A 61,909-nucleotide genomic window follows, 5' to 3' on the forward strand; every position below is an offset into this window, starting at 1 on the left:
TCTTATTATTTTTTTTATTTTATAATATAGGTTGGCAAATGGGCCCTTGACGATAAGTGATCAAGAATATTAATCATTCCTTACATCAGCAATGTGACACCAACCTTAGAAACTAAGATGTTATTTCTCTTGTATCTGTAGTTATACTAGCACACTCACCCTTCCAACCGGAACACAACAATGCTACGTTTGGCGGTTGAATATATAATGAGTGGGTGTCAGATGGCCCTAATAACAGCCCTAGCAACTAGTAGTACTATCATAATCTGATGAGATGCCAAATCCAAAAAAAGGTGCAGGACCAACGGCTTTACGTACTTTTCGAAGAACGGGATAATAAACACATCTGAGTCTGACTGAGAATTTCTCGGCAGAAAATATTTTTAAATAAATATTACTTTAAATTTAATCCGGGTCTGGATCCATTTGACCAACGAGGCCGTCAAATTTTTATTACTTTTTATACCGACTGTCGCTTTGTATTGCAACTCGTCTTATGTTTGTAATTTTTTCTAGCTAAGCCTGAGAATAACTGTTTTACTTGTACTAAATGCTTAACGATCTGAATTCGAGTTTTTTATAGCCCTATATCGTCGCTTTTCCGCATATTTTATTATATTTATATTTTGCTCAAAATAACTAAACCGAGTTATGATGGTCCATTGGCTGGAACATTTGAACCTTAATCAAGGACTGCGAGTTCAAACACGGGCAAGCACTTTCGTGTCGGATGAAATTTTGTCAAATGTATATTCAACTCGCACTGGAACAATATCATGGAATATGCTCCAAACACTCTCATCAATAGGAGACCTCCTCTCTTTGTCCAACAGTTGGACGTTTACTAATTAATAAATAAAAAGGTATATTGGACTATAAGCTTTTTTTATTTTTTTATTACTAGTACTACTTATTTCGCTTTCGACCGCGGATTGTTGAATACATTATTAGTACACTTTCAGGGTGATACAAATCTGTCATAACAAAAGTTGATTTTTTATCACATTTTACTGTGTAAAATTTTGTATACAAATGTTATTTTATATGAATTATTAAGCTGGTCCTAAAACAGCCTATTCACCTTTATGTGAACCATACCAAAATTTATATGAACAAAATTAAACCTTTGAAATCCGTTGAAAATGAAATTTAATTAAGGCATAAAAACATTAAAGTATAAGATAATAGCTTTTCGTTCTCTTTTATTATGTTATATAAATTTGGGTTTCGGCGTAATTTCAAAGTTTTTCTCACTGGGTTTCCTGAAGTGTGAGGAACTTAATTAATCAAAACAAATTTAGGGTCGGCTCCACCTTTTAATCGGGATTAGGTAGCCTTACAAATTTTTGTTTTATAAAGATATGATTTTCTTTTCTTGTTTATAATTAAATAGTCACATCTTTTAATTATATCTGTTATAATTTTTTTATTTCTTTTAAAAAAACATTTCATTTTTTTTACCTTTATATACAGTTCGTTAGACACAAAAAGCTTAGTAATTGATATGACGTTTATAGGAGTCCACTGTCACAGAAAATATTAAATAAAATTAGCAGTGCTCGATTTCAAGTAATTATTTATATTGAAACACAACTACCGAGTAACAGTATTGAGAGATGTTTTGTTGTAACGGATTCCTTCCACGGATATAGGGGACACCCCTTAAAATATTATATGCCCACGAACGTTTTATAAATTAGCAATCATATGTAGAGGATACACATGGAACACCAGTGTTTCGTGAAATTTATACTACCTTCCAGCACTAGCACTAGCTGAGAATCAATATTGTCAAAATAATACTAAAATAAAATTATACTTTACAAAATATTTAATGCAATACATATTATATATACATACATAGTAGTACAAGCTCTGCTTAGTTTGGGATCAGATGGCCGTGTGTGAATAATATGTCAGGATATGAGATATGGAGCAAAATAGACATAGCTTGCAAAATTAGCAGGCTGAAGTGGCAGTGGGCTGGTCACGTATGACGTAGGACCGATGGCCGTTGGAGCAGATGAGTCCTAGAGTGGAGACCGCGGATCGGCAAACGCAGCGTAGGTAACGTAAACGTAGCGTACTATTCGAATATTTATCTTTTATATATTTTTATTTAAATATCTTAATTTCATAATATTGTATCAGCAATTCTCGTAAATAAATAACTCTATTATATATTTTATTTATATCAAAAACGGTTTTATTGATTTCGTTCATATTTTGTTATGGTTTTGCATTATAGTTAAGGTTTTGCTTTTTAAGATTACTTATCTAAATTTACTAAAAATACGCAAGTTTTTACAAAAAAACAAAAAAGCTTTATTTATAACTTCTAGATTTATTTTGGAAACTGTTAAAACCTTATTGATTTTTATACAATGTCATATGGTAATTTTTGTTAACAAAATACGTTTAAAATAAATTTATATGAACTCAATTTATTATATATTTTATCCCGTAATTTAAAAAAAATGTTAATTATCATTAAAATATTATAGAAAATAGTTTACGATAGTTTTAATTTAATTTAGTTTCAGTCAATTATAATTCACTGCTGGACTTAGGCCTCTCTCAAGGTTTTTTTTATATAAAATAGATAGGCAGATAGGCCCTGTACGTACAATGCTTCATACCATAACACAAAAATACTAAGTATTAAATATTTGTGTTAATATTTGAATAGTTGGTGGAACCTATCCAGAAGATCATTCGGTAAGTTACAAAAAATCCATCTTTGATATTTTCAAAGTTTAATTATATTCAATCATTTATTAACATTGAAGTATATTTACTTAAATTAAAAATAGCTGTATACTGTACAAACCATGACCAAGTAACGTAAACGTAGACGTGACGAGAATACTATATTATTTTTAGTATCATACTGATAAATGTCAAGGAGAAACGGCGACTCTATAGAACGCCTTGTCGTTCAAGACAGAGTTAAAGGCATCAGACCTCGCGGTATGGCGACTGTGCAATGGACTGACCAAATCAGAACTGCGGTCGGTAAACCATTGCATAGGTGTACTTTTTTTTGTTACCGCTGGAAAATCGCATTACGCGTTTCCCCCACGGAATACCCACTAAAAAACCAGCGGTACCCTTTCCGTTTTAACGAGGAGCGTCACGGGATCGCTTTCGCATGCTACCGTGACGCTCTGACGGCCGGCCCTTCTATGCGGTTCCCCGGGTACTGTGAACCCCTCTAGTCCCGGCGGTGCCTATTGTGGCAGGGGGAGAAGATGCGCATTGCATAGGTGTACTAGGATAACATCAGATAGGGAAAGATAACATCAGCCACTACTTCATGGCGACCACGACCGCCCTGCCAAGAGCGTATCGAATACAAATTGATAAATGTCTCTATCCTATTATTTTTGACCATTTGTTTTATACAACTCGAAACATAATCCGTTAAAATAATGAACATAAGCTTACTAACGGCTTATCGCAAATTCAAAGCTATAAACTACGTTCAGATACGTTCAGAAATGCGTCATTCGAAATGTCATGTACGAGTTATAGTTCAATTGTTACCTAAACTAAAACACTAAATATATAAAGTAAAAAATCCGCAATTGTTCCAGTGCTGAGCAAAGGTCTCTTCTTTTGATGAATATAGGCTTTGAGTTTTTTTTTTAAGATGAATTGTAAACACAAATATATAAATATTCAACGATACTTCTTAGTGTGTAATCATCTGATTATCTACCGCGAAAAGCAATAAGTATTGAGTTCCGGTTCAAAGGTTGAGGTTGTGAGCCAGTAAAACTTCAGGCACAATCAACATCTTAGTTACCAACTATTTGTATTATAAATAAAGATGTATTCATCAAAACTGTTTGTAGGAGATAAATCAACCATGGGTTTATATTGTACTCCTTCTTCAATTGGAAATGGCTACAAGATTATACGTCATACCTGTAATTGCATTGTGATGCGTCTGATGTGATTTGATAAGGGTGACATGGTCAAAAGAAAAGCCTTAATCAGATTAAAAAAAAGAAGTTGTATTATCATTCAAACTAAAATACAGCAATGAAAATTTGTAACATTTTGATTTTTTTTTATAGAATAGGAAGGCGGACGAAAATATGGGCCACCTGATTGTAAGTGGTCATCAACTCCCATAGACATTAGCATTGTAAGAAATGTTAACCATCGCTTACATCACCAATGCACCACCAACCTTGGGAACTAAGATGTTATGTTCCTTGTACCTGTAATTACACTAACACACTCACCCTTCAGTGTATAAGCTGTTCTCAAGAGTCGTCACGAACCGTCTCGCCAGACGACTTGACGAGTTCCAGCCCCCAGAGCAAGCCGGCCTTCGATCAGGCTACAGCACCGTGGACCACATCCATACTGTTCGGCAGATTGTGCAGAAGACCGAAGAGTACAATCAGCCGCTGTGTATGGCATTTGTGGACTACGAGAAAGCCTTCGACTCCATTGAAACCTGGGCTGTGCTCGACTCATTGGAGAGATGTCATATCGATTGGAGATATATCGAGGTACTGAGATGTCTGTACAACGCCGCTACAATGACTGTCCACATCCAGGACTGTAAGACGAAGGCGATCCAACTGCGCAGAGGGGTGAGACAGGGGGATGTTATATCCCCGAAACTGTTCACCAACGCGTTGGAAGACGTTTTCAAAACGCTGGATTGGACTAGGTATGGAGTCAATGTAAACGGCGAGTACATCTCACACCTTCGATTTGCCGACGATATCGTCATCATAGCAGAGTCGCTGGAACAACTCACCGAAATGCTGCGTAGCCTAGGCGAGTCTTCCCGGTGTGTCGGTCTCGGTATAAACTTGGACAAGACCAAGGTCATGTTCAATAGGCATGTCGTGCCGGGACCGATATACGTCGAGGGGAAACCTCTCGAAGTTGTTAGTGAATATACCTACCTAGGACAGATAATACAAGTCGGTAGGAACAACTTCGAGAAGGAAACCGATCGAAGAATTCGCTTGGGATGGGCAGCATTTGGCAACCTTCGTCAAGTCCTCAAGTCGTCTATACCGCAATGTTTGAAGACGAAAGTCTTCAACCAATGCGTCTTACCTGCCATGACATACGGTGCCGAAACGTGGACACTAACTGCGGGACTAGTCCACAAATTCAAAGTCGCTCAGCGTGCTATGGAGCGAGCTATGCTCGGAGTATCTTTGAAGGATAAGATCAGAAATGAGATTATCCGGAAAGGAACCGGAGTCACCGACATAGCTTGCAAAATTAGCAGGCTGAAGTGGCAGTGGGCTAGTCACGTATGTCGTAGGACCGATGGCCGTTGGAGCAGACGAGTCCTAGAGTGGAGACCGCGAATCGGCAAGCGCAGCGTAGGGCGCCCTCCAGCCAGGTGGACCGACGACCTTAAGAAGGTGGCGGGCACCAACTGAATGCGGAAGGCGGAGGACAGGGAGCTTTGGCGCACTTTGGGAGAGGCCTATGTTCAGCAGTGGACAACGATTGGCTGTTGATTGACTCACCCTTCAAACCGGAACACAACAATACCAAGTACTGCTGTTTTGTTGTTTTGTTTTGGTAGAATATCTGATGATTGGGTGGTACCTACCCAGATGAGCTTGCACAAAGCTCAACCACCAGTAAAGTTTTTTTATTTTTATTTTGTAGTTTCACGATAAACACTTATGGTGATATATTCTCGACTACCCTAAACCTTTAAGTTAATGAATATAAATGATTTATATCAAGTCATACACATGCAAACTGTAACCTCTTGGAAACTAAAATCTATTGTGTGAAAACTATCAGCCAATATAATATTTATCAGCCAATATAATATTATAATATTTATTTTATTAGCTAATATAATAATTTCAAAGGGATCTATTTCATTTAATATATTCTAATTTATCTGCCATCATTAATGAACTCATATTTATAATAATTTATCATTAATAAATACTTAAGTTAGAAAATAACAACAGCCGAAGTGGCTTTTACGAGCTATGTCCTGCAGTGGGTAATCAAAGGATGATCATTTTGATTATAATTACTACATAATTGACACGGAGCGTTCGATAGACGTGTAATATCAAAATTAATCATTATTGGAATAATTTATTATGAAGAAAACCAATAAATAAATAAATAAGGAGTAAAATAATAAAACATAGTTTCGTTAATACAACGCCCTGGACGAAAAAACCTCGCTCGGCTCCAATGAAAAATAGGTTTTTTTGTTGTAATAAACTGCGTTTTTTAAGAAAAGAGATAAATAATATTATAAGATAAAATCAAGATATTTATTTTATCATTATAATAATATGGCAACGCAATACGCCACACACAAGGGAGTAAAGAGCGGTGGAGGAGACATTGCATAACGGCATAAGAGTGTTTTGCCGTTTGCCGTTACGCACGACTTACAAGTCGGTTTTACCCCCAAGACGCGACAATGGTTGTTTCACATTGAAAATCTTTGATGTGAAACCACAATTAAAATATCAAAGCTGAAATTAAGTGCAACATTTATATGAAACATTTAACCGAAACATTACTATATTAATAATTAAAATGAATGAAACCTGTTTTGTTCTCGATATAAATAAAATAATTATGATGATGAAATGAATTATTTATTCAGCTACATTTGTTTCGGTCGAAAAATAGATTTAAATGTAGAATATGTCTTGTCAATGTTTTGAGCCAATATCAACATCAAAATTTCTGTCGTTAGGTCTATTTTGCAATGTACGCTGTATGTGTCTTATTTTCTTTTTGTTTAAGAAACTTACTGAATTGTGTATGATTAATATGAACTAAGTTATGTTATAACTATTTGGCTTGTTATTATTCAGTACAGGAATTAAATCTTGATTTTATCAGGTACGATAAATATTACGAGATACTTCTAGAACAAAATATTTTTGTGTTATTTTGATTGTCGGAAAAATATACTATATATGAACTTACGATAATATTATAAAGCTGAACGATTTATAAATCAATAGTTCTTATGTCCTTTAATGGGATTAATATAATTTATAACATAAATTGTTATAATACAGGTATACCTGGACTTATGTTGAGCGTTTAAGCGCAAGACCAACAGTTACATGCTTTCTAATATCTACCGTGCTTCGGACTCTTATACTTAGAGTTTATTGACACAATAACAAACCAATTACTTTCATTAGCCCAATCGGGTTTTCATCTATTTTCGTTTAAGATACGTTAAAATATGTATGTCAGTCAGAATGAAGAGGAAGAAAATAATTTAAATCGAAATCAGGGAAATACTAAACAATATCAAAATAGGATACATTCTTACAATTGAAATAGTACTGTAATGGAAAGATAAGAAATGTGCATTGTAAATAGTATAAAAATATATTTTGCACGAATAACTAGATAACTGATTAGACTATATGATAAGCGATTTAAAATTAAGTTTAAAACTAAATTAGTAGATTTCTACAAATAAATAAATAAATAAATAAAATCAGGGTAATAGAATCTGGAGGTGATAAATATATATTTTCTTCTTCTGCCTAGCGTTTTCCCGGCCTAGTAACGCCAGGGTCCGCTTTCCTGCATCTATGCCTCCAATTTGCCCGATCTAAAGCGTCCTCCTTAGTGAGATCGTGCTCTCTCATATCGTCTCTCACAACATCGAGCCAGCGCTTTTTGGGCCTGCCGCGGAATCTAGGGCCTTCAACGACAAAGTCCAGGCATTGGTTCTCGACATAGTCTGGTGGTCTGCGGCTTATGTGGCCAAACTAACGCAGACGGCTTTCCTGCAACTTATCCGCTAAATCGCAAACTCCAAGGCTACCACGGATGTGCTCGTTACAAATGCGATCTAGTCGCGTAACGCCACACATCCACCGCAGCATCTTCATTTACGCGACGTGAAGTTGCTGAACGTGTTTTGCGAGAGCTGGCCACGTCTCGCTGCCGTACAATAAGACTGGTCGGATGATGCACTTGTACACAAGGCCCTTTAGTTTCACCGGTATCCTGCAATCACAGACTACCCCGCTGACTTCCCGCCATTTGGCCCATGCTGCGTTTATTCGAGCTCTGACGGCGTGGTCGATTGTACCAGACTCAGTGCAGTGCAGTACGGACCCGAGGTATTTAAACTTTTCCGTCTTGATAAACGATAAATTGTAATTGGATTCTCCGCCTATCTTTATGGGTTCGGGGTCCGTACTGCCACAGACCATATATAGGCCATATACTCGGTCTTCGCAACATTTAGCAAATAAATATATATTTTACATTCAAATATAAATAAAAGGTAACTGCTGTTCACGTCCTGAGCTCTGAGAGTGGTGGTAAAAATGACACTTGAATCCTTATAAATAATTCTATTTGTTGTTCTTCATCAATTTTAAAATAATATTTCTTTCGCCAAAATGTAACCAAAGACCAAACGCCCGAAATTGTTGTCAATAGAACTATTTGATTAAACTTCAGTTAAACTCATTATTTTCTTTTAAAAATACAAAAAGGTTCTACAAATATGTAAACAGCCTTAGAACGACTCATTGGCATGCACAAAAGTCTTGCGGTAAACAAAATTAACTGAACGCAACATTGTACTAATTGTTGTATTTTGTCAGTCATTTATCTTTTAACAGCCGTCTTGAATATATTTTCAAAGCGTGCTCGATTTTCACAGATTAAAATAAAAATATCCCTTTTTCGTTCGTTCGCTTGAAAAATGCTTTGAGGTTTGTTTTTTTTTATTCTACTTCTGTAAAGAATCAAAATAAATAATATAAAACATTTATACTTTCTTTGAAAGCACGACTTGTCGCTTTTTCTAAGGCTGTGGTTTCAATGTCTTCATTCAAAGTTTACTTGAAAATATATTTTCAAAAGGAAATAAAATTCCTACTTTTTTATCTTGATGTGGGGTATCAATACGGCTAAATGTAAATAGCCTTTGAATTTAGTGAATTGAAGGTCGCAGATTGCTTTGCCTTTTTTTATTTATACTAAGACGCTCTTCAGAATAAAACAAATACAGAAAGGAATAGCAACGAAAGTTAATAAAAAAAAAGAAAAATCAACTTCTAATGTCAAGTATTCAAATGTCATTCCTATCAATTAAAATCCTCCAACCTGTAGAAATAAAAAACTACTTATCTGCATATACTTCTAAGAAAAAGCTATTAAGGTAAGAATTTAATTAAATATACGCTCATTTAAATTATGTTAGAAGTATAGATATTAATATATCATGTTCAAACCAACTCTTAAGGTCAAGATAGCCCTATCTTGACCTTCAAAGATTAAGTGAAATGGTGAAATATCATGATAATTGTTTATCCTACTTTTATTTGCTACTATTACTGGTGGTGGAGCTTTGTGCAAGCTTGTCTGGGTAGGTACCACCCACTCATCAGATATTCCACAAAACAGCAGTTTTTGGTATTGTTGTGTTCCGGTTTAAAGGGTAAGTAAGCCAGTTGAATTACAGGCAAAAGGGACATAACAATCCCAAGGTTGGTGGCGTATTGGTTATGTAAGCGATGGTTAACATTTCTTACAATGCCAATGTCTAAAGGAGTTGGTGACCACTTACCATCAGGTGGCCAATATGCTCGTCCGCCTTCCTATTCTATAAAAAAACACAGCAGTAGTTAGTATTATTGTGTATTAATACAAAGTATTGCTGTTTGGAGAATAACCCATCTACCTTTCCACTTTTACACTACACTATGTAATTTGTACGTTTATCTATAAAATTATAATTATGCAAAAGTACATTAATGCTGTACGCTTTAATAATTTCAACAATCACCGGAAGTCTCAATTGCCTGTATATGATAATAATATGTAATATTGGCGTGTCTGTCCGTTTATATTTTAAGAGCATTCAATACATTCATTTGTTATCCGATCATGACATCTTATTTTACATGTCTAGTAGTAACAAAGTGCAAATTTCTCAGGAATAAGGCCTCTTCTACTTTTTGGCTTAAGCTTGGTTGGAGCTCACATTAAATGTACATATGTGTATAGTATATGTTATACTAATCTCAAACAGATATACCATTTGACCAATTACCATAAAAGTTGGCATAAATATCCATTTCCAAGAAGGCTTTCAAATTATTTCAACTCACACTAAACGTTATTGTAACTCACTCCGAAAGGTTATTGCAGCACATTAACTTCTATATCGTTCAACAGGACAAATTTATCGGTATACATACATTTCAACAAGAACAAAGAAATAATTTACCAGTTAAACTTCAGGCACAAAGGACACAACATACTGGTTTCCGAGATTGGTGGCGCATTGGCGATATGAGGAACGGTTAATTTTTCTGGTAGTGCCAATGTCTATAGGCTATGGACCCCTTACCATCGGGTGGCCCAATTGCCAGTTCATCCAACTATATTATAAAAAATGCAACTTATGTCGAGCAATAACTGGTATAAGTTATGTTAACAATTTTAAAAGTTAAACGGTCAATAATGATCTAAAAATCTATCTGTATACTTAAGTAAGTTCCACTAGTGGTAGAGCTTTGTGCAAGCTCGTCTGGGTAGGTACTACCCGTAACCGTAACAGCCTGTAAATGTCCCACTGCTGGGCTAAAGGCCTCCTCTCCTCTTTTTGAGGAGAAGGTTTCGAGCTTATTACCACCTCCACTAGGTACCACCCACTCATCAAATATTCTACCGCAAAATAGCAGTACTTGGTATTGTTGTTTTTCGGTTTGAAGGGTGAGTGGGCCAGTGTAATTACAGGGACTAGAAATATAACATCTTACTTCCCAAGTTCGGTGGCGTATTGGTGATGAAAACGATGGTTAACATTTCTTACAATGTCAATGTCTATGGGCATTGATGACCACTTATCATCTGGTGGCCCATATGCTCGTCCGCCTTCCTATTCTATAAAAAAAAGTAAAGTCGCGTGCTCAGCAACTTATTTAAAATATATAGAATTTACAAATTTAATAGTGAAGTAACATTTAAAATACATTCACGTTCCACTCTTCTAACTAGTCTGTCCGTAAAACGTCAGTTGGAAAAGGATATTAGAAAGTCGTAACGAAACTTAATTATAACATGCTGAAAAATAGATTTTTAATTGAATTTAAGATGCAATAATCGAATATGCTATAGAATGATTTGACTTTTGTGCGTGTTCAAAGTATACTGTAAGTATTTGTTATATCAATATAATGAATATAATTTAACTTTTATGACTTCTATGGTTTAATGCTGACTAGCCAAATGCTCAGAATATGTAATAAATAATAAACAAATATGTGCCTATCTGTTTACTTGGTCGACTCTCTGTATTTCCTACTCTCATAAACCAATAGGAGGGTAAAACCGGCAAAGAATTTACTTACTTTTCAAAGCAACTTACTAAAAATTAAACTCTTAAGAACGTTTGAGGAAAAAAAGGTGCTTTAAAAATTACAACATTGGAAATAGAGACTCAGGACGTCTTGCATAGACGTTTCATATTCTTGCTAATCTAAACTTTTTTAAAGAAAAACATAGTAATTTTTGCTTATCCGATCTGGAATTTCAACTCAAGCCCAACTCTGCAGCATATATATATATGCTGCAGAGTTGGGCTTGAGTTGGGCATTATATATATACATATATATATGTGTGTGTATATCTAAGCTGATTAATAAATAGGCATTAAACCAATGAGGTATTGCAATAAAAACAGATGAACTTACTATTACCATAACGAGAATAAAATATATCCAATATAGATCAAATTCAAAGAAAATGTAGTTAGGTAAAAACAAATACACATCAGTCGTTGTATTCGTGTGTAGACACGTAGCGATTTCGTCACTTTCAATATATTGTCTCAATTCCCAATCTTTGGCAACATTACAAAGGTTAACGTTATTGGAGCGGCAAGTCAGAGCCAATCTACTTGATACACGACGGCTCAGCAAACAGGTTTATCTCTTGTTAGTTTAGGATTCTCACGTCACCCCTATGCTTTATAGGTGAAAATATAAAAGCACGAGATCAGTGACGCGGTAATTTTAACTTTTTTCATCTGGGGACTGAACAAAGCAACAGAAACAAGTGGCTTTTTTGTAAAATGCATTGTTTGATGTTCAAAAATTAATGCAGTGAAATGAGTAACTAAAAATATAATACAGTTTTATCTTTTTTTTCATTAGTATTATTATTGTCTTAAATCAAATCTCTTATCCATATAATATATTCCTTTTGATTTTTTAAATTGGTGATTATTATTTTTTTAATTACTAAGCCGATTCACAAAGCGTAAATATATGATGGCAGTAAATATAGTAATCATCAATTGCTTACCACTGGGCCATCTCGGCTGATAGTAAATCGTGAAAAATGGAATCTTAACTGATGATCGTGGGTTCAAGCCCGGACAAGCACCACTGAATTTGCATGTCGTCTTAACTGATAAAAAATAAAGAATATTTATAAATTAAATATTCATAAAAGCTGTGGTTAGAACGCGTGAATGTTAACCGATGATCGTGGGTGGGGAATTTTCATGCACTTAATTTGTGAATATAATTCATCTCGTGCTTAACGGTGCAGGAAAAAATCGTTAGGAAACCTGCAGGTGTCTAACTTCACTGAAATTCTGCCACATGTGTATTCCACCAACCCGCATTGGAGCAACGTGGTGGAATAAGCTCCAAACCTTCTCCTCAAAAAGGGAGAGGAAGGCTAGGCTCAGCAATGGGACATTCACAGGCTTATTACCAATTGCTTGCTCTTATCACCCCTTCTTAAGCAGATTGTGTAAGGTGGAAGAAAAAGGATTTGAATTATATATATATTCCCCTCCACCAATGTTTAGTAACTTGCTCAATTAAAGGATACAACTTACGAAAATTCCCATAGTACTAACTTATTGCACCCTGGATATTATTAGTAAAGGGTTATGTTGGTTTGGCGCTATTCAATCGGCCATACTTGTAAGAAATGTTTATGTTTTTTAAACACTGATTTAATTTTTTGTCTCATAATTTATACTCGAAAGAAGAAGAAAGCATCGCTTAATTAATCACTTCCCAAGCAACGTTATACGAAAAGCCATAATAGATTCAAATCAATATAAAATTAAAATTATATTCCCTTTAATATTTTATTTCATATTCATTTAATTTTAATTCATATAAATTATTATACTTCAACAAAAAAGCACTACATTAATTAATTAAAATCTTCTCTCGAATTGTGCAAATAAAGTTGATTAAGTGCTCGTTCGAACCGAGCTACATTTTATTTGAAATTAATTCTTCATTACAGAGATCGCAAGAGTAGGAATATTTTTTATTGTTCCACTAATTGCAATTTCGAATAACGTCGTCCGCTGCACTTTCAATTAATTTTCTAAAAATAGGTAGTTCATAAAATGTAAATATGAACGTAATATTATTGCTGCGAGCGTAAAGCAAAATTGCTAATCTTTAAAAAATATTGTATTTTTAACTACAATAATTTATAATTAATATTACATTATAATTTGAACAGTTGTGTTTGATCAGAGACATAATAACATTTTATCGCTAGAACAAAATAATGAAAATATGTCATTTAATTTTAATTTTATTTATAATCGTTATAGGTTATTCCGACAAAAACTGGATAGCTAATTAAATTTTATTTTTACAAGGATAAAAATTTTTGGCGCTTACTACGATTTTTCTTCGCAATAATGCCCTTTACTTCAAACATATATTTGTAAAAAAAACTACACAATTTTTTTCAGAGTAATTTGTAAAATATGAGCTACGAAAAAAAAACATAAAAAACAACAATACAATAGACATTAACGGTTGCTGTAGTAGCTAGAAAAAGCATTAAAATGATATCGTATACGTATCGAATAAATCATTATATCTTTTCAGGTAATCAAGAAACAATTTACTCTTATACTAAAAAAGATTTGAAATGAAATGATTAAAAAGCATTTAATATTGCTTTTAACTATATGTATACTGAATGTTTCATCTTGCTACCTACCACATGACCGTACAACAACAACATCAACAACTCAAAGAACAACAACATGTGATATTTGGTGTCGTTTGAAAAGAATTGTATTATATGCTTTACAACAATTATTAAGCGATGATTAAACAATACTTTTGATTAAATTAGTGTTTGTTGTTTTGTGGTGACCTCTATGCCAATAATTTAAACGCCTAAGCCTTATTGTAGAAAGCTCTGCCTTTTGATGAGAAGGGTTGGAGTTTATTCTGACAGGCTGCTCTAATGCGGTTTGGTGGATGTTTTTCTTCCCTGTCGATTACGTAATAAATTATAAGCACATGCTGAGTGTTGTTTAAAATCCTACGGCTTTAATAAATCATATATTTAAATTCTACTGTGATTGCCGAAATATTTAATAAAAATTGAATTTCGGTTTAATTAAGAATCGTCAACATTTAGTTAGAACGCTTGAATCTTAACTGATGATCGTGGGTTCAAACCCGGCCAAGCACCACTGAATTTTCATGTGCTTAATTTGTGTTTATAATTCATCTCATGCTTGACGGTGAAGGAAAACATTGTGAGGAAACCTGTATGTATCTGATTTCATTGAAATTCTGCCATATGTGTATTCTACCAACCCGAATTGGAGTAGCGTCTTAGGATAAGCTCCAAACCTGCTCTTTAAAAGAGAGAGAAGGCCTTATACCAGCAGTGGGACATTAACAGGCTGTTACTGCTATAACATCTACAAATCCAAACTCAATTATAAATTATTATTTTTGATAAAGATAATAAATCCGTTTAATTTGTTTCGTCATTGCTTCTCCGTTCTGTCATAGATTATAAACAAAAGTCATTATGGTTCTTTATGTATAAAAAAATGTCTCCAAATTCGAAATCAGAATTCAATTAATTTCTTATCCATTTTTAGTTTAACGTTATTAAAAAAATATACTAAAGCGTGGAAATACTATTAAGTCTAGAACTTTTAATGAATTTTATCAGTGAGTGTAAAATTGAATTTAAGTGTAAATAGAATTTGAAAATAATTAATACTTGAAAATGTGACCACATCCAAAATATAATTTAAAATATTTTGGAAAAATAAACCTTAATCAAAAAATATTCTACTCAATGTAAATTTTCCTCGGTGGTAATTCTAAAGTTAATAAGTGTAAAAATAATAGTAATAATAATAACCTGGGACATTTTTCACACACGGCCATCTGATCCCAAATTAAACTTGTACAGAGCTTGTGCTATGGAAACCAGACAACTAAAATACTACATATACTATTTTTCTTTTGTAAATACATACTTATATAGATAATTATTGCCGACGACATTAACATGGCGGAGACTGCAGGATTTGGAAGAGATGCTAAACAGCCTGAGCGATTCTTCAAGACAAGTAGGTCTCGGGATGAACATAGAAAAGACCAAAATTATGGCAAACCGACATGTATCCCCGAGACCAGTGGTCGTAAATGGCTCTCCACTTGAAGTTGTGCAGGAATATATCTACCTGGGCCAAACTATACAACTTGGCCGGCACAACTTTGAGAAGGAGGCTAAAAGAAGAATACGTTTGGGCTGGGCGACATTCGGGAGGTTACGTCATATTTTTGAATCGTCGATCCCACAGTCGCTTAAGACCAGGGTCTTCAATCAGTGCGCCCTACCTGTAATGACTTACGGTGCCGAAACGTGGACACTTACCGTAGGACTGGTCCACAAATTTAGGGTCGCTCAGCGAGCAATGGAACGCGCGATGCTTGGGGTTTCTCTGGCAGATAGAATCCGAAATGAGGACATTCGCCAGAGAACTAAAATCACCAACATCGCTTGTAGAATTAGCTCGCTGAAGTGGAAGTGGGCTGGTCATGTCTCTAGGCGCGTTGATGGCCGATGGAGCCGACACGTGTTAGAGTGGAGACCACAAAAAGGTGGCAGGTTCGGGATGGATGCGGACTGCCCAAGATCGGGGTGATTGACGTTCTATGGGGGAGGCTTTCGTCCAGCAGTGGACGGAAAAAGGCTGAAAAAAAAATAGATAATTACACCCAGACTCAGGACAAACAGACATGTTCATGCACACAAATATCTGTCCTGGGTGGGAATCGAACCCACAACCTTCGGCGTGAAAGGCAAGCACCCACCAACCACACCAACCGGCTCATTACATATAAAAGCGCCAATTTCATGCTCTAAATAACGATTTCAAGCACGTAAAAATACGGACAATATAAATTCATATTGTTTTATCCTATAGCTTGTGATATGAATAGATCTCAATATAACATATGACGACAATATATAAATAAATTATAACGACAATTTCAGAACTAGATGAGAGAAAAAAAATATCCAGCTGCGATTTCTATTGTTTATTATTCTTATCAAAGATTTGAACAATGGCAATTGTTTGGCAAAATCCAGTAAGTATATAAAACATAACTCACGAGATTTTGGAAACAATAAACTTGCTCTATGGCGAGATTTTCAGTTGGTGATGTAATATTCCAATGGAATTATGTTTAGTTTTGATAAACTATAATTAATATTGGATATTGTATAAAGTCATAAGGAATAATGGATAGTAAGTATTTATTTGTACATAACAATTTTATTGACTCGTTTATATGTTTAGTAACTATCAGCCTCTAAAATATGGATTTACGACATATTTCTTGTATTATATTTTAATATAATCGTAGTGATGTATTTCCAAGCAATTATTTTTAACTTCGTCAACTTTGTCCGGAATTAATAGCATGTTGGGTAATGGTACCGCTTGCCATTAGGTGGCCCATTTGCCTGCCTTACTTCAAGTTCCTAACTTCAAATTAAAAATATATAAAAAATATGTATATACATACTGTAATACAAAATAATATATATATATATATATATATATAGAATGTAAAAGTTATTTCAGTCGTAACTGATCGGATTTTAAAGTTATCGTAGTAAATGGATTATATGCGTTTGTTTTATTATATTAATTATTTAAGATTCTGTAACAGCAAAATTTTTTGCGATTAGCAGCATGATTAATTTTTGCCTGTTTAAGAACTCGTTATTCAAGTTAATTTGTACTTTGAATAAAACCAAAAAAAAGAAATATCACATAATAATAATATTGCCAGCAGATCTCTATTTGAACCGTTTTATTTTATAGATGGGAAGGCGAACGAGCATATGGCATAGCTGATGGTAAGTGGTCACCAACGCCCATAGACATTGACATTGTAAGAAATATTAACCATCGCTTACATCACCAATGCGCCAATAACCTTGGGAACTAAGATGTTATGTCCCTTGTGCATATAATTACACTGGCTTACTCATCCTTCAAACCGGAACAAAACAATACCAAGTACTGCAATTTTGCGGTAGAATATCTGATGAGTGGGTGGTACCTACCCAAACAAGCTAAACTCTACCACCAGTAAAACAAATCAACTATAATAAGGCGAACTTTATCTTCCCCGAATTACATAAAAATCGAGGCACATTTTTTTAATATAACTTCTACTTGTAAATGCACAGAGTCAGCGTCAAAACTCATCGATACGTAACTTATTCAATTAACTTTTTCTAGTAACGAAAAAGTGTCGACTTCCCTTATAAAACTTTCATGAAATAAAATCTTTTTCTCATAAATGCGCGCTTAATTGAAAACGATACTAATAAAACTTTGAAAAACATTTTAATATAATTATATTATGATACAGAAGAGCCGAGATGGCCATTAGTTTGAACACGTAAATCTTAGTCGAAGACAGATTCATATCCGGCCAAGCACAGCACTTGCAATCAAATGCTTAATTATTTATGTATATATATCATCTTGTGCTCGGCGGTGAAGGATATATCTTTAAAAAAACCTACATGTATCGTATTAAAATATACCATACGTACATATATCTTACATCCTTACTACCTTACTACTTAGCACTGGTGGTAGGGCTTTGTGCAAGCTCGTCTGGGTAGGTACCACCCACTCATCAGATATTCTACCGCAAAACAGCAATACTTGGTATTGTTGTGTTCCGGTTTGAAGGGTGAGTGAGCCAGTGTAATTACAGGCACAAGGGACATAAAATCTTAGTTCCCAAGGTTGGTGGCGCATTGGATATGTAAGCGATGGTTGACATTTCTTACAATGCTAATGTCTAAGAGCGTTGGTGACCACTTACCATCAGGTGGCCCATATGCTCGTCCGCCTTCCTATTCTATAAAAAAAAAAAAAAAAAATACCTACCTAGATCAGCGTTGTAAAAAAAGCTCTAAACCGTCTTCCCCAAAAAAAAAGAGGCCGTTGGCCAGTAGGATATTTACACGCTGTCATTGTTGTTCTGTATGGTTCTTATCTTATTATTATGTATCAGTTATTATTTTTCGGTTAAATAATTCGTAATATGCTAATATTTTTAATATTCATTGTGATAGGTCTGGAGTATTTCGATAAGATTCATTTGATTCTATAAGAACTTACTTCGTATCTCACTCGCGAAATATTGACAAGTGACATACGTTGATGACGCATTTATCCTATAAACGTTACAAATTTTAATATCAATGTCACATATCAATTTCTGACATTTCATTATCATGTTCTGCGGTAAATTTCGAGTTTGATCTTTGAAAATATTTTTAAAGGTTGTTTATTTTTAATTGACAATTTTTTTTTACAATTTATTAACTCTGCTTCTTTGAATTTCGAATTCATTACAAAAAACTATTGTAATATTATTTCAAGTGTTTGTATTTATTTACATCTACAACTCCGTGTTGAACTTTATCCTTTCCAGTTATATTCGTCCTTGGAGTTTTATCCGTAGGAATATCAGTAAATAGCTACAAACATAAGTTCTTTTCACAAAATTTGGACACGGAACCATCTCTATCGATTCAATATGCTCACGACAAGAAGAGTGACGTCATAACTAGAGAATGCCTCACAGAAATGTACCCTCGGAATTTATACAAATACCCGCTTCACATAGACAGAAACGACATACCATGCATCATCCATTGTGTGCTAAAGAAATTTGGTATTATGACAAATGATGGCGTTATAAATATACGGAACTACTATAGGAGGGTTCAAGCGATACATAGATACGATCCGAGGATTTTGATATCAGACGTCGGAGAGACTTGTGCACAGAATATTAACGGAATGAATCTGGATCACGATGTGTGCAAAAAGGCGAAGGTTTTTAATGATTGCACGCAACTCTATGTAATATCCTATAGAGAACCGGAAGAATAGTCGATATCTAGATTTAGTGTTCAGTTTTTTGCACTTTTGTATTATATACCATTTGTATTATACGTGTTAAAAAATTATATACATTTCTTTATTATTTATTTTTATTTATATATAACCTACACACACTGTAATATTAAAATAACACTAAAATATTCAAAACTTCGTCACATTAATAATTTTACGTTATAAAATAAAGGAGTTTTTTTTAAACAGGAATTATAAACGTAAATGAAAATTAAATTAGTCTTATTCATGTAACGGTATATACATAAGGCGAAATGCAAATAATAGTTAGTCAGTGACGTATGTTACGTCAAAGTAATTGCATCGATTATCCAGGGTATGAATTACGTCACAGCGTTATGTTTGATGCGTCCATTCATCACGCTGAATAATATCTTGGGGTTATATAACATATTATGATGAAATCTTCATTAAAACTCAAATATTATACTCATTTTAAATAATATATCCCAATGTCTATAGAGTATAATTACACGTATTTAATTGATAGAAAGATCAACTACTGAGTTTTTTTGGTAGCTTTCATTTTTAATTAATTTATAAAATAACGATAATTTTTTTTTTATAGAATAGGAAGGTGGACGACGCATATGGGCCACCTGATGGTAAGTCACCACACCATGGTAAGGTCACCAAACGCCCTTAGACATTGGCATTGTAAGAAATGACAACCATCGCTTATAGCCAATGCGCCACCAACCTTGGGAACTAAGATTTTATGTCCCTTATGCCTGTAATTACACTGGCTCACTCACCCTTCAAATCGGAACACAACAATATCAAGTATTGCTGTTTTGCGGTAGAATATCTGATGAGTGGGTGGTACCTACCCAGACGAGCTTGCACAAAGCCCTACCACCAGTAGTTTAATAATTTAATAATTAAGTTTAAAGTGCTTGTAGAGCTTGCAAGAGTATATCTGTATGAAGGCATTTTTTTCGTAAGTAATCAAAGGAAAAAACACATATACAAGTGTGTGTGCGTCTATGTGATTGTGTGTTCGTGTGTATGTGGCAAACACTAAAACAAAACAAGATTACTAAAAGAGTGAATAATAAAATAACACTTAAAGTATTAAACATTGTAAATCGTTTTGTAAATGTTGAATTGTTTTAAGTTCGATTTAAATATCAAAATTGTGTATCTTATAACGTTTTCAAGTACATTTGCAACTGAGACGTATATTCTGACCATATTTTAAATGACAGCTTTACTTTCTTTCTAAAAAGTTTTATACAAAATGCAAGATACATAATCACTTTGAAAAGCGACAATATATAAAAAGTACCGTTGCCATTTTGATATTAATATTACGTTTTAGCTGTGTAAAATATTTTAAATTACAAGAAATAGTACTAATTGTTGAAAAATATTTCACTTCTTTCTTAAAATATTATATAACACTGTATGGTAATCTACTATTATAATTTTCAAACATTTAAAACATAAAATAACTAACAATACTGAACATCATCAACTAATGCCCGATCATATTTTATACGAAGATTTCTCGCAAGTGTAACGCAACAAATGTCTCGTAGGCAGTTTTACATATGTATATTTAATACTTTAATCTATTTACATACATTTTGATAATAAATTTATTTAGGTTTTATTTTTATTCAGGGGCAACAACAACAACAACCTTGATAAATGTAGAGTAATGTAGGCAATATCATTAACTAATAATTAAACATACAATTGAAAAAGTATCGAAATTGCTTGAGACCTATATAGTGTACATACATATGCAAGCAGGAGAATAATTTAGTGATATTTAGCAGCAATTAATCCTCATTTTTTTGTTTAAATCTTACCTTAACTGATCTTGGATCTAATTGCATATATTAGAGTACGCTATTATTTCTTTACAAGCGCTTTTGAATAATGCTTTATAATACTTGTAATATCAAAGCAAAATTGTTTCAGAATTGTTGGCATTCACGATCTTACTACTCCCGTGTACATACGCCCGTATATCAGTGATGTACGCACACGAGAAAATGACGGATATGGTCGCTGAACAGTGTCTAGGCGAAATGTATCCGAAGGGCAAACGAATCGATTTTCAAGAATCGGACGAGTCTTGTATTATATACTGCGTGTTAAAGAAATTGGGCATCATGAACACTGTTGGACAAATTAATATAGACGTTTATCGGTAAGGAAAATAATATCCTACTACATCCTATACTATTTACTTAATCTGATAACTATATTCATAAATAAAATGACAAACATATTGTTGTCGCCCTCATTTCTAAGAAATATCAAGAGTGAAAAACAGAGACAGTAAAAGTTTTTACGTAATCCTTTTAGGATTTCTTTTTAATATACAAATGTATTTTTCCCTAAGTGATATTGAAGTAAATAATAAATAGATACTCAATGTTATTGACAATCATTGTCCGTTAATTATTATATAACAAAATAACTTCATAATTTAGAATATTAATTATAAAGTTATTATCAACTTTATAAAATATAAAGCATGAAAGTACAACTAATATAATAATATAAATATTAATGGTTTTTTTAAATGTAATCATACACATTTATATACATATTTATACATACGCTGTATCGACTAAATTAATGACTTGATGAGCTCGTGACTAATACAGATGCAAGAAGCAATATAAAATGCGGTTAAACTCATATTTTAACGATTAAGTTTGACTTTATTATTATTATTTTGATATTATTTTTGTAGACGAAGTCTTTTTTTCTTAAGTTCTTATTTTTGTAACGAAGAAGTACAAACTTCTTGAACATTAAAGTCATCTGAATGAATATTTATATTCACAGTGTTATCTGATAATCAACATAGTTATTAAAATATCCACAATGTATACATATATTTGTTCCTTAGATGTTATATTATAATAATTGATTATTGTCATAATTCTCAATAAAACTCCAGTTCACAAAAGATTTGTATGTGAAATTTATGAATGGAATTGGCTTAACTTATTGTAATCCCCATAAATGTTCCACTCGTGCAAAAATTCCTGCTCTTTTATTAAGGAAAAGGTTAAGAGTTCATTATACTAAGCTGATCTTCTGTAGGTGTATTGTTTGAAGCTGAATTTCATCACAGGCAAATGTTTCAAACATCATTCCATTTCATTCATCCTTATTTTGTTTTTACAGCTAATCATGAAATTAATTATAAACAAATATTTGTCACTTGAAAATAGCGGTGCATATTCGGATTTGAACCCAAACGTTTTTATGTTTTTACTAGAAATCAACTGTGCCAAGACCTGGCTGTATGTATAAGATAAAATAATTTGAATCCCCTTCATTGATCTTTGATGCTTCTAGCTTTAAAACCTATTTAATATTCAAAATATCAGCCTTACTAGGAAATCCTTCTCATGGTCTTAGGTTATCGTCGCAAACATTTGTCGGTAGTTAACTAAGTTTATTTATGCTAAAATGTTACCAAGTTGGTCTCAAGTTTGGAAGGTTTGAAGAGACAAACTTATATGATGCAATATTAATAAATTTGCGTATTATGTTATAACATCTTATACATATGTAATATGTAATATATTTATGACTAAAATAAATAAACACGAATTTTCCTTTGTAATATTTTAGTTACAAGCGCGATATTGTACGAAGTCCATCTTTAAAGTAAAAATATTTTTCCTTCCAACTCCGGATACTTCTACACAAAACAAAAATAGAATAGAATTCACTACCTAAAGCATCTCTCTACAAAAGCATCTTAGTGTTTTTAAAAAGCTTTTGATGTGAAACATCTATTAGCGTACCTTGGGGATGAGACCGACTCGATGCTGAGGTGGTAAGCGGCATGCCGCTCTCTTATGTCGTGTTGTCCCCTCTCCGCCTCCACAATCTACTCCCTTGTATCTGTATGAGCGTATCTTACATAATAAAATATTTTATTTACGAAACAATTCTTAAATAATTTTAATCTATAAATATTTACTAGTTTTCTTCAATGATAAATCCTTTCAATGACTATCTATTCCGATGTTTCACATCCCCGAGCATATCGTGACAGCCATATTTTCTATTGTTTTATGTTATTTTAATTTACGAATTCATATTATATTTATGTATACCAACCTGCATTGGAGCAGCGTGGTGGAATAAGCTCCAAACCTTCTCCTCAAAATGAGAAGAGGAGGCCTTTAGCCCAGCAGTGGGACATTCACAGGCTGTTTCGGTTTCGGTTTCGGTTATGTATTAAGTTAATCATTTACTCTTTTCTATTTTATTTATACTTCAAACCTAAAAGAGCAAGATGATCTTTTTTATAATAAGATAATCAGTAGCACTTGATCGCAGCGTCTTTGTTCATTTTGTTTTGTAAAAACAAATGTATTTTCAGGAAACGCGTGCAACAAGCTCACCAGTTCGATGGTAGAAGCGTTCCCAATGATAATGGAAGCGCTTGTATTGAAAGCGCAGAAGCGACGCAACATAAACAAGACGTCTGTAAGAAGGCAAAAGTGTTTAATGATTGTACACATCTCTACAAAATATTATTTAAATAAATATATTTATTTTGTTTTAAAAATATCTGTGGAATTTAAAATTGTCGTTTTCAATACACGAATATCACTATGGCCTATTCCAATCACAAGAAGAGTTAAGAGAAATAAACAAATTTGACGTCGAATTAACTTGCTTTTATTGGTCGAGATCGTGAATAATAATCTATGGTATTCATAATTGATTCGTGAAAAAATAGCATTTTGAATATCAGCCAAGCTTATATTTGAACTATTGAAGTAAAATTAAAGTGGTTATAAGTAGTTAAATGGAATAGTGTTGTATTATCAACAAAGATATATTAATCAAAAACTGTTAATAATTCATCAGAGCAAATACAGCAGAGCTTGCTAATAGTATAATAATCGCATATGCAATATGAAAATCTAAGGTTTGTATCTACTCCTTCTTCGATGAAAATAGGCTATAGGTAGATAGTAGGCAACGTTTATAGGAAACCCGTGAACATTGTTTTCTAAATTTACATATTCCTAAATTGCAAATTGCATTGCCTATTAATGTTTTACTCTACTATGAGAGTAGCATCCGATTATAAATAAACCTAATTAATAAACTGGCTTAAATTATTATTTATTAACTGGCAAACGTCTAAATACTATACAATATCTATTTATTTATTTTTATTTATCTATGTATTTATTTAAGCAGTGCATGGAAAATGTGTCACATATGTACTACTACTAAAAAACTAAAATCCTAGTTACTTTGGTTAAATAGATAATCTAATTATTTGTTATCGATTCGTTGTATGTATGTCTCAATAGTTATATGCTTTTTTTCGGAACTTATTTTTGAAGTCATTAATTATATCTAACAATTATTATATATTTAATGACGTATATAAAGCCGGGAAAATCGTGGAATAGGATAGTTGAACTGCAAGCAGAATAAAAAAATATCACTTGGAAGAAATAAACATAATAATATCGACCGACTTAAGCGATGACGAGAAAAAATTCAACAATCAAACATCTTACTTTCAAAGAAAATATTAATACAATATGCACACCGTTCTTGCTTCAACTTCAAAATCTGAATTTTATAACGGATTAAAAAAATATGAAAACTAATACACCGCATTTCAATGGTACACTTCAGAAAATACGATTTCACTATTTAGCTTGAAGTTCCGCGCTAAAAAGCACACAACATACCACAAACAAAACGCAAAACGATGCAACCGAGCGAAATCGTTTAATGACTTAGCCCAGTTTCACGGAATAAAAATACGTTAAAAATATTTTTTAACTCGATTACAATTGTATGCAGACGATTTGATTTCAATTTTGTAAAAATGTTAGTTTCATTAATAAACTATTCGTTCCATATCTATATTAACAACTCTATTGGAACCTAACCAGTTGGATTTGGAAAATTTTTTTCGTATTTGATAGCCCAATTCTTGCGGTTGGTTATATAGGCTATTATTAGGATCAATTTTAGTAACAAGGAAATAGTAAAGGAGCAAATAGTCGTTCTTATTGCTAAAAAGCAATTCGAGGAGAAATATTACTAAATTGAAACAAATAATGAGTCAGGCAACTATAAGATATAATATTAATAACAATATCCATGTACGTAATACACACATTCATACTTACTAGAAGCCGAGATGGCCTAGTGGTTAGAACGCGTGAATCTTAACCGATGATCGTGGGTTCAAACCCGGGTAAGCACCACTGAATTTTCATGTGCTTAATTTGTGATTAAAACTCATCTCGTGCTTGACGGTGAAGGAAAACATCGTGAGGAAACCTGCATGTGTCTAATTTCATTGAAATTATGTCACATGTGTATTCTACCAACCCGCATTCGAGCAGCGTGGTGGAATAAGCTCCAAAACCTTCTCCTCAAAAAGGGAGAGGAGGCCTTAGCCCAGCAGTGGGACATTAACAGGCTGTTACTGTTACTGTTTTTTATACTTACTAATATAAAATAAATAAATACATGCATTTAGACAGACAAATTTATATGTATTATTTGCTCCGTACAATATTAAATAAATTATAAACTAAGATAATATTGTTGAAATATTATGTCATGTGTACAAATCCCGATTAGGACCAGTAAGAAGTTATTAAGTTTCTCTGTCGAGAAATTCTCAGTGATATGCGGATGTTTGGAAGTTGTTCCTGCGATCTTCATGCGGTCGCGTCTTCCATCCCATAGGATTAAGAGCGTGCACTTGTGTTTCCGAACACTTGAAACTCTTCTTTATCTGCAAGCCTGGTAACTTAAATAAACATACATATATATAGTGATATTAATCCGTTAACTGCTTACAGTATGCACTTACTTTTAACTGCTTTGTTGGAGTAGTGACTATCTTATAAAGCTGCAAAGTTTAAGCTAAATAACTTCGATGCTCTAATCCCGGTCGGTGGATGCACATGTGGCAGAATTGCACCAAGCAGATGCAGTTTTTCTTAGAATGTTTTCTTTTATATATATATATACTTTTATCTAGTTGGAGTAGACGTATTCTGGAGTGGAGACTACGCCTTGGCAAACGTAGCGTAGGACGCCCTCCAGCTAAGTGGAGTGACGATATACGCAAAATGACTGGCAGCTGATGGAGATTTAGAGCTCAAGATCGAGCTCAGTGGCGTGCCATTGGAGAGGCCTATGTCCAGCAATGGACGACAAAAGGATGATGATAAAGATGATAAAAATGATATTCTATTTTATATACAATAACATATAAATACAAATAAAGCTAAAAAGTTATGTTTATTTGGGCTAAAACCCCGTTAGCCTGTCTTGCTTTATCTACATTTAGATATATATAAAAGCTATATCAACTTAGCTGCAACAAACAAACTCTTTACAATATTTGTGTGATATATTACAAAATGAAATTCAATAAGAAATTTCATAAGCCTTGAAAACGAATTCGTTACCAAAAAACTTCAGAAATGAAGTCAACAAAGCGTTCGTTTTGATGAAATTATTATATTGAATGTTACAAGGTTTCATTTTGACATTTTCTTATAAACGAGTTTTGTGAAATCATACAAAGTGAAATGATTTCGAATCTTAATAAAAATTTAATATTTAGCTCATACTTTTCTCTTTTGTTATTTTACTTTCACAAAAATTGTACACTGGGTAGTTAGTCAGGCATTGGTAGGTAGCAGTCAGGTGTTGTGATCCGGCTAAAATGGTGTGTAAGTATAATGTAAGTAGCGCAACAGGCACAGGGATCATAATATCTTCCCAAGATGACAGGTAGTTAATATTTCTGTTCTCGATAATGTGGACGGTGGTACCGCTTACTAGCAGGTGACCCATTTCATAGTCTGCCTATCTATTTAAGATAAAAAAATAGTTAAATATTTTTTTGTAATAAAATTCAAAATAATTTTACAAAAATGAAACTAAAAAAGTTTTTAATGAACGCATATACCGTATCTACTTATATATTGAATTGATCACCATAACTGAATCAACATTGCACAGAACCCAAATAGAAATATACATTTGAATATAATGAACAACCTAACAATTATTAACAAACTATCTTTGCTTTTTATGCTCCGACGTTTTCATTTGAACTAAGTGACAATTACACAAACTGTATACAATATTAAATCTCTATTAATAACGCTTTTGAAAACAAATAGGTTACAATTTATTAAGCAACATGTAATTTAATGTCACTTCGAAATAAAATTTTCTAAGTTGGGACGTTTTGGCATTATTCCAAGATGATGCAGCAGATATATCGACTCCAAAATTAAATTGAAATGTCACTTTCATTAACTTTAAGCATGGGACTTATTCGATTTATATAAAAACTTAATTAAATTTAATTGACTTCGATTTTTAAATAAAACAAATATTTCACCAAAGAGGTTTATTGCAAGATCAATTACCACTCAACAGTTGTGAGATAACGAACATAGCTATCTTCTGTATCCAGCACCAGATGGAGCAGCCTTTCTTTTGGGATTCCTCTTCTTCTTCTTCCTGGACTGGAGTTTCCGGTGTTGTTGTTGCATCGTCTTGACAGAACGCGTATGACGTCATTGCAATTAAAAAAAAGACAAGTGTGACTTTAAACGTGATTCGTCTCATTTTTAGTTATTATTTGAATTTGGCTTAATTTTGTATTTATCTCTAGCGTCAATACAAACCAAAGACCGATTTTAAATGATCGTGATTCGATCAAACCGAATTTGTAACAATTTAGATGTTTATCGGAATGTTACAGTGATTTGAGAGCATCAATTTATTTCCCATTACGCTTTTGTTGTTCAAAGCAATATTATACGCAATTTGTGATAACAATATTCGTAATTCTACACGTGTAATATGTAATATCGTTCAATAAAACTGAAGGATGATACATCAGACTTATCTATTTAAATAATCATGTTTGTTTAATAAAGCGAATAAAAACAAAGTATATTAATCATTCGAGCAGAATATTTTTTAAATTTAGATGAAAGGTAAGAAATGCTTTAATTGAATAATATTCATGTATTTTTACTAACAAGATAATTGATTTAAAAAATGAATAAGTAACTAAAAGTTACTTATGACAGAATTGTCTAATTGAAAGACTAGACTTAATAAGGTATCTTATTCGAATCCTTCAGGATCCGTAGGTAAATTTCCAAAGCTAGCTTCTGACTCACGCTTCGTAGACAATTAATTCGACCATTCTTAAGCAACACACATCTCGGCTCGCATTCGAATGAAAATACGATAATTTTGCAAAATTGAGCTGAACTGATGATAAAGCCAAAGGTTTTATAGAAACATACTTCAAGTAAGCCCTTCGAGTTTAAGCTCATTTGGTTTATTTTTCCAAGCATGTATTTACCTATTTCAAACTGCAATTCATTTTTATTTTATGAAGTTTATTTTAGTCTCATTTGATAAGGATTAAAATTTTAATTTACAACATTAAGTTTTTTTAAATAATATACTTAAAAATTAATGTTTTTCTAATTATGTGATCCGATTTATTAAATGATGTTGAAAAGAAAATAAAACTGTGTCCACTTTAGATGACGATGAAATTATTATTAGGAATAATACGAATGCCTTTACGTAATTCCAGTGACTTCTACGTTTAAGTTGGTTCAAAGGGGTCCACAGTTTCCAAGCAAGTCGTCAAAGCGAAACGGCTTTTACTGCAACGCTAAGCATTTCTATCAACGAGTATTCTATCAAAGCCTTTCTCACCGAAAAGGAAAACATCTTTGCATTTATTTATAAATAGCATTTTCGTTTTGAAACTTTGATTTGAATGCGCTAGTCAAAGTTGAAAATTAATTTATATATATTTCCTTTAATCCTTACTAATGTGATAAGTTTATTATTTTTATTATGCTTTTACATTTTAATTACTCCATAATATAAACCTCTAAACTAAGAACAGAATGAGAATAATTTCCAAGCCTTCTCCTTAAGAAAGGGAGAGAAGGCCTTAGCCCAGCAGCGGGACATTCACAGACTGTTACTGTTACTGTTTACGTTTTAATTATTCAACCAGCTATCATAAAATTTTGTATACACGTTGTCGGGGATTCATAAAAGGACATGTCCTTTACCAATTACTTAAAACCCGATCCCCACGCATATATTTCCTGCAATATGCTTACTGACTAGTATTGGTATAATGCGTATAGAACATTGGATAATTTATCGTACTAATAGAATATCCATGATTTCAAGAATAAACCGAAAACAATAACAATATGGTGCAATTACAGCAAGCGCACGTTGACAGCTGATGTAATTTAATAGTTAAGAAGTGAAAGTGTAACAAACAAACTCACTTTCACATTTATAATATTAGTTAGGTTTCTAATTGTTTTCTTCTTCTATTCTATTTCAATTGTTTTTGAATTTGACAAAAAAGTGCTTCCATTTATTTTAAAAGGTAACCTATAATATTGTAATACAAGGTCGTGTCTATTGAACTTGTGATTTTTCCATTTGGCAAATTGGTACCACTTTATTATTTTACTTTACTACTTTATACCTATCAAAGTTATCTTCTTCAAAATAGAAAGAACAGTGTTCGTTTTTCAAAACATATAAATTGCGCTATTAACCTATAATCTACAAAACTAAGTCTACGACTTAAAAAATGTCACGAACCACTTAACTAAACTAAAAATGAAACGTTTTTATATTATATAGTGTTATATATGTTATACGGCTTGTATGTATTTTCTTAAATTAGCTGTAACATTTAAATATACTTGTGAAAATTACCCGTCTACTTGGTGGTAGGGTTTTATGCAAATCCGTCTGACGTCTGGGTAGGTACCCCTGGGTGGGTACCCACCCCATAAGGTGGCCCACCTGCCTGTTCGACTATCTATATTATTAAAAATAATGACTATATTGTATTTTTACCCTAAAATACATTAAATCTTAAAATATATTCGAATATACTTTGCCTATGAGATAATAATTCGCGAACAATAAAAATAAATCTCAAAAGATCCCTTAAATTAAAGTTACGGTATTTATCATCACGGAAATACTTTTATAAGATAAAAAATATTATCCATCGTTCGTAGGACAGAGCACGTCTCGGGACCGAGTACGAATCGTGATATTTTCACTATTGTAATAATAGCCTACGAATGATATTTTATCATTACTTAAGCTTATATAAAGAACGACAGTTTTTCTCAATTCAATATTGATATATTTACTAAAGGTAAAAAAATCCCAAAGATATTTATATTCTTTAGAAAATTTATAATTTATGAGTATTATGTATACTAGATATGTAATTAATTATTTATAATAACTTAATAACGCCAAATAAATACTTTATATTTTCATAATCAAAAAACTATTTTCCTCATTTGAAAATAAATGTTAAGTGTAGTGTTTTCATTCGACACATCCATCTCAGCTGAATGCATTTTCCTTCCATCCGTCGCTTTGGTTACCTAAACTCCGATCCTCACGTGGACACATATTTGAAGACAGTTTTATAAATGTGTTCCTTTAGATCATGTGAATCTCTTGGATTGCAAGTAATCCTTGTGACGTGTCGCCATTTTGTCCACCGCTTTTCATAAATCTTTAACTAACTTAAACCTAGTATGTAACTTTAGAGGTTATTTCATTTACATAAAATTATTATTAATATAAAATATTATATATATATTATCTAAAAATGTTTGTACTGTAAAAAATACTTTCGTGACGAATCCAGGATATTATTATTTTTTTTTTAAATATATAAGCTAGCGCTTGACTGTTATCACACCTGATGGAAAGTGATGATACAGTGATGGAAAGTGGTCTAAGATGGAGTGCGCTTGCCTAGAAGATGCCTATTCACTCTAGACTTGAAGGTACCCATATTGTAGGTGCTGGGAAAAACGGAGGTCGGGAGGGTATTCCAGATCTTAGCGGTACGTATCAGGAACGATGAAGCAAATCGTTTCGTACGTGTCATATCAACAACATACGGGTACAAAATCTTTACGATGCCTCGCATATAAAATGTGTATAAGATATTTATAATACATACATCCTTTATACTTTATCTTAAGCATAAAGCTAGCTCGCTCAGGTGTGATGGGTGAACAATACAAGCTAATGTAATACTTACAAAAGAAGTTCTCCAATCAACTACTTTTTTATTTTTAAACTATAAATGCTTATTAAATTTTATTTTTTTTGTTTAAGACTTAAATTATTTTTACTAGAAAAACAATTTAAAACACACGTACTTATGTACGCGTGTCTTTGAAAGTAATTGCTTTATATTAAAATTATACAAAGGGCTCCGGACTTTTTTTATGACTTTACCTAAGAAATTTGTCAAAGTTGAAAACGTTTTATAGGCGTTAAGAATATCTGCACTTAAAACTTCTTGTAAAGCTAAATTTATTAAGTTCTGCCTGATTAAATCATAACTTTGTTTGTATATCATATATTTTGTTCGCCCTTTTCTTTCTAGGTTTATTAAAAGTAAAAGTTTTTTTCATTACATTGCCTAAAACTACTTTTAAAAAAATAAAGATATTATCTTAAATAGCAAGTATATATTATGTATTTATACATTTTTTTTTATTTTATATTAAATACATATATATTATCTGAAGAACCTTACACATAACTTGGGAGGTTTTAGGGTAAGTTACCCAATATCCTTCTCTGTACCCCTGACATAACGATGATCGATCGATTATTTAAAACATTAAAGGGTAACAAAAAACTTACTTTCACATTTACGATAATAGTAGGGATTTGTATAAAATAAAACTTTAATAAGTTTACTGTTATAAAATATCATCTCGAATTTAGGAGGCTGAAGTCATACAATAAAGCAATGATGTGCGTTAAGTTCATTTTCGTTTAATACTTTTTACATAAAAAAAAAAACAAAATTGTATCTTACTCGTACAAGACATAAGTCTTGTACGAGTATTACAAGTATCATATTACAAGATCAAGTAAATGTATAGTTACCATCTGCATGGAATGTAGATTCTACTAAGAACTGGCAGTAATCATAAACATATACAAATAAATTTATATATCTTAAATGGAAAATAAACACATAGTAACATCTACATAATCTTGAACGGAATAATATATATCTTAACAATTTGTATAAGTTTAATTTATGTTTAAATAAATCCTCTTCGTGACAAAGGGTAACTTCTTGAGTAATCCTTTATTTATTACATAATGACTTTGTGATTCTGTTAAAATCCATAGTATGAAATAACATAATTGCCTAATATATATGTTCATATAACGCACGTATATCCACCAACTTGCAGTGTAATAGCCTGGTGGTATAAGCTTCTATCCTTACAACAACAACGAATAAACAATACGATTACTTAGCGTTGTTGTGTTCTGGTTTAAAGGTGAGTAAGCCAGTGTAAGCACAGACACAAGGGACATAACATTTAGACCAAGGTTAATGGGTAAATTTTTATAGGTGGTGATGACCACTAACCATCAAGTGGCCCATTTGCAAGTCCTACCTAGCATAATAAAATACATTCTTCTTCTTCTTTATTACGTAACGACAATACCATTTTTATGCAACGAGTAACGCTAATTTTAATTACAGTGGTACAAAGTTAATGTACCCGCATTACACGAATACCAGCGCAAATTGAAAATTTTCTCTCTCCCTTTGACGTAAACAAATTATCTTTCAGTCACGTATATATCTTTTCGTGCGACACTTTATATAATTTAATATTACAATTGGTATAACGGTTAACTGATGTTAAAAGTAATTTACTTTAATTTGCTTTAGTTATGACTTAAATTAATGTTGAATTTGAGGAAACTTTTGGGGATTTCGAGAAATTATCATTGACGTACAGGACTTTGCCATTGTTTCACTCATATACCTCGAAAAGTACATATAGCCAGCCTTTTCTCTCTCTATTCGTGTATACCAATTACGTATAATTGTGCACTAAAAAAAGTCCTGTGCAGTTATCAAGGAGTCAATGAATCGGGTCGATTGACACAAAAACAACAGTTTAACAAGAAATAAAGTAGATGGTAGTGGTTTGTTATTATTTTTAATACAAAAACATCTATTTCAAATTCAATTATTTTATTTGTGCACACAAAAAAAAAATAAGAAAAAAGCAATCTATTTTGTAAATTTAAACAAAACAAATATGATTTGTTTGTTTTAATAAAAAATATATGAAACAATAAGTATTTTGTAAACATATATACGAATAATATATCCAGGTATTTCAGTTATAAGATATGTTATATAAATAAAACAAAAGCCAACAAACCATCGTCTAGCGAGTTCATTACGTATTCGTTTTTATCTGCTTTGTAAAACCACGTTTACATTCAACCGGACTAGCAGTTTTGTCGTCACTAGTTGTTCTATCTATTCACCCAATTAAGTAAAATAACAACATGTATATATATCAATACTGGGCTATATCAGCTTATATTATACATAATGAGCTTCTGTGTTTATTCCTCTATGTTTCACACTGTCTTCCATCACCGCGGAGGATGAGATGATTTCTAAATATAAATCAAGTATATCAAAATTCAGTGGTGCTTTTTTTTATAGAATAGGATGGAGCACGAGCATATGGGCCACCTGATGGTAAGTGGTTACCAATGCCCATAGACATTGGCATTGTAAGAAATGTTAACCATCGCTTACATCACCAATGCACCACCAAAGGAGCATAATAAGGAACATAACATCTGATGTTATGTTCCTACATAACATCTTAGTTCTTGGAAACTAAGATGTTATGTTCTTGGAAACTAAGATGTTATGTTATGTATAATGTAATTACACTGGCTCACTCACCCTTCAAACCGGAACACACCAATACCAAGTACTGCTGTTTTGCGGTAGGATAAATTGCGCTTGTCCGGATACGACATTGAAAACGATATAAAGGATAATTTAATAGTAGAAGTTTTCAAGTAAACAAAATTCTATTAATAGAAAAAAATTGATAAGGATATTTTTTCGAATTCACATATCACAAAATTATCTTAACCCACTATCATTATCCATAAAGCGCAAGCCGTGGGCTTTATTGACTATTAATGGTTATTTTGACTCGATCTCGATCGCTTAAAAATAAAAATTAATTAAATCGTAATAAAATTAAGTATTAAAACTATACATAAAACTTTTAACAAAATTTATAGAGTACCTAAGATAAATCTCGTAAAAAAGTAGTAATAGTCACTGGAGCGACCGCTAAAGCACGAGCCGAAAAACTAGGATTTTTTTTCAAGTTATTGCCTTAAACGATGGAACTAAACATCATCTGATACGACTCAACGACACAATAACGAGCTCAACGCCAATAATATCCGACCCGACATAAAATCTGCGCGTCCAGTAATCTTTTTTGGTAAAGTTATATAACAGCCACATTTGAAATTACAACTATGTCGATACGATATAATGTTAACCAGCACTAAGAGAAAATGGATGTAAATTTTCAAAACAATGAGAATTGTTACAACGACAATTAGCTCGTGCGCTTTTTATAAGTGCAGCTGGTGGGGATTGTGGTGAATGCAATGAAATCTCCGACGCGAGAGCTGAATGTACGGTGAGTCTAGAATTAAATAGAATTTTCCACGTGCACGTTCGTTTCTGTAAATTGCTAAATATCTATTTAGCTCAGTTGAAAGCAATTTGCTCTTTTGTAAAATAATTGCTACCGTCTCATTTTGAAAAGTATATATTTTAAGTAAAACAACAATTATTATTACAGTAAAATTTAAAAGTATTTTGCGGAAGTGTATATTATGTATTTTAATAATAGTAGAGAATGAATATACACGTACAAATTAATTTAATTTAAACTACACCCTAGAGCATTATAGATAAATACAAGATTATGACAATCTGATAATACTCATTATTGTGAACCGGCGATAGTTTTTAATTCGATTGTAAATGACAACTCAAGAGTGCTTATATCTATTTGAGAAAAGCATAATTTTGTTTTTCGTTTCAGAGCGATGCTGATAATAATAATACCGTCTTTGATTGGGAGTGTCCTAGCCGCACATTCACATGGCATATCGGGTACCTTGGTGGACTTTACTGATCCTAAGGTAACTTTAATGCAGCCATATAAAATATTTTCATATATCTGTAACAAAACAAGATACTAATCTTTTTAACGATTCATCTCGGTAGAATGTGAGACTTCTCAAATAAAGTATAATATTTTGATCAATATGCTGGCCCGTTTTCCTTTGTTTTGAAGTTAAAAATCAGTACTTTAGTTTTAGAAGTCCCATTCACTTATTATTTATGTCAAAAGCTTCTAGTGTATTTCATCGCTTATCCAACAGAGTTGTAACTTAGCACAGTCCCTTTTGGTGTATTTCTTTAAGACATATCTACTTTTGTTTTAATTCGAGATATGTTTTATAGATTGCAAAATGTGTTTCTATTTTGTACAAATCTAAATATTATGAAGCAAGCGAAATATTCAAAATTTTATAAAAAGTCAACATTAGAACACAACACGTTGATAGTCTTTTAAATACAATATATTTAATAGTGGATAACTACGTCACATTAACAGTATATGACATTTCCCACAGCCAGTTTACAGGGGTCGTATTTACCCGCTGTAAATTGCAGGAACCGCCAATAAACGATCTCTACGACGCATGCCCAAGGGCCCTGTGCAAAGTCAACTCTATTTAGTCTAGGCTAATAACACATATTGCATTCGTAAATTGAATATAACAAAAAAACAGACCAATAAAAAAAAAGAGGAAATAAACAATATATTTTTGTTTCGTTTTTGTATCTTATAAAATATAATGTTAGTTGCATTTTCCATAGGAGAAATACGAAAGGATAAAGTGATGGAAAGCTTACAGTGACAAATGTAAATATGACGCTAACTTTGTATGATCTATTAGCCATAGTCATACGCAATAAGTACCGCATGCTTCAATTACAAGAACTGGTTCTTTTCAACGAGGTCAATAGCCTTAAGAAATTACAATTTCGTTTTGTTTCAGGTACAAGGACACTTGGACGCTTTAGTACGAATGGCGCAGTCTTGCGTCATCAAAGTTCGAGCTTCACCGAAAGACGTCAGAGCGTATTTCACAAATTCACCTCCAATAACCAGATCTGGCCAATGTTTTGCTGCATGTATGTTGGAACAGAGTGATGTTATTAATCACGGAAAGGTACGAAATTAAATTTGATAAAACTTGAACAGCTCCGCTTTTTAACTTTTACATCAAGTAACTATCAATAAGTAATGCTCGTATATTGAATAAAGAAATTTGAATTTGTTAACGTATCAAGATTCGTAATTCCTTGTACTTTCATAATAAATTTTGTGTTGTTCAAATTTAAATACTATAGCAGAAGAAATAAAGAGTAAAATCGTGAAACTATTTTCAGTGATTTTTTAAGAATTTTGTGGGAACAATGAAACTAGAGACAATTGTAATTACGGTTTCATTATAAATGGTGACATTAATTAACTTAAGGTTTATAAAATGAAAAGCCATAAAGTTCAGAAATCTTTTCAAACGAACAATGTAACTAACTTCGTAGACTAATTTTAATATTTTACAAAGTCCTCTTTTAACCCATTATATTTTTCCGTTTTTTTCCGGTTGGTTTTTATATGAATTGTCTATTGTGATCTTATATAAAAAATGATGTTGGTATATCTGTTCGAGATTAATAAACTTTGACATCGTCTGATCGATAACCATGCAAGCTTTGCACGTATAATATGGATCTACTTTTTCAAGGAGAATTTTATACAATGAACTTCATTGTAATTCGCCACCAAATAACGTTAAACATTTTCAACTTCTATACCAATCACGCGATAACGTTGAATTAGTGTTATATTTGTTGAAATAGTATTTATATTAGTTAAATTAGTATAAATTTAAGCACGGAAAACGTTTTAGCGCAAATCAAAACAAAAGACCCATTGCAACGTGTGCCTTGCACTAGCTAATACTGCTAATAAAATAATAATACTGCTATTAATAATAGAATTAATGAAAATAGTTTAACAGTATGTATGTAAATTATTCTCATTTATAGAACATATACAACAATCATCAATCACTTCATTACTCAGCCATGAAATGTTGACAACCGACTTCTGGTGATATACTATTTTGATGCTTGTATTCTTGAAATGTTATAATTAATATGGTCAATGTCGTATATCACTCTGACATTTCACGAACGTTTTCTACGGTAGGATTTGCGTAAAATCCGTTCTGGCTGAGCGTCTACGTCGTGGAAGGAGTAACTGTGTCAAATTTCAAGTCAATCGGAGGGATAGATTAGGAGATCTCGTGACGAGTTGTATTTTGCTTATATATAGATATATAAATATAGATTACTCATATCAAAAAATTAACTTTAACATAAAACACAATAACGCCTTCATTTTCTTAATAATTCTAAAATATAAAGTAATTCTAATATATATATAAATTTTATCAACAATATAACCCTCCTGCAAGAGATTTAATAAATCAACACGACTACAATATAACATATTGTCAATAGGTAAATCGTGAACTCCTAATCCATCTAGCGGGTCTCGTAAATGGCAAGAATTCTCGAGTGGTCCGCAAACTAAACAGCATTTCAAGACTCTGCCTCGATAGTATTGAAGGCATGTCAGACAGATGCCAGCTGGCTTCCTCCTATAACGACTGCCTAAACGAAAATATGATTGAGTTCGCCTTCCCACTGGATATAGCCGAGGAAGCTGTAAGAAAAATGCCATTCCATCTTATACAACCTAAGTAAGTAAGTCTTTTATATTAAATGTTGTAAAATCTTTCATAGGATATTTTATATTGAAATAATGAAGAAACTAAACCATAAAACTTAAAATCTTTTTTTATTTACACATAGCCATGCTTTTTATCTTGTCCTGTTTCGGTGAAAGCTATTCACAGTAGTATGATTAGTTTCATCCCGTGGCTTCATCCGCGTCTGAGTTGGGAGGGAGGGCAGGTACTAGGTGCCCTATGTCCTTCTCTTTACCCCTGACAACGTGTTTGCAAAATTTTATAAAGATCGGTTGAGTAGTTCGTGAAAGCGTACCAAACAAATACATTTTCGAATTTATAATTCTCATTTATAGAACATATTAATGTAGTTTTATTAAAAAATGTAATACATAGAATGTTATTTCAAAACTTATACAAACCAAGTGTATTTTTAATAAACAAAAAAATGTTAAAATGCTATTTAGTTGGCAAAGGCATTAATATCAGCATATAAAATTAGATTTCCTTACCATATAAACAATTATAATTGTTCCATATTTCAATAAAAGTTGAATATATATAAAGTAAAAATACCAACGAAACTTCTCGAATAAAAATACAAAAATTATAAGAAAAGAATAAAGAAAGGGCAATGACAAAGAAGGCTCACAGTGTTTATGCACTAAAGCCCCAAACAAAACAGAGCTCAAATATTGTCGACAAAAGAAAGACTCGAAGTGGCATCCTTATCCTGTTGCTGAGAGATTGTATCTAGTTTTGAAAAGAAACGTACGTAATACCATTTTCGAGATTGTCACATTTTTTTATGGCGCCGCGCTGAACAGATGACTGTATCCGGTTATTTCCTCATCGTCTACCTAAAAATTACGATAAAAAGACTACGCGTTCAATTTATTCTCATATACTTTTATTAAATTGTAATTTAATATCATAAAATATAGTATAATTTTATTATCTTCTCTTCTGCATATAACCATCAAACAGATCTTTTTTTTTTTTTATAGAAAAGGAAGGCGGGCGAGCATATGGGCCACCTGATGGTAAGTGGTCACCAACGCTCTTAGACATTGGCATTGTAAGAAATGTCAACCATCGCTTACATATCCAATGCGCCACCAACCTTGGGAACTAAGATTTTATGTCCCTTGTGCCTGTAATTACACTGGCTCACTCACCCTTCAAACCGGAACACAACAATATCAAGTATTGCTGTTTTGCGGTAGAATATCTGATGAGTGGGTGGTACCTACCCAGACGAGCTTGCACAAAGCCCTACCACCAGTGAATCGCATGATAAAGCAAATAAAAACAAGACATATCACCATTTTTTTATTGAATTAAATACCAAAGTTAAAAAATAAGTCCCGTAAACTATACCATAAATTTTTCACAATATTTTATGAATTTGTAAAAATATTGATTTTCCTAAAAAAACGTTTTCATTAGCTTGGTGCTGGTAGAGGCTTTTTGATAAATATCGATATTTCTGGAAACATGTGTTCGTAAATATCAAGTATATTTACGTCTTACACATTGGTAAGAATATTGCAAAAATCGACCAATCTACGTTTGATTGGCCGACCTGGACTACGTTGATATTAGTTCCACATATGAAATGGGCGTTTTGTACGGGAGGAATATAAAATCCATTTTTTTTTTTTGTAAAATACATTTAATTAAAAAGTATGCATTCATTGATCCCTTTACTAAAAAAACCATGGGGGCAAGAATCAATAAACTCTTTGAAGGCGGTTTGGACTGCCGCATCGGAGTTGAATTTTTTTCCTTGTAAGAAGTTGTCCAAATTCCGGAAAAAATGGTAATCTGTTGGAGCAAGGTCCGGGGAGTACGGTGGATTTCGCAGACATTCCTTTGCAATTGTAGCTCATCTAACTTAGTGGTTGTTTGTTGTGCAGTGTGTGGTCTTGCGTTGTCGTGAAGCAGCAGTGGTCTAGAGCGATTGACCAATCTCGGTTGTTTAGCAGCTAGTTCATCCTTCACGATTTGCAGTTGCTGACAATAAATATCTGCCGTAATCATTTGGCCAGATTTTAGAAAGCTGTAGTGAACGACACCGGCTTTAGTCTACCAAACACTCACAAGTAACTTTTTCTGAGTCAATTTTCGTTTAGGGCAGGATTTGGCTGGGTCTCCAGGGTTCAGCCATTGCGACGAGTACTTCCGACTATCGTACAGTATCCACTTTTCATCACAAGTAATGATTCGATTTAAAATCCCTTCATTATTGTGTCGGTTGAGCAAAGTAACACAGCAGTCGACGCGTGTTGGCAAGTTCGATTCACTCAATTCATGAGGTACCCATCGTTCAAGTTTTCATACTTTCCCGATTTGCTTCAAGTGGATTCAATCAATCAATCAACAGCCAATCGTTGTCCACTGCTGAACATAGGCCTCTCCCAAGGTGCGCCAAAGCTCCCTGTCCTCCGCCTTCCGCATCCAGTTGGTGCCCGCCACCTTCTCAAGGTCGTCGGTCCACCTGGCTGGAGGGCGCCCTACGCTGCGCTTGCCGATTCGCGGTCTCCACTCTAGGACTCGTCTGCTCCAACGGCCATCGGTCCTACGACATACGTGACCAGCCCACTGCCACTTCAGCCTGCTAATTTTGCAAGCTATGTCGGTGACTCCGGTTCTTTTCCGGATAATCTCATTTCTGATCTTATCCTTCAAAGATACTCCGAGCATAGCTCGCTCCATAGCACGCTGAGCGACTTTGAATTTGTGGACTAGTCCCGCAGTTAGTGTCCACGTTTCGGCACCGTATGTCATGGCAGGTAAGACGCATTGGTTGAAGACTTTCGTCTTCAAACATTGCGGTATAGACGACTTGAGGACTTGACGAAGGTTGCCAAATGCTGCCCATCCCAAGCGAACTCTTCGATCGGCTTCCTTCTCGAAGTTGTTCCTACCGACTTGTATTATCTGTCCTAGGTAGGTATATTCACTAACAACTTCGAGAGGTTTCCCCTCGACGTATATCGGTCCCGGCACGACATGCCTATTGAACATGACCTTGGTCTTGTCCAAGTTCATACCGAGACCGACACACCGGGAAGACTCGCCTAGGCTACGCAGCATTTCGGTGAGTTGTTCCAGCGACTCTGCTATGATGACGATATCGTCGGCAAATCGAAGGTGTGAGATGTACTCGCCGTTTACATTGACTCCATACCTAGTCCAATCCAGCGTTTTGAAAACGTCTTCCAACGCGTTGGTGAACAGTTTCGGGGATATTACATCCCCCTGTCTCACCCCTCTGCGCAGTTGGATCGCCTTCGTCTTACAGTCCTGGATGTGGACAGTCATTGTAGCGGCGTTGTACAGACATCTCAGTACCTCGATATATCTCCAATCGATATGACATCTCTGCAATGAGTCGAGCACTGCCCAGGTTTCGATGGAGTCGAAGGCTTTCTCGTAGTCCACAAATGCCATACACAGCGGCTGATTGTACTCTTCGGTCTTCTGCACAATCTGCCGAACAGTATGGATGTGGTCCACGGTGCTGTAGCCTAATCGAAAGCCGGCTTGCTCTGGGGGCTGGAACTCGTCAAGTCGTCTGGCGAGACGGTTCGTGACGACTCTTGAGAACAGCTTATACACGTGACTCAGGAGGGAGATTGGTCTGTAGTTTTTCAAGAGGGTTTTATCACCTTTCTTGAAAAACAGTACCACCTCACTCCCGCTCCACGTTTCCGGGGTCTTGCCATGTTGGATGACGGAATTAAAGAGGCTTGCTAGCTCTTTCAGGACCGGAGTCCCGCCTGCCTTAAGCAACTCTGTTGTGATTCCGTCATCTCCCGGAGCTTTGTTGTTTTTAAGCTGTTCTAGAGCCGCCCTAATCTCTCCTTGGTCAACGACCGGGAGCTCCTCGGAGTAATGGCGCATAAGAGGGGCGCGCTGGTCATCAATACTGATTCCCACGGGTTTATCCGATCTTGAAGAGAACAACTGCCCATAAAACCTCTCTACTTCTCCGATAATCTCAGGCCTAGAGGTAACGACCCCACCATTTTCAGTTTTAAGTTTTGTCAGACGCGGCCTCCCAAACTTGCGAGCGAACACTTTCGATCCCCGATTTTGCTCAATCGCAGCCTTGATGGCACGGGTATTGGAGCGTCGGAGATCGCGTCGCGTCAGCGTTTTTATTGTTCGGTTTAAGGACTTATCTGACAAAAACGATGGTAGTTCTCGTCGTTTTCTCATGAGCTCGAGTGTCTCAGCAGAGAGTTTTGGTGCGTTGTCTCTTCTCTGTGGCGGAAAACACTTGCGGGATGTGTTTTGCAGTATTTTGACCAGCGTGTCGGTTCTCTCATCAATGCTGCTTATGGTTTCCAACGCGGTGAATTGATTTTGAAGTTCCATTTGGAACTTTTCGGAGCCTTGAGCAGCTTGGAGCATGGTAGGTCGGAGAGTAGACCTCATCATTCTCGATCTTTCGGCTTTTAAGTTGATATTTAGAGTGCCTCGAACCAAGCGGTGATCACTTCCGGTATTAAACTTGTTGATCACTGAAACATCTCTAAATATGTGCCTTTTATTCGAAATGATAAAGTCTATCTCGTTCCTTGTCACGTTATCGGGGCTTCGCCAGGTCCACCTCCTCTGAGGCTTCTTTTGAAAGAAAGAATTCATCAAAAAAAGCCCCTGCGCTTCGAGAAAGTTTACCAGCATTTGCCCCCTGTGATTTCTGCAGCCCAAGCCGTAAGGTCCGACTTTCGATTCACCGCTATCTTGTACTCCCACTTTAGCATTAAAGTCTCCCATAACAACATTGTAGTGGGCCCTCGAGGTGTCGTTGAGGGCCTTTGCGATGTCCTCGTACATCGCTTCGACCACATCATCAGAGTATGTCGAAGTTGGCGCATATACCTGTACAACCTTCAGGGAGTACCTGTCGGAAAGTTTTAGGACAAGGTACGCTACCCGGTTCGACACACTACTGATTTCCACAATGCTGCTAATGAGATCCTTTTTGACTAGAAAACCGACACCACCCTGGGAGAGGTTATCACCTTCGCGGAAGTAGAGTAAGTTACCGGACTCTAGAGTTATCGTGTCCTCCCCCTGTCTTCGGACTTCAGATAACCCCAGTATATGCCAGTTTATATGACTTAACTCTACTTCTAATTCGGCGAGGTGATGGTCCAGCCTCATCGAGCGTCCATTATACGTTGCCATTTTCAGTCGTTTTATACGGTAACCTGCCGTGAACCGGTGATTCTTAGCACCCCCTGCCCTGCCGATACCGCGACCGCTACCTTGGTCGGGCCTAGCGGGCTTGCCGGTAACTGGGGGCCTTTTTTTGGGCGCATCTGCCATTAAGGGAGGGGTTTGCCCATACTCGCTGCGCTGGGCAGGCGTGTTGGCGAGCGCAGTAGGGGGTAAGATGTTTATGGGAGGGGGGACGCTGCTGCCCATCCCACCTTTTCCCCGTCCCTCAGTCGCCTCTTACGACACCCACGGGATGAGATTGGGGGAGTACTATTCTAAGCCGGTACTCCACGGCAAGTGGATTAATACAGTTTTATCACTTACCCCGAAGCCTGTCTATCTCTGAAGTGCTTTGTGATGGATTCGCTTCCACAATAGCCTTTAATTCTTCATTTTCCACTTTGGTCTCCGGCCGTCCACGGGGTTGGTTCTGAAGGTCAAATTTCCAGAACGAAAACGTGGAAATCAAAAACGTACCGTGCTTTTTTGCGACACCAGCGCCGTACACATCATTAATCCTTCGAGCTGTTTCTGCAGCACTGGTGTTACGGTAGAATTCGTACTCGTAAATATACCGATACTTCATGTTTTTCATTGTGTGGTAATAAGCGACGCCAAAGAAAAAAATAATGAGGAAAAAACAAATGAATAACTGTTTTCAAAACTCAAATGTACCAGCTAAATGAATTTATAAATTTGAATTTGGAATTCTTAACCAAAGAGGACATATTTCAGATCAAAGTGGTCAGTACGACAAAACGCTAATTTCATATCCTAATATTTACCGGCTACCCACCCAAGTCAAAGTCAAGTAATTCTAATATTTAGCCTACAAAATTCACCAGATATTGACTTTTAATGAATAGTTAGTAGTAAAATCACTTTTGCGCACTTTTATTTACAATCTCCTATTATGGAGAAAAGGCTCCTCTCTCCTCTCGAGAGAAAGATTTGGAGCTTATTCGACGACACTGCTCTAATGTAGTTTGGCAAAATTTCATCCGACAAATGCAAATTTCCTCATGATGTTTTTCTTTACTTGCCCGGTTTTGAAGCTACAATCTTCGTTAAAAAATCACGTGTACATTGAGCCATGTAAGTGTATTTTTAACTAATCATGTGTTTAAATTTTATTTCAGCTTACCACAAGAGATGAGACAGGCGATGTAACAGTTAATGTTCAATTTTTTAATTTATAATATTTTTTTACTGAAATAAAAATCAACCATGATAAATATTTTTTATTGCGTAAACCAACTCAATCAGTATCGCATACGAATTCATAATCCAAGTTCAAAAAGCAATGACCAAGCATGTTTTTGAATCTCAAAACATTCAAATACCGATTTCAGCTATATTCTGCTGTAATTGCTAGTTTTATTGCGACGACAAGATGAAGAAACGACTTTTTATTTGACTATCCTCATTTGGTGCTTGATCATTCTTTTTAAAATCGCATTTAGGCTATGAAGATAAATATGCTGGGAGTAGTAATATGCTAGGAAATAAAAAAATATATAAAAGTAAATAACAGTCTATAAATATTTCAAGCTGAGCAAGGTTTTATTTCACCTAACTATTTAATAACATATACACACATAGATTGTATATATAAAGATATTTATTGTTAAATTAGGTTTTATTGAAAGATTTATAATTGAATTTAACACACAAAGGTTTACAAAGCACCTTGCTTTGGTTATTCTGCCGAAGATTAATGACATGATAGCTTCACTAACCGTAATAAACCATATGTAATATAACAATTTATTTTATTTATCTTTAATAACTATTTAAGAGTATTTATATTCACAAAACTATGATACTTTTACGTCCCGTTTTTTTAATTGTTCGGCTCGCTTTCGTCACAATTCCCGCTCGAAAATATAGTGGTATGATGTTTATTTGCTGTTTGGGCACGTTATAGCATATTGCTATTAAAACATTGAGTTTGTAATTGTAGATAGAGCAAAAAAATGTTAATGGATGCAGTAAATTTGAATAACATCGTAATTTTTCAAGATAATCATTTAATCCTATACCATATTTAATGTATCTTATTAGTAATATCAATTTATATATACAAAATAAATAAATTGCAGGAAAGTTCCTTTAAAAAATCACATCTCATCCCGCCGAAGGGTAAACATATTTGAATATTTTTCCGAAATACCACAAATTCCAAGTTGGATAAATTTAATGAAATCACGTCATGTCATAGTGACGTCAGTAGGTCCATTTTTTATTGAACAGAATTTACTGAGACAAATATGTTTAAGTATGAGTATTTATTTTAAAATCCATCATAAGTAATCCATTAAGAAAATATTTTTAACCATATACATGTATGTATATATAGCGTTAGTATTCGTGCAAAAGGTCAAAGTTAAAATTGAGTACTTTACGTAATAGCACAAGAAAATATTTTATTTGTGTAATATTCATATTTTGCGTTTACTGTTTGTGATATATCAACAAATTTTTATTACACAACGTAAATTTACTACAATAAAATTGTAAACTAACCGTCACAAGACCCCGACAGTTGTTAAAAATTTGAACAAATTGGACCAAATTTTTACGTACTATCTTTTGAACTTAAAGTAAAAATAAAAAATTGGTCCTTTTAATGGTTAAGAAAATCTCTTTCAAAACTCATACGAGTTCATGTAACTCGCATACTTTGTTATTTATTTTCTTTTTAGAAAAATGATATTTGCTATACAAAATGTTGTAAAAAAATCCCTCAATTTCCCTGTAATGTTTTGTAAATCTCAAACTGTTTTCTTTTTATAGAGGTGCTCCAAGGTTCAAATACCCTTCGAGGTAAAGTAAACATCAAAGGCCTGTGCCGCAACCGACTGATGACGATTTGACGAGCCGGTTGGCGTGGTTGGTAGATACTTGCCTTTTCACGCCGAAGGTTGTGGGTTCGATTCCCACCCAGGACAGACATTTGTGTGCATGAACATGTCTGTTTGTCCTGAGTCTGGGTGTAATTATCTATATAAGTATGTATTTACAAAAGAAAAGTAGTATATGTAGTATATCTGTTGTCTGGTTTCCATAGCACAAGCTTTGTACAAGCTTAATTTGGGATCAGATGGCCGTGTGTGAAAAATGTCCCAGGATATTATTATTATTATTATTACTGATATATTGGGCTTCTATATACGTTTATGTATGTAGGTAAATAAAAGACATTGTCCTGAGTGATCATTATCAACGCAGCTTATTCTATAGGACAGGGGCTTTAAATAAACCTTTGTTTACTTCTAGGGCTACTGTTACTGCAGAGACAATGAGAAGTTTGCGAAATTTCGATTTTCAAAATTAGGGAGAGTGACTGTTAATTAATCAACTATATTTATTATTATTATTATTATTATCATGATTAGTAATACAAATTTTCGTTAAAAATTATAGGAATTTTAATAAGAATCATTTATAGAACTTCTAGCAATAAATATAAAAATATAAATAATTTTATTTGTAAAATGACCCCTAATAATATCGGTATTGATGTATAATATTTATTTGATTAAGTAATATTTAAATTTCCTTTAACCCCATGGTTATTTATTTAAACCCTTGTTAATAAACAATATTGACAATATGAAATAAAAATGAAAAAAGAAATGATTACCGTATAACAGAGTAAACTAGTGAAGGCATACAAACAAAAGGAAATTTATTGGAAGGGAGTAAATATGTATAGGGCGGTAAATAATAGATCTTGTATTGTAGATCATATTTGAACAACGTGGGTGTTTCATTTCACTCGATTGAAACAATAGGGGCTAAAAGAAAACCGTATTGCTTCTTTCATTATAGTTTTTTCTTTTAAGTAGCTTTAATAATAGCTTAATGGTATACTGCCTAGCGATTTGATACTTAAAGGTTCGATCTCCTTGGGCTAATATTACAAGCACTCTAATTTATTTTCATTGGCTTATATTCCTTTTTTAAACATTTAATATTGCTGAGTATAAAAAACACGATTTTTCAACGAGACAATTAGTACGAAAGTAAAAGTAGACTATTATTTTTTTAATTAAAAATATAATTCGGGTAGCTGTTAGTAAAAGCTTGTCTGTTTGCCAAGGCGGTGTTTAAAGGAATTAACCCTAATTTGCTTTGTCGAAATTTTTATTCTAAAACTTTCAAGGTCACGCCTTTTCTCCATGTTATCCATGTAGGTTTAAAAATTAAACTAAAATGTTCCTATAAAACATAAAAGTAGGTTATAAATGTTAAAAAATACATTGAAATCAAAACAAACAGATTCAATTTCCCACCTACATAAAAATAATATGTATTATCTTTTACTGTGTGTCTACATATGTTTATGCCTATTTGCTTCTTTTTTTTTATAGAATAGGAAGGTGGACGAGCATATGGGCCACCTGATGGTAAGTGGTCACCAAACGCCCTTAGACATTGGCATTGTAAGAAATGTCAACCATCGCTTATAGCCAATGCGCCACCAACCTTGGGAACTAAGATTTTATGTCCCCTGTGCCTGTAATTACACTGGCTCACTCACCCTTCAAACCGGAACACAACAATATCAAGTATTGCTGTTTTGCGGTAGAATATCTGATGAGTGGGTGGTACCTACCCAGACGAGCTTGCACAAAGCCCTACCACCTGTGCTTGCTGTTGTTGTCGTTATTTCCGTAGCAGCCTGTGAATGCTGGGTTAAAGGCCTCCTCTCCTCTTTTTGAGGAGAAGGCTTGGAGCTTATTCCACCACGCTGCTCCAATGCGGGTTGGTGGAATACATATTTGGCATAATATCAGTGAAATTAGACACATGCAGGTTTCCTCACGATGTTTTCCTTCACCGTAAAACACGAGATGAATTATAAATACAAATTAAGCACATGAAAATTCAGTGGTGCTTGCCGGGTTTGAAGCCATGATCATCGGTTAAGATTCACGCGTTCTTACCACTGGGCCATTTCGCTCTTCGTTATTTAATTTTTGCTTTTAGTCTGTTTTATTTGCAACATATTTTCTCTTATAAACATGTCACTGACTACAAGAGAATGCCTTTTGGTATTATGTCTATCTGTCTATCATAAAAAGTAAATAATGTATATCGTAACCGAGTAAAACATTTATAAATAAAACCATCTTCATATTTATTATTAAATTTATTATAAATTTAAGGACGAAATACATTCCATAAGAAAGATTAAAAATTACACTATTAAATCATGTATTATAAAATTAATAATAATTCACAGCTCATTTACTTATTACGTATACATAAAAATGATAGAATGTGCTTTAACAAATAATACTTATTGATAACTAAATTTAATTGCAATTATTTAAAAATAACAACATACTACAAATTTAACAAAATATTATAATCAATATTTTAATAACATTAACTTTCCAGACATTATTAGAATAAATATCCTTAACGGTCTGAAAGCTGCGTCACTGGTATGGAACTTAGCGGACATATCTGTCACAAGCCACTTCATGATCTTTATCAAAAAAATTGGAACCAAATATGCATAATATCTGGATTTTAAGTCGGTAGGAAAACTTATGAATCCTCGTAGATGATTCTACTATTAGGAAGCAAAACGAATCATATCTTGAATTTAAAGCATTAAAAAAAAATACATTTCGATTACTATATTTATATAAATACATAGTAATAAACATTGTTGTCATTGTATACAATGTTTTGTTTTTTTCTTTTGAATCTCAAATCATCGATGTTAGGATGATAGTACTTAAATATAATACATTAGAGTGAAGTACATAGTATTTCTAAAATAGTTAATTAATATGACTATATACCGTAACCGTAACAGCCTGTGAATGTCCCACTGCTGGGCTAAAGGCCTCCTCTCCTCTTTTTGAGGAGAAGGATTGAGCTTATTCCACCATGCTGCTTTAATGCGGATTGGTGGAATACACATGTGGCAGAATTTCAGTGAAATTAGCTACATGCAGGTTTCCTCACGATGTTTTCCTTCACTGTAAAGCACAAGATGAATTATAATCACAAATTGAGAACATAAAAATTCAGTGGTGCTTACCCGGGTTTGAACCCACGATCATCGGTTAAGATTCACGCGTTCTTACCACTGGGCCATCTCTGCTCTTATATATGTTTATCAATTCTCTTGAGGATTCCAAAGAACAAACTTTGACGTACATTCTTTTAATTCAGTTTTGAAGTCATATCTTATCTTTGGCCGCGCAATTTTGTTGTGACAAATTGTTATTCTAAACGATATACGATTTTAAAATATTCTCCACGTTAGTCTAAGTAAACTTACGCTTCTTCTTACGTTTGCGCACTGAAAATAAATTATATAAACCAATAAAAAACAATTATACGATCAGTACTTAATTATAATTAAAAATAATCAACGATATTATTGGTCATTTTCCAGAATATTCAACAATAATAATAATCAGTCTACCGAATTCTACAACGTAATCGACTACCATAGCATCTGATTGTTTGGAATAAAAAATAACAACTCATTTACATTGAAGATTTTACATCAATATTAGCTTTGAAAATAAATCGAATGATTATTGTATCGCTTAAATGGTAATACATTCAAAACTTTATACAATTTATATTAGATTTATATTTCAATTATATATCGTTTATATATTTTTTCATTTATCTCATAAAACTGTATTTTTTATTTTATTTATGCTTTATATTTATAATAAAATAAAATGTAGCAACAAATTTAATAATAATCATTCATTATTCATTTAAATAAAAAAGTATATAATATAGAATCTAATTTATAATAATAATGTAATTCTGCAAAATCAATTTTATATTAAAAAAAATGTAGTGACTGACCCTAATAAAATATTTATAATTATAAAGGAACATCTCGCTTAGTGCTTAAAAGCTATCACAATTCGAATAAAATATAAAACTACGTGATAACATCCACGTGGATTGTTTTAAAGTACATATAATCCTACGTAACCTTCCTGATTCAATGAAGAAACTATACCTAATGACTTATTACTAAGAGCCTATAACAGGCTTTTTACACGAGTATAAGACCAAAAGTTGTGCTTACGTTCAAACATTCAGTTATATTAAATATAATAATTACGAAGCCGATAGTATAATTATGACAGTCTTGATATATAACCCTTTTAATCAATTTTATTATGACCCGTTTTCGTTAAATTATTACGGTTAAAATTAATGAAGGCCATAAAATGTAACTAACATCCATACATAAGTTTACATTTTGGTATATTTGGATACTTTTGTTTAAAGGAAGATATTATCGTCTGGTATCGACGATGGTTGATCCTTTCAGCTCTGTGATCCCTTGAACCGTTACGTGAAGTCGCCGCATGACAGAGGAAAGCACCATCCAAAACGACCATCCGGTACTCTTGAAGACACATTTCGAGCATCTAATGATAACATAATGTACGAGAGTTAGATTACGTATTGAGAAATAACGGTCAATATTTTATTTCTTTCTTTCTTCGATACTTTGTTATTTATACATCTAAATGTACTTGTATCAAGTACAAGATCCACCACACTTACAAGCAATTTTGAATTACAACGATAAATTTAATTTAAAGTTACTACTGCAATTTTAATTCCATCGAAAAGAACTGACAAGAAATTAATACAAGTATTCGTAAATAATCTACCTGTGTCATTTTATCCTGACGTCCTTCCCATGACAGACCTTCGCTGTACCAAGGCTCGTTCTGAGTACCAAAGTATAAGGGTTCCCATCTATGATAAGGGTACTCCCTCCGGGCGATCAGCATCGGCTGAAAGGGATCGTTATTAAAATACTCGCTTTGACATTGAAATTTTTTACGTCAGATAGTATAATTTAACTATCCTGAAATACTTGGCTTTGAGACTTATTTTTTCTTACTTTTATTATTTATTTAGTATTCTTTACTGACTTAGGATTATTTTATTTTATACGTCAGAGGTAGGCTGATGGGTAAATGGGCCACCTGATGATCATTGGTCTCCACTGGCCACAGACGTTGGTGCTATAAGGAATACTAATTATTTATTACACTGCCAATGCGCCACCAACCTTGGGAACTAAGATATTATGTCCTTGTGCCCATAGCTAGACTGGTTAACCTATCGTTCCAACCGGAACACAATAAAAGTAATGCTGTTTGACGGTAGTATACGATCAGTGTACCTACCCAGACGAACTTGCACAAAGCTCTACCACTAAGTAAAATACATATACTGTTATATTCAGACTTATGAAAATATTTATTTATTATTCCTTAATCAAATATTCACTTTAACATATAATAATAAAGATATAGTATATATTTAACCCATCATAATATTTAAAAGCTATTACTTTACGTATATAATTTGTATATATTGTGATTAACACTATAATTATTTGCCTATTTTCTTTAGTTATATATATTAATAAACTAAATTTTTGTTCATTACACGAAAAACGCAAGGACTATGAATATTAATACGCATATTAATATACATAAAATGTATATTAAATACAATAAATAATTAAATAAAAAAATGTATAGAAAGTCCCATCGCTATCCTTCACTTAATTGGAATACAAAGATAGCTTCTGTAGAAATTTGATTTATTTGAAAATATCTTTAGGAAATCCATTTCATTTCACCCGCTTTCTAGTCTAAGATTATGTTGGGCCTGATGATACTAAGTAAATTCAAGATTACTTCATTAATAACTCTTTGATTCCGTCCCTTTTGTAAGGAAATTTAATTAACATTAATCTGTTAAGTTAATATAATAAATACTAAGGCTTAATAATGGAAAATATAAATCTTCTAAGAACGCTCTTACAAGCCGTATTTTTACATTAAATCGTCATTTTACAAAATTAAATGAAATTCAATGCTACCCCTGGCACCGGATCAGAATGTAGATTTTGCTAAATGCGAAAGTAACTGTCTAACTGTGTGTGGGTGTGTGTGTGTCTGTTGTGTTTTCACGGCAAACCCACCAGATCAATTTTGATGATGAAATTTGATATGAAGCCTTAAACCAAGTAAGGACCTAGGCTGCTTTTATGATACCTAGCATCTATGGGCTAACACGCTGGTGAAGCTGGGTTTAAAAACAAGTTATTAATAAAATCCAAATTATACAAGAGTCAAGATCGCTTGTTGAATAAAAAGATCTTGACTAAAGAAAATGAGTTCAAACCCGGCCTGGCACAACTATCGTTTCATGTAATTTATGTTCATAATTTAAACATTGCGAGCAAACCTATATGAGTCACATATATCAGTTTACACAAAACTTCCAAGGAAAAGGCTGTTAACATATATCCTACTTACCTCAATAACACTCGACGATGGGCGTATCAGCCATGACTGCAATCCGGGAAATCTTTGACAATGAGCACAAACTTTCTGGTGGAAGTACTTCGCACGATTTTCATTTATCAAACGAACTAACCTGTTCAATATAATTTTATTTAACTTTAGCTGTGATTTAATGAAAGCCAAGGCTGGGAATACAACTATGAAGAAACTTTTTTTGGCTCAAAATTCGCACAGGATCCCGTCAAATGTATATCAATCTAATAAATTTATTTCACTACGCAAATTTTAAAACGCGCGTGCCTTTGCATATGTATGATATGATTACAAATGGTACAGAAAAGCGAAAATTAAAATTACGTGGCGTTAATTAGCGGTGCGGCCTTAGCCTTATAATAATAAATATATACAAATAAATCATAAAAAAATTATAGAAAACACGACGGCCCTAAAAAGAAAACGAAGCCATATTGTTATTTTTTTTAAATGCATAACCAGAAACACTCGCAATGATCTTATTATTCTAATGATAGAGGAATTTAATAAACAATAAATACAGACGTTGACCCTAAAATATTACATAAATTTTTGGGTAGTCATGTAAAAATTTACACAATAACAACCAACTATTTGTTTAAAAAAACTAACTGTTTGAATTATATTTCTATAACAAATAAAAAGGAATTAGACATAAATAAATAAAAATATATAAAGCAAATGTGGTATACATTTCTATAGTTCTTTTTTCTCAAAATATTTGCGAAAGCAATCGTATATTATTTATCGTGGTAAAGCGATGTACAATCCATTAACCGGTAGGTTTTATAAGAGACAACAAAAGAAGTTTTTTCTAAGCTCATCCATCAATCAAGCACGCGCCTCGCGGAAGCGCTACCACTATAACATTATGGTGGCGGATAATCAATCCACCAGCAGAACAGCTGACTATAAATGTCTGCGAAATCTTTTTCTCATTCTACTATGCCTGTGCCCAATTAAATGGCATAGTAGCAAGTGTAAATCGATTTTGACATACGAATTTCATTTCAGTATCAGAAAATATTAAATACATGAACCTTAATATTATTAATGAATTTTAGTGCGCAAAGTAGAAAGATGACATGATCGAACCTACTAAGCTTATGCTTTCTCTATTTATCTTCAATATTCCGTCTACTAATAGAAACAGGTATCATTCTCTCATTTCTGTGTCTTTTAATCGTAAAATATCGTGACATTTTTAGTGTCATTTTTATGGTTGGTTTAAAATTTTTATAAGTTACATTAAATTTACGGCATCAATTTATATCTTACAAAATGATAATAATAGGTATAAATTTAGTCTCATGTTACATTTTTTTATTGTATATAATCCAATGTTTGCCATAATTATTATAAAAATATAATTAAAAGAGATAATCTGCACCTCCATATACGCTAAGTAATGAGAATAAGTTATTAAATAAAAAAAATAGTTATTATTTTCTATTTAAAAAGTAATATTTTTAAAATATAATAATATATTTATTTCAAATCATCTCTGTGAAAGTTTCAACCGCTTTAGATAAAAATGAAATACAGTGAAAATGAACAATGATGTATTTCATTCTTATTAATACTGCTCCGTTGAGACGTACAAAGAGTAAATTGAATGGTATATACTTGCAGGTGTACAACATTAGAGAATTCATTTATCAACTTACGTGTCTTTGTCGCGAGGTATCTCAACACCCCTTTGCACTTCAAACAAGGGTACAACGAAGACCGTCTTAGAGAATATACGTCCCTCGTCTCGTTTCTTATCGCCCATAAGTTTCCTAACCATTGTCAGAAATTTCGGAGCTAATCCATCGCTTGGTACCAACTCTATATCAGAAACTATGAAATAGTTTGTTCTTGAAGCGTTCCTTGCTATATTTCTACCTACATTTATTGGATAATCCAAGTTATTTTCTTGTCTAAATGTTGGCAAGTCGAAAAGGTCAATTCCAGCACAGTCGTTAAATATTAACTGTGGGACAAACAACTGTCTTTTTGGCATTCTAGCCATCATTCTTTCTAACTTTTTCTTTCTCACCCATTGTACATATTCCGCTCTCGTTTGGTTGTTTAATTTTCTATAACGTTCCAATTTTCCTTTTAATAGATCCTCCATTGAAATATTAGCTGTAGTTGTTGGAATATCTGTGGTCATATAATAAGAATCGGGTATTCTCATTTTTGGTGGATAGCGTTTGGGAAAAAAGAGATGAAGAGAGACCTTAGACATAGCTGAGTAGCAACTACACAACTGATTCATTATTTGCACTGTTATATCCATATCAAAGTTTGGCACAAAAACTGACAAGCTTATTGGTCCATCCCAGTATCTTGCTATTTCTGCAATGTGATAAAGAAATTCTGGAGTAGCTTGAGTGGCATACGTTAGAGCATCATACTTGGAATTATTTGCATATGCTGTTCCTTGGATAGCGTTATAAATTACCCTGTAAGAACTTCCATTGCCTTCTTCTGGTGGTGTAAGTGGCTGAATATATTTCCACTCTATTATTTTCGGTAGACCGTAGTTAAACTGACAGTAGCTTGCGTTTTCGTTAGGCTGGTTACCTCTTAAAAAAGTTCCTGGTATATAGTCAAACTCACCGACCTTCGCAGCGAAATTAGGCATTTCTTGATGTTTATAAGCATAAAGCTGAAGTATAACGGTCAAGATTACAATAAATAGAGCAATAAGTAGGATAGTGGAATGTCTCCTCGTTAGCCGATATGAGTACGCCCCACATATTTTAATGCATGTCGTCATTTTGAATTTTATTATGTATATATTATTCAATGCACTCTCCTTTCTTAGTTACAAACATTGAAAACACTGTCAAAAGCACAAATACTATTAAATTATGAAATAATTTATGTTTCAATTTAATCAGGTATAATAATTAATATAAAATACTATCATATTTATAGATTTATATATACACTGAAATATCTCAATTTACCACCATCAAAACAATTTCATCTCCACACACGAAGACAATAGACGAAACATGATAACCTATATTTCGCACAACCAAAATATCTTTCCGCACAATAAATCAATACGAATATCACTTAATATACATAACGTGAACAATTTTAATGACACTTTACTATTATTTATATTTATAATCACTAAAATTCCCGACTGAATTTATTTTTCAAGTCAGTTTGACAAATGCGCGCGCTGCGACGCAATTGAGATGCGCAGAGGTCTTGGCTAAAATCAATATTTTCTACTTCATTCTCCGTGTAGTGTCATTTCAGCTTCTATTTACGAAGTTAATTATAAATTAAAGTTATTTGACGAAGTAAGATACAAAATAATTAATGTTATAGATGTATTCATTCGTCTTTTCATACATCTCTTTAATTGCTGATGAATTGATGATAATTAATTTTTTAATAGTATATCAGCAAAGTAATGAAATAATTTCATATATACTTATTTATATGCAATTAATACCATTATTAATACGAGAGTAATGGAACTATAAAATGTTAACATGTATAATACAAAAATAAAAAACTCAAAAAGGAAAAGACACAAATATGAAGTCTGTAGAAAAACAATAAAAAAAAAAACATATTTTTTTTTTGTTTTTTAAGTTTAAAGGGAAAAGTAATAAAAATATTGAAAACATATTTACTATTGATTGTTTCCAAAGGAGTATTACCCTAATTGAAACAGAAGATCCTTAAATGTCGATTACATTAATTGTAGTTGATACCGATTTATTAGCTTGTTCAATTGTCGTTAAAATGCATTTAGCTATAGCGGAAAATTGTAATCCACGATCCCTGAGTCTGAGTGACAGACCACATGAACTCAATTTAAACTTTGTTTCTTTCCTGTTTCTGAGTCGACATAACATGGATCTTTCTGATATTTTAATTTTGCTTTAATATTTTTTTTTTTTTTTTTTGAATAATTAAAAACTTTATAATGCTTAAATTTATATAATAAAACGTGGACTATATATGTAAGGATAACAGATCAAGGTATTATCGTTGAGAATATTTGAACCCCAAAAATTAGGATAGTACAAGAGTTCTATGTATTTGAACATAATAAGAAATATATTATTTTTTGATTAAAGTTTTAATTTATGTTAAGTATTTTTGATCGGCGATTTTATTTTAGTCAATTGAAAGTGTACATTTTATTGCACCAGAAAGTTTTTTTTAAACGCGACATGAAAGTCATTATCACAATTTTCGAAACTGACTATTAAGATATAAAAATGACTCATATCTATAAATGATTCAGAAATCAAAGTATATGAAAAAAGAAACAGATTTCCAATTTCACGGAAAAGAAGTCATGACACACTAGCTCGTTAAACTAAGTTACCTTATACGCTTGAAATTATTATGAATCTGAAAAACGTTATAATAAATTTTAATTGTGATCTTGTTTAATACTTTTAATATGGTAAAAACAGTTCATATTTCGCTCAGCTTTTCCCAGGTTGTATTTAGCCACAAAACATTCAACGTCACGGCAGAACTCATTGAAAAGCGACAAGGCGTTTACGTTTCAACGAGTTTTTCATTGCCAGCCCGACATTGACATGCGAGCGAATAATACCTGAATTAAAAGCTGTAAAAGCAAATATGCAATCATCATCAAATGTTTTCATACATACAGTACAGTACAGAACAGTAACAGCCTGTTAATGTCCCACTGCTGGGCTAAGGCCTCCTCTCCCTTTTGAGGAGGTCTTTTGTTTTCATACATATTAAAAAATATTATGACGAAATTATTGATATAAATATACAAATAAATATCACACAATTGATGTTTTCTACATCAATTGTGTAAACATCAATTGTGTAATATCTGTAAAATAGTATTAGAGTTAGAAACAATTCTAACTTAAGCTTCATAAATGTTCTCTTGAGTTGACAGGCACATTAGCGCATACAATCGTTCTATTGTGCAGTCCCATTCATTTGCATAACGAGTTAACTTAACAAAGTTAGTTACAGTACAGATAAAAAAACAGAACTAGTATTATGTTTAATACTAGTTCTGTTTTTTTATCTGTACTGTCTCTATTCTGGCCACGTTAGGATAGTATAGGAAAATAGTATATGTTTTTGTAGATAAATGTTTCGATTGAATACTTTGATGAAATATTACCAAAATGTTCATAAATCTGTGCTCCATTTTCATCTCGAAATTGCATTATAAATCTCAAACATTAAAATTGGCAAGCTCATACACGTAGCTCGAAAAAATTTAAAAGCATTGCAGCTTTCGAAAAATCTGGTAATCTTAACCCCATTTCCCTAAAAGTTTGGTGCTTTGATGTTCCGCTTCCGGTATACTCGACTCTACAGGAAGTCGATAGTTTTAAGTTTTGAACACGCTATCGCTTTATTCACTGAAAGCATTAAAGTACAGTCTTACTTCAGATTTACGATAGAAAACGTAAAATAATGGAAAAATCGATGAGCAATAAATTTCAAACGAACTTCAAATTTGTTAAACCGCTTTATAAAAAAACGAAGATCGATCGTGTTCGCGATAACACAGTAAAAAGTACATTTCCCGTCACTTTTGATAGGAATATAAAACGGTTTGGCAACGACTTTAACGTCAAAACAGTTGTTACTAAAAGCGGTGCTAATATTATAAATATAAAACGTAACGTCAGTAAAGAATATAAAGTTTTGTTACCAGGTGCTTGTGATAGTGAAATTAATGTTGAAGATTTGGAAAGTTTTAAGGATTTTGAAAAGACTCTTAGTAAAGAAATAATTCATGGAGATAAATTTTTAAGTGATATCAATATGTTAAATAACAACAACGAAGGTACTTTGTGTAGTCTTAGTAATAATTATAAAATTACAAACAAAAACATTGAAGATAATAAATTATCACAGACGGGTCTGAATCGAACAATAGTTTACCATAAGGTACATAAAAAAAGTAAAATTAAGTAAAGTATATAAGCAAATATATACATATAGCGTTTTATATTGAAAATTCTTACTGTTATATATTTTTAGATGCCTGATACGTGGTTGAGAGTGTATCCTGATATAAAAATACCCGGAGAGAACTTATATTCGATTATATTAAGATGTTGTCTATGCCAACTAGGACTGGCCACTTTTTTGATACTTTGGACTATAATTGGTGTTTTTGTTATACAATCCTATGAAGGTATGTCCAAACACACATTAAGTTTAGGAGATAAATTTTGTGGTAGTTTAATTTAAGCCAGTCCAGTCGATGTATTTCTGTCTATTATATCCCTATGCCTATTCTAATTCCAGATAAAGTAAAGTTAAACAAACCTTATATTAATATATTCTATATGCGATTAACTCTGTTATATTATGGACTACAAATACTGCTTGCTTAATATCTTTATATATAATACATATAACATTTTTTCATATGAATTCTTATATTCACTTATATTTTACTTCCAATCCATAATAAATACTATCGTTTTAGATATCAACCATCGATTTCATGCCAATTCAAGGTGAAAGTTGTTTATTTTTCTGCACTCTTCCTACCATTGGAATAGGCTGTTACTTGTTATCCCTTCATCGGCTTATCCAATGGTTTTTTTTTTACTTCCCATTTGCCTTTCACAAACCTTGTACTAGTTACGTCTGACGTAACGCTCAAATAATCTTTGCCTGTTTTTTATAATTGTATCTCCAAAAGCGTTCTTAAATACACAATGTTTTGTTAGGATATCAAAGTCGGATATTTACAGGCTGTATAACATTAATAATATAATAATATGTTGCTTTAGGTCCGCAAGAATTAAAAGTTTCTTCACAATTTGAAAAGGAACAAAATCAACTCGTTATCGATCTAGCAACAGAACTGAGACAGGTAATTATTGAAATTATAAATATTACCTAACATAAATAATATAGAACTCGTAACACAAGTCGAATTTAAGGAAATATCTTATGTACAATGTAGAATGTTAGACGGATTTGCTCAGCGGTGTATTATGGAAAAGCATAATGTTTCATGCTTAAGCAAATTCCTTAAGCCTGAAAAGGCTACGTAAGTTATATTCTCTGCCACAAAAGCAGTTTGTCTTATTAAATAAACAAATCAAAAACATTGACTGAATAATTATGCAAGTGCTAAATTTTAGATATTTTAAAGTGGTATGTGCATGTTAGTTTATTAAGAGTATAGGTAGGCGGACTAGCATATGTCTTGGTGACCATTTACCACCTAATGGTAAATGGTCACCAAGACCCATAGACAAAGGCATTGTAAGAAATGTTAACCATCGCTTACATCACCAATGCACCACCAACCTTGGGAACTAAGATGTTATGTCCCTTGAGCCTATAATTACACTGGCTCACTCACCGTTCAAACCAGAACAAAACAATACTAAATACTGCTGTTTTGCGGCAGTGTGATATGACTTATTTGACAAATAGCAAAGCTTCTATCATGTTATACATATACAGCGTCGTAGCTAAGAGTAGCCAACTTTCAGAAAGGTGCTCATTGCAAACTCCGTTGGAGTCACACACTTAAAACATTATTCTAACACAAATAAAATAAACTTGCACTTAATTTAGTAGGACCACAGATTACAAATAGTGCATTTGACTTAATACACAACATTTGTGCCTAACCCCAAAAAAATAGATTTCTCACGCTCGTAAATTAAAAAAGGGAGCTCAAAAATTTATAGACATTTCATATTACGATGATATACTTATACTTACAAAACAAAGTTCAAACAAACACATGCCAAACTTTCTATTTCGATGAGAAAAGTTTGCATCGTATATTGTAACAAATACACAACATCATCGGAATCTTTGGAAAGTAGCACAAAATCAGCGAATAGGCGAGATTGCGTCCAAACTTAACAATATAAAGCAAAAGTCATCTACGAGTTGAAACAGTAATGATAAAACACTTAAAAACTCTGGCGTAAAAAGCAATAACCAACTTATATGCATTACTAAATACATACAAAGCAATTGATTTTATTGATAGGTGTTGCCCGCGGCATATCATTTTAGAACTTAACAAATATTTCAAAAAATATATATATACGTCCAGTACAGTCGCTAATCTCGTTTAAGAATAGCTGCGGGGACCAAAATCGGTCAGCAAAACATCATATACTTGAAATGGAGTTAAATGGACTGGTTTCATTCTTGTTAGATTATGTGTAACTGCACAATAGCGTCGGCCATCTCGAATACATTTTTAATAAACCTGTATGTCAGGGTAACCGCTCTGTATACCTTGCACTTGATATACACGATTATACACGAGAAAGAAACAAATTAGCAAGCAATGCACCTATAATATCTGTTCGTGTGTGTGTGTGTGTGTGTGTGTGTGTGCTTACTAGTTGTGTATGGATATTTTTCACTTAAGTATTTTGTCGTTGTCAGCGTTAACATACTTATGCCATATTCATGTTCGAAATAGCAATTCAGAGGTTTTCATTTAACAAACAACTTCGGTGAAATAAATGTATACGAATGTGAAAGCTAACAAATGTAGCACTCGTATGAATTTTTAGTGACTCACGTGTTTAAACAACGAGAATGAACGTTTTCGAACTAACTTTTTGTTGAGTTGCAAATACTAAAATGTAGCCAAGATATTTATTTAGTCTATTTACTTATTTTAAAACGTTATTTTACTTACTCATTTATAATGTTTTGGATTTCTTATTTCTACTATTTAATTTTAATCAGGTTTTCATCAGTACTGTATTCCTTGTTATGTTTTAAAATAATAAAAATTCCCGTAACCCTTTTTTATGTAACAAAATGATTATGTACAATATATTTTCACAAGAATATAGTTGTGTGTCTGCGTATGTGTTTTTATGTTTGCGTTTTTGTGTGTTCATGCGCGTGGGAGTGTAAAAGAGAGAATGTGTGTTTTTATTTAAACATCTAGGTTAGGTATTTTTCCGTTCCTTCATAAGTTTTGTTTAAAAGGAATGAACGTACACTTTTCTTGCAATTATAATAGGATAAGCTGTATATTGAACAATTTAAAACTATTTAAGGTAGTAATTGTATTTCTTATAAATACAAATAATTATTTTATTCATTTGAATTTAATCAATTTGCAAAATTGTTTTTCAACTAGCCTTGCTTTGCTTTTTTGTCACATAAAGGAAAAGTGAAATAAAGTAATAGGCTTAACTAGAAT

General features: G+C 33.1%; 3 protein-coding genes across 5 annotated transcripts; 2 read left to right on the forward strand and 1 right to left on the reverse strand.

The window, feature by feature from the left end:
* Nucleotides 1–16,438: 16,438 nt before the first annotated feature.
* On the forward strand, nucleotides 16,439–23,948 carry LOC126776931 (uncharacterized). The gene is made up of 3 exons (XM_050499800.1): nucleotides 16,439–16,585; nucleotides 21,221–21,452; nucleotides 23,658–23,948. The coding sequence occupies exons 1-3, from the start codon at nucleotides 16,579–16,581 to the stop codon at nucleotides 23,821–23,823; spliced, it is 405 nt and encodes a 134-aa protein (XP_050355757.1). The 5' UTR covers nucleotides 16,439–16,578; the 3' UTR covers nucleotides 23,824–23,948.
* A 10,915-nt stretch (nucleotides 23,949–34,863) lies between these two features.
* LOC126776906 (uncharacterized) lies at nucleotides 34,864–44,586 on the forward strand. 3 transcript variants are annotated; one of them, XM_050499767.1, is made up of 5 exons: nucleotides 34,864–34,914; nucleotides 35,326–35,425; nucleotides 36,353–36,526; nucleotides 37,887–38,128; nucleotides 44,491–44,586. In XM_050499767.1, exons 1-5 carry the CDS (start codon nucleotides 34,883–34,885, stop codon nucleotides 44,519–44,521), a joined length of 579 nt encoding a protein of 192 aa, XP_050355724.1. In that variant the 5' UTR covers nucleotides 34,864–34,882; the 3' UTR covers nucleotides 44,522–44,586. The 3 variants fall into 3 exon arrangements, with proteins under 3 accessions (XP_050355724.1, XP_050355725.1, XP_050355727.1); XM_050499768.1 differs by having other exon boundaries at nucleotides 37,887–38,132; nucleotides 44,491–44,515; XM_050499770.1 differs by lacking the exon at nucleotides 34,864–34,914 and adding an exon at nucleotides 34,915–35,042.
* A 5,623-nt stretch (nucleotides 44,587–50,209) lies between these two features.
* On the reverse strand, nucleotides 50,210–55,626 carry LOC126776813 (beta-1,4-glucuronyltransferase 1-like). The gene is made up of 4 exons (XM_050499613.1): nucleotides 54,390–55,626; nucleotides 52,702–52,822; nucleotides 51,034–51,159; nucleotides 50,210–50,784 (listed from the first exon to the last, which is right to left on the reverse strand). The coding sequence occupies exons 1-4, from the start codon at nucleotides 55,487–55,489 to the stop codon at nucleotides 50,587–50,589; spliced, it is 1,545 nt and encodes a 514-aa protein (XP_050355570.1). The 5' UTR covers nucleotides 55,490–55,626; the 3' UTR covers nucleotides 50,210–50,586.
* Between the last annotated feature and the right edge of the window lie 6,283 nt (nucleotides 55,627–61,909).

The sequence above is a fragment of the Nymphalis io genome, chromosome 21 (genome assembly GCF_905147045.1).
Source record: "Nymphalis io chromosome 21, ilAglIoxx1.1, whole genome shotgun sequence".
Classification (NCBI taxonomy): Eukaryota; Metazoa; Arthropoda; class Insecta; order Lepidoptera; family Nymphalidae; genus Nymphalis; species Nymphalis io.

Excerpts from the sequence above, each read along its gene's own strand:
- LOC126776931 (XM_050499800.1), top strand. Across the intron at positions 21,453-23,657 it reads ATTAATATAGACGTTTATCG|GAAACGCGTGCAACAAGCTC; the intron begins GTAAGGAAAATA and ends ATGTATTTTCAG.
- LOC126776906 (XM_050499767.1), top strand. The coding sequence starts at position 34,883 with ATGAAATCTCCGACGCGAGAGCTGAATGTACG. Across the intron at positions 35,426-36,352 it reads TGGACTTTACTGATCCTAAG|GTACAAGGACACTTGGACGC; the intron begins GTAACTTTAATG and ends GTTTTGTTTCAG. Across the intron at positions 36,527-37,886 it reads ATGTTATTAATCACGGAAAG|GTAAATCGTGAACTCCTAAT; the intron begins GTACGAAATTAA and ends TATTGTCAATAG.
- LOC126776813 (XM_050499613.1), bottom strand. The coding sequence starts at position 55,489 with ATGACGACATGCATTAAAATATGTGGGGCGTACTCATATCGGCTAACG. Across the intron at positions 52,823-54,389 it reads ATACCTCGCGACAAAGACAC|GTTAGTTCGTTTGATAAATG; the intron begins GTAAGTTGATAA and ends TATATTGAACAG. Across the intron at positions 51,160-52,701 it reads CATCGTCGAGTGTTATTGAG|CCGATGCTGATCGCCCGGAG; the intron begins GTAAGTAGGATA and ends GATCCCTTTCAG.